At 36.9% G+C, this 72,089-nt stretch overlaps 4 protein-coding genes across 4 annotated transcripts; all 4 read left to right on the top strand.

Moving 5' to 3' along the window:
- Window positions 1–48,937: 48,937 nt before the first annotated feature.
- LOC118481787 (protein FAR1-RELATED SEQUENCE 1-like) lies at window positions 48,938–49,694 on the top strand. Its single transcript, XM_035977053.1, has 3 exons — window positions 48,938–49,193; window positions 49,292–49,343; window positions 49,388–49,694. The coding sequence occupies exons 1-3, from the start codon at window positions 48,938–48,940 to the stop codon at window positions 49,692–49,694; spliced, it is 615 nt and encodes a 204-aa protein (XP_035832946.1).
- An 11,830-nt stretch (window positions 49,695–61,524) lies between these two features.
- LOC110889808 (LEAF RUST 10 DISEASE-RESISTANCE LOCUS RECEPTOR-LIKE PROTEIN KINASE-like 1.4) lies at window positions 61,525–64,161 on the top strand. Its single transcript, XM_022137373.2, has 4 exons — window positions 61,525–62,354; window positions 62,448–62,483; window positions 62,585–62,929; window positions 63,021–64,161. The coding sequence occupies exons 1-4, from the start codon at window positions 61,580–61,582 to the stop codon at window positions 63,959–63,961; spliced, it is 2,097 nt and encodes a 698-aa protein (XP_021993065.1). The 5' UTR covers window positions 61,525–61,579; the 3' UTR covers window positions 63,962–64,161.
- A 734-nt stretch (window positions 64,162–64,895) lies between these two features.
- LOC118482133 (LEAF RUST 10 DISEASE-RESISTANCE LOCUS RECEPTOR-LIKE PROTEIN KINASE-like 1.3) lies at window positions 64,896–67,409 on the top strand. Its single transcript, XM_035977638.1, has 2 exons — window positions 64,896–65,753; window positions 67,196–67,409. Exons 1-2 carry the CDS (start codon window positions 64,982–64,984, stop codon window positions 67,225–67,227), a joined length of 804 nt encoding a protein of 267 aa, XP_035833531.1. The 5' UTR covers window positions 64,896–64,981; the 3' UTR covers window positions 67,228–67,409.
- A 530-nt stretch (window positions 67,410–67,939) lies between these two features.
- LOC110889805 lies at window positions 67,940–70,943 on the top strand. Its single transcript, XM_035977637.1, has 3 exons — window positions 67,940–68,770; window positions 69,007–70,407; window positions 70,641–70,943. Exons 1-3 carry the CDS (start codon window positions 68,020–68,022, stop codon window positions 70,676–70,678), a joined length of 2,190 nt encoding a protein of 729 aa, XP_035833530.1. The 5' UTR covers window positions 67,940–68,019; the 3' UTR covers window positions 70,679–70,943.
- Window positions 70,944–72,089: the final 1,146 nt, after the last annotated feature.

Below are 72,089 nucleotides of genomic sequence, written 5' to 3'. Positions count from 1 at the left end.
CACCTAGTTGAAAGGATCACAAGGTATGTAAAATTGTGATGTTTTGATCCATCTTAAATTCTAGGTTATTTGTAAGAAACTGAAATTGAGCTTGATTGTGTCATGCATGAGTGAATCTTGAAGTAATATGATGTCTAGGAGTAAACCCTAGTCAATAACAAGTTAGATTGTTGGATAATCTATGAAATCCATAATGATCCATTGAAAAGTTAAGTGGGTTTTATGTTAATATGATGAACACTCATATTAGAATGTAAGATTGAAGAATATTGAGGTTATGATATAAGTTCTTGATGTAGTTCATGAACACTAGACTTAGAGGTTTGAATGTGTTGATGCAAATCTTGGTAAAGATAACTAGTTATGAACTAGTTAGTAAATAAGTAATATTATGCACATTAGGTGTTTGTTAAAATGCCCGAATGAATGTTGACATAATGTAATTATGAAAGAAACGCGTAATTGGCTAACTCGACTAACTACGTGTAATACGGAATAATATGGGTTCTAAACGTAATGTTGATTGAACCTATTGTGTGTATAATATGATTGAAGTTGGTTGACTATCGAAAGTCAAATAAACCAACATTGAAGTCGAAAAGTAGTTTCGACATACAATTCGTAGGACGAAATAGCCATAATAATGATGACTAATCTAACCGTCTTACGAATCATGATGATAGTTTGACTCTTGACAAGCTAGAAGGAGACTTGAGCAAGGAACGGGTCAAACGGTTCGTGTATGGGAAAAAGAGCATAACCGGAGGCAAGGTAAGCGACGCTTACTTCCTTTTTGTAGAATATGCATTATTTTGTAAATTACTAATGCGATTAGTGTAATATCCGAATTAAGGGTTCCGACGCTATTAATATGAGTCGGAACAAACAAAAATGATAAAAACCATGTATTATGGTAAAAAGAGGCGAAACGGTAATTTAGTCATGTAATGACTAATAACTAAGAAGTTTTCTTAAGATTATTTTAAATGCAACTAATAACGAGAAAATGAGTAAGAATGGAAATTTAGTCAAGTATTGGCTAAAGTAAATTAGAGTTAAAAAGGGGCACCCGTGGCGTAAGCCGAATGGGTGAAAACATAAGAAAGGAGTTTAAGAGAAAAAGGGGTCTAGTAGCGAAAATCCGAAATGGGTCGGATGAACAAATTGGCAATTAATAACCATGTTTTGCTACTTATGAAAATGCCTAGTCTTATAGGCCAAACGGGTCAAATGGTGTGATAACACCATTTGACAATATCGACTAATATGGTTGTCAAGTCTTATGCTAACAGGACCGATTAGCAAATCGGATAATTTCGTCACTATTGATTGTGTGATAATGAAAACAAGGTATAAAACGGGTCTACTTGTTGATCCGGGCCAGGTACGCATATTCATGTTGTAGTTTAAATTGCTATTTTGGTCGAATAAATGGGAAAGAGAGTCTTTCGTAGTAAAAAGAACAAAATCGACCAAAACGCCCTTGTTGGCTAATTCGAACAAACAACCTTTAAAAGTTGTTTGGAAACGAGTTCTATGATTAGGCAAATACTTAGAATAAGTATAGAAGCTGAAAGAGGTATTATTTTTAGTCAAATGGCACTATTAGAGTTTTGCCGTAAAATATGGATTCTAGAGGTAAAATTTGGGTTATTTAAGATCACCACAAGAAACCCACCTTATACAGTCGAGGTGGGATATTATAGGGTAAGAAATGTGGTGATGGAATACTAGAAGCAATCGAAAGCGTTTTTAGGCTCGAAAGCGCTTAAATACCCTTAACGGGTCAAAATAAACATTTGAGTAATAACGGGTTCAAGAATGTATGTAAACCGGGATTTTGAACCTCTTATGATAAATAACAATGAATTTATGGAATTTATAAGAAATCGGAGTCAAATAAATATGATTGTTTGACAAATACAAGAATGGGTCAAAATTGGGTAAAAGGGCGATAAGCCGAAGACTTAAAAGTCTGAATTTGTTAAACCGAATGTTGGATTTTAACCTCTTAAGGTGAGGAATCAAATTACAATCACGTAGGAAGAAACGATAGCTCAAACGGACAAGCGGTTTGAAAGATACGAAAGTTTTCGTGTCAAAAAGCGGCAAAATGGAAAGGATGGATGCAGGGGCCACCGTAACTTACGGTGCCACCGTAAGTTACGGTGGAGCCAAAAATGCTACGGTAGGATACCCCTGATTTACGGCAGGGGAAAAGAACATTCAGGGGCCACCGTAACTTACGGTGCCACCGTAAGTTACGGTGGAGGCCAGAAATCAATTGTTTGTTGTGGATCAAGATTTAAATGTTGGATTTTCTTGATTTCCTTGTTATTTTGGTTATTTAACTATCAAAACTGACATTTAAGTTAGTTTTGATCACAGGTGAATGTCGAGAGTCCTGGATGGAGATCAAGCATCGAGCAAGAACCGAACACACGTTAAACAAAGCTTCCGCAACGTGTCACACCCCCAAAATCCACCTGCGGATAACACCCGCTTCGAGGGCGTGACTGACCAGGATCCAGCCACCAATTATACTGAGCATTTAATTAATAGTAGAAATATTTAAAATCCGAAGTAATTAACAACATTAGAGTTTAGATTCGGTAATTAGTTTAACAAAACAGCGGAAGCATAAACCAAAATAGTTTTAAAGACAGTTCATTGATCAAAACAGTTATCCCAACACACGGGTTTGACGAACACTACACTTCCCCAAGTAGCAGCTCCTGAATCATTGGTTACCTGCAAAGCATGCAGTAAGGAGTCAACAATAATGCTGAGTGAGTTCACTAGTTGTCCAGTTTTAATTACCAAAAACTTGTTTCACCGGTTAATTTATCCGTTTATACATGCCCTGGGGAGCTACCCCAAAAGTTAGCGACTAAACTGTTTTTCCAATACCGAACACTAGGTAACCGTTGCGTATCCGCAGGATGCCCCGATGTCAATGTTCTATCATCATTGACGGATTTCTGAGTCTATTAGTTCACGCCCGTCCCAAACCAGGGCACGGTGTGAGGCTGGTAAACACCTAAATAGCGCTATCAACTAATAACCCGCTCGCCTAACCCGGCGACTAATCGGTATTTGTAGTAGGGACTTGAGTGATAGAGTTTCGTTTAGTGCCGTTAGTTGCAATCCGTATAAACAGTAATTAACCAAAAGGTTTCCCAATACCCGGGAAGGAAAAGTAAGTTTTGTTCCCAATAACTAGGGAAGGTATGTAAATGGTATCCCCTTTTACCAGGGGATAGGATTGTCCAAAAGGTTTCCCAATACCAGGGAAGGAAAAGTAAGTTTTGTTCCCAATAACCAGGGAAAGTATGTAAATGGTATCCCCTTTTACCAGGGGATAGGGTTGTTAGTCTCGTGTCCCAAACCACCGGGACGCATGCTTTTAAGTTGTGAACTCACCTTGGGTTGCTCGGTAGGTTTAGGTTACTTGTCAATCACGTTGGTCACCACGTCCTAACATGGTTACCGGTATAGGTCAGGTTCGGTATACAAGTATTCACGTAAAACTTACACATAACTAACATGTATCAAGCATATAAGTAAACAGTGGGTTAATGGGCCGGCCTAAATAATTAAGCAGTCAACAGCAACACATAGTTCATTTAACAGATAGCCCAAGTTAACACAGAATGGCCCAATAACCAGAATGGACAGCCCACTCGCAACCAGCTGGTCTCGAGTCGCAACCAGGTGGTCTCGGCTTGTCACGCTGTGGTTACGAGTCGTAACCGTGGTCTCGAGTCATCATGTTTTGGTTGCGAGTCGCAACGGCGTGATTTCGAGTCGCAATCTCGTGGTTTCGAGTAGTCATGCTGTGGTTGCGAGTCGCAACTACGTGGTCTCGAGTTGTCTTGCCTTGGTTGCGAGTCGCAACGACGCGGTTGCGAGTCGTAAGCTGTCCCTTTCACGTACACGTGATGATGCAGATGCAACAGTCCGAAATTGTACCATGTATTCAGACCCAGATTAGGAAACAACCAATAAGGTTTCACTAACACTTTTCCTAAACTGACCAGCAATGAAAAATAGATCAAACTTTGCCATTTTTACATCTTCAAGTCATATTCAAACAAGTTCATCTTATGTTCATCATTTTCTAGGGTTTTCATGCCAACATAAACACACATTTATGAACCGAAAATCACATATTTCTAGCAAGATCATCATGCAAGAACAAGAAACACACATGTTTGTAGCCGAAATCTCATATTTAACAACATCATTTTGCAAGGACAATGAAGCATAGATTGGTTAGCCATGAATACTCTTAGACTACCATTTTCTAACCATTTTTAAACATGTTACCACATATTGTCAAGCTTTACAAACCAACCTAAGAATCATGCATCTTGTTTCTAACCAAACATTTCTAGTTCATTTATCACACATAATTTCTACACACAAAATAGAACACTAACCGGTTTGAGAAGAAGAAGCCGTAAACAAGGAAAAGAACCGAGAAGATGGAGTGTCCGAGTTAGTGGTCTTGACCGAGTCCTTGTCCGGGATCCTTGCTTGAACCGAAAATTGAAAGGGATTGGGGTGTGTTGTTGAGGGTTTCTAGTTGAGAGAAAAATAGTAGAAGTGTGTTTGTGTGTTGTGTATGAAATGAGGGAAAGTGGGGAAAGATGGGGTATATATACCAAGGGATGTTTCGGGTTGGGCTTGGGGTTTCGGCCCAAACCGGTTACGGCCCAAAGGCCCACTCGCAACCGCCCGGTTGCGAGTCATGGTCTCGACTCACGTACATTTATATATAATACGTACATTCAACACACATTAAGCAAATAAAGATCACGTTTCCATTTAATAATATTTATATACACAAAATATTACAAGGTGTTCGTTCGGAAAAACCTCGAGTGTCACATTATCCCCAAGTTTTAAGAACTTTCGTCCCGAAAGTTGAAGCAGCCACTGCCAAGCTAGCGTGTTTTAACGGGGTGTCACATCATCCCCCCGTTAGTTTGGAATTTCGTCCCGAAATTCGGTTGTAGCTTCAGTGCTGGGGTTTTCGTTTGGGAATAACTGGGGATACTTGGACTTCATCTGGTCCTCCCGCTCCCAGGTAAGCTCTGGGCCGCGACGTGAGTTCCAACGAACTCGAACAAGAGGTATTCTAGTGCTCTTGAGGACCTTAACATCCCGGTCCGTGATTTCGACAGGTTCTTCGACGAATTTCAACTGTTCGTCGATCGTGAGTTCCTTCAGAGGAACTACGTGCGTCTCATCTGACAGACACTTCTTCAGATTCGACACATGGAAAACGTTTGTGAACTGCACCGAGTTCTGCTGGTAAGTTCAGTCTGTAGGCCACCCTGCCTATTTTCTCAAGGATTTCGAAAGGTCCAACGTACCGTGGGTTGAGTTTGCCTCGTTTACCAAAACGAACCACACCCTTCCAGGGTGAAACTTTGAGTGATACCCGCTCCCCAACCTGGAGCTCAAGTGGTTTCCTGCCCTTATCGGCGTAGGCCTTCTGCGTTGTCGTATTTGAGCAATCCGCTCAGTAGTGTCTATCACATGTTCTGGACCAGTGATTTGACTATCCCCCACCTCTGCCCAATAAAGAGGTGACCGGCATTTACGTCCGTACAATGCCTCAAACGGAGCAGCTCTAATGCTGGTGTGGTAGCTGTTATTATACGAGAATTCCACGAGTGGCCGATGCCTTTCCCAGCTGTTGCCAAAGTCGTTTACACAAGCGCGAAGCATGTCTTCTAATGTTTGAATAGTGCGTTCGGACTGCCCGTCCGTCTGTGGGTGATATAGATATGCTGTGCTCATAACTAAACGTGAGCCAAAAGACTTGTGCATTGCTTGCCACAGTTCCGAAGTAAAACGTGCATCTCGATCAGAGATGATAGAGGTGGGCACCCCGTGCCTCGAAACCACTTCCTTGAGGTATATCTTCGCCAGAGTGGAGAATTCATCTGTTGTCTTCGATTGCCAAGAAGTGTGCGGATTTCGTGAGTCGATCCACGATCACCCAGATAGTGTCGTTTCCGCGCTGTGATCTAGGTAGGCCAGTAACGAAATCCATGGAAATTTGCTCCCATTTCCATTGTGGTATCTCTGGTTGTTAGAGTAGGCCTGAGGGTTTCTGATATTCCGTCTTGACTCGCGCACAAGTCAAACACTTGCTGACGTAAGTTGCTATGTGGGCCTTCATGCTAGGCCACCAATACGTAGTCTTAATATCGTGGTACATCTTATCCGAACCAGGGTGTACTGAGTAGCGAGATTTGTGCGCTTCTTTCATCGCAAGTTCCCGTAAGTCGCCATAGAGTGGGACCCAAATGCGTCCTGTTACATAATAAGCACCGTCTTCCTTCTGTTCTAAGCGTTGCCTTGACCCGCGTAGGGCTTCAGCTCTAACGTTCTCTGGTTTCAGTGCTTCTATCTGAGCAGCTCGTATTTGCGAAGGTAGACTAGAATGGATCGTGAGTTGTAAAGCTCTTACGCGTTTAGGCGTAGTGTCCTTCCGACTGAGGGCGTCTGCCACTACATTGGCCTTGCCCGGGTGATACCTGATAGAGCACTCGTAATCATTCAGCAGTCCGACCCATCGTCGCTGTCGCATATTCAGTTCCTTCTGCTTGAATATGTGTTCTAAACTTCCGCGGTCGGTGTAGACGGCGCACTTGGTTCCGTATAGGTAATGCCGTCATAACTTAAGTGCGAAGATCACTGCTCCCAGTTCCAAATCAAGCGTTGTGTAGTTCCTTTCGTGCGTCCTAAGTTGTCGAGGGGCGTAAGCAATAACCTTCTCGCGTTGCATCCGTGTGTAACTGGGATCCTGATTCGAAGCATCATGGTATACCGCTAGATCACCCGTACCCTAGGGTGAAGATGATGCTCAGTGCATTACAAAGTTGGGATTCGAAAGCTGAAAAGACGTCCTCCTGTTTTGGTCTTTCACGAACACAACACCCTGCTGTGCCAACGAGACTTAAGCTGTGCGACCTTCGAAAATCTTGTGATTAAGCTGCGATAGTATCTAGTGGGACCAAGAAACTCCTGTATCCTCGAAGGGATCTTTGATGTTGATCAGTTCCTAACAAAATGGATCTTAGCGAGATCCATGTGTATTCCCACTTCGTTGTTTGATAAAAAGAAAATGTGTACTTCCCGAATCCTGAAGTCATACTTAGGTAGACTTCGCACGTAGACGCTCCTCCCCTAGAAGCTCTATAATGGAATACAAGTGTTGTTCAAGGTGCCCCTTTCTCCTAGAAGTGATTCAAAACGTACTAGATAAACACAGTTGCAGTGTGATCCATAAAGCAGCTGGTGGGTTGTTCACCCCAAAAGGTCATGGAATAATTCATCCGGTGTCTCCTGGAAATGGCCTTATTGCGTTCACTATGCCGTTTTAGGAACATCCTCCCTCTGGACTTCCATCTGATGTTAGTTCGTTCGCTACTCAATCTTCACATTGGAGCATGACCCATGTAACTGGTCAACAGGTTGTCAATACAGGATCGAGACAAACGGTTATGGGCTGTCACCTTGATGAGTTCTTAATAGTCAGTATACACAAGAAAAGGCCCATCTTCCCTAGGATAAGTGAGGCTCCCCCAAAGCGAAGAACTAGACCCTACAAAACTCCTGTCCAACGGTTCCTGTAGTTGCTTTGATAGGCCTTGCGACCTTCCTGGCGCAAAATGGTAAAAAGTACAAGTAATCAGGGCTGCCTCAGACGTGAGATCAAACTGAGATTCCGCCTAACAAATTTTCGGAAGAAAAACTGAATGTTCCTCGGATAGCACGCCGAGAGAAACAACGAACAACTGGTGGATCCTCGATCCACTTTTCCTTAGCCTTAACATCCGTAGCGGTTGCTAACACAGCGGAGTAATCCCTCTGTAGACGCTTCTGGCCTTCACAGCTGAAATGGCGCTAACTATTGAACTACTCTGACGCTTTAGAACAAATGCCGATTCTCCACACAAAGTTTTCTCCTCACTGGGTATATTCGCGTGATTCCTGGGTAACCAATTCACACTAACTACTGCGTTGTAACCATCGAGTGTGGTAGAAGGAAGGTCGACATCGGACACTCGTCCCACAAGGTCGTGTTTACATCCTGACGAACTCTTGAGATTCTATTTGACTTGCCATCAGTCGATTCCACATCTGGTTCAGTTTCAAGAAGTATCAGGGTCAAGCAGAACAGAGATGAAGCAAACAACTACCCATACCAGCTACCATGTTGCTACTATGCCTGACGTCGCCGGCGCCAATCCTAAATGCCCTTCCACGAGCATCATTTCCAATGTTGTTGTTACGGTTGCGAGGATTTCCATTACTATCATCATTCCCTGGTTGTTGCCCTTGATGTTGTCGCGACTGTTGTTTCTGATGTCGTTGCTTGGAATGGTGCGCTACGATCCTTCACTGACAAGTCCACCTTGTCACGTTTCCGTGCCGCGTCCCAAGGTGTACTTATTGAGCTGGCCGTTACGCATTTCCGCACCATTGTCAATTGTCATCGCTTATGGCCCGACTGATTCGTAAGAGCTGGCTCCTATGAGCCGCTGACTAGGGTTAAGGGTTCGATTGGAGTCAATTCGCTGATGCTCGTTGTCGGTGACTAGGGTCGTTCAAATGCTGAAGCCAGTAAGGTACTACGTCTACCCTCTTGACTGAGTAATACACGGTATGTTGAGATAGTGTTGCAGAAGTGATCGCACTTCGGGATTTAAGACGTCAACACGTTAAGTTCCAGTAAGCGAAGAAAGGTGAGAAGGATATAGACCAATCGTTGTCGTTTCAACACCCATCCCGGGGATGTTCGTACAGGCACCTAATGTTCTACACAGTTTGCTAGGCGTTCATATGGGTGTTCAGGTACTACTCGATAGCATCGAGGTTCGAAAGGGGTGCAGGGAGAAGTGAAAAGATCGTGTTCGAGTAGGAGGCAATCATTGCTACGGCTCCTATGAACTGTCGTGTCTCTCATCATACAGATAACGAAACGGAACCCCTTTTTCACTTGTTAAGCCTCACTGGGACTCACATCCACCCCACTATATTATTATGTGTGCACCCACAATAATATTGTGATTTGCATGTTCATCTCAGCTCCTCTTAACTCATGTCAAATGGTTCCCCACACTCGAGTAGATTTCAAAGAGTATCAAGTAGTGTAAGTCATGGAGGTTTAGGGAATTACCACCCTATCAATCACATGATACGAGAAAGTGTACATAAATTCATGTTGGTGTGCTAACGTGCAATCACATGCAATATCGTATGTGGGCTTTCACTAGTTAGGCATACTAGTACGTATAGCGAAACAGGAAACATAAAGTAAGCAAACAAGTAAACACTGGTCCGAGCTATGAGGTCAAAAGTGTTGAGCCTTGCACTTGGAGTGTAGTGTCGTCACGAGTCACGGGTTATAGTCTGGTTTTCTCCAAAAAGATTTACCCCTTTTTAAAACCAAGTTCACTATAACCAATGGCTCTGATACCAATCTGTCACACCCCCAAAATCCACCTGCGGATAACACCCGCTTCGAGGGCGTGACTGACCAGGATCCAGCCACCAATTATACTGAGCATTTAATTAATAGTAGAAATATTTAAAATCCGAAGTAATTAACAACATTAGAGTTTAGATTCGGTAATTAGTTTAACAAAACAGCGGAAGCATAAACCAAAATAGTTTTAAAGACAGTTCATTGATCAAAACAGTTATCCCAACACACGGGTTTGACGAACACTACACTTCCCCAAGTAGCAGCTCCTGAATCATTGGTTACCTGCAAAGCATGCAGTAAGGAGTCAACAATAATGCTGAGTGAGTTCACTAGTTGTCCAGTTTTAATTACCAAAAACTTGTTTCACCGGTTAATTTATCCGTTTATACATGCCCTGGGGAGCTACCCCAAAAGTTAGCGACTAAACTGTTTTTCCAATACCGAACACTAGGTAACCGTTGCGTATCCGCAGGATGCCCCGATGTCAATGTTCTATCATCATTGACGGATTTCTGAGTCTATTAGTTCACGCCCGTCCCAAACCAGGGCACGGTGTGAGGCTGGTAAACACCTAAATAGCGCTATCAACTAATAACCCGCTCGCCTAACCCGGCGACTAATCGGTATTTGTAGTAGGGACTTGAGTGATAGAGTTTCGTTTAGTGCCGTTAGTTGCAATCCGTATAAACAGTAATTAACCAAAAGGTTTCCCAATACCCGGGAAGGAAAAGTAAGTTTTGTTCCCAATAACTAGGGAAGGTATGTAAATGGTATCCCCTTTTACCAGGGGATAGGATTGTCCAAAAGGTTTCCCAATACCAGGGAAGGAAAAGTAAGTTTTGTTCCCAATAACCAGGGAAAGTATGTAAATGGTATCCCCTTTTACCAGGGGATAGGGTTGTTAGTCTCGTGTCCCAAACCACCGGGACGCATGCTTTTAAGTTGTGAACTCACCTTGGGTTGCTCGGTAGGTTTAGGTTACTTGTCAATCACGTTGGTCACCACGTCCTAACATGGTTACCGGTATAGGTCAGGTTCGGTATACAAGTATTCACGTAAAACTTACACATAACTAACATGTATCAAGCATATAAGTAAACAGTGGGTTAATGGGCCGGCCTAAATAATTAAGCAGTCAACAGCAACACATAGTTCATTTAACAGATAGCCCAAGTTAACACAGAATGGCCCAATAACCAGAATGGACAGCCCACTCGCAACCAGCTGGTCTCGAGTCGCAACCAGGTGGTCTCGGCTTGTCACGCTGTGGTTACGAGTCGTAACCGTGGTCTCGAGTCATCATGTTTTGGTTGCGAGTCGCAACGGCGTGATTTCGAGTCGCAATCTCGTGGTTTCGAGTAGTCATGCTGTGGTTGCGAGTCGCAACTACGTGGTCTCGAGTTGTCTTGCCTTGGTTGCGAGTCGCAACGACGCGGTTGCGAGTCGTAAGCTGTCCCTTTCACGTACACGTGATGATGCAGATGCAACAGTCCGAAATTGTACCATGTATTCAGACCCAGATTAGGAAACAACCAATAAGGTTTCACTAACACTTTTCCTAAACTGACCAGCAATGAAAAATAGATCAAACTTTGCCATTTTTACATCTTCAAGTCATATTCAAACAAGTTCATCTTATGTTCATCATTTTCTAGGGTTTTCATGCCAACATAAACACACATTTATGAACCGAAAATCACATATTTCTAGCAAGATCATCATGCAAGAACAAGAAACACACATGTTTGTAGCCGAAATCTCATATTTAACAACATCATTTTGCAAGGACAATGAAGCATAGATTGGTTAGCCATGAATACTCTTAGACTACCATTTTCTAACCATTTTTAAACATGTTACCACATATTGTCAAGCTTTACAAACCAACCTAAGAATCATGCATCTTGTTTCTAACCAAACATTTCTAGTTCATTTATCACACATAATTTCTACACACAAAATAGAACACTAACCGGTTTGAGAAGAAGAAGCCGTAAACAAGGAAAAGAACCGAGAAGATGGAGTGTCCGAGTTAGTGGTCTTGACCGAGTCCTTGTCCGGGATCCTTGCTTGAACCGAAAATTGAAAGGGATTGGGGTGTGTTGTTGAGGGTTTCTAGTTGAGAGAAAAATAGTAGAAGTGTGTTTGTGTGTTGTGTATGAAATGAGGGAAAGTGGGGAAAGATGGGGTATATATACCAAGGGATGTTTCGGGTTGGGCTTGGGGTTTCGGCCCAAACCGGTTACGGCCCAAAGGCCCACTCGCAACCGCCCGGTTGCGAGTCATGGTCTCGACTCACGTACATTTATATATAATACGTACATTCAACACACATTAAGCAAATAAAGATCACGTTTCCATTTAATAATATTTATATACACAAAATATTACAAGGTGTTCGTTCGGAAAAACCTCGAGTGTCACACAACGTTTTTTTGTCGTTATTCTAAACGGCAAATTAAATCACATTATGTATATCACTTAAATTGTAAAAGTTTTGACAAACCCGTATTTCCGCTGTATATGTAATCATTAATTACATTATCATCCTCGCAAAAATATGCGTTAAACCTTGATTTATAAGAACGGGTGTTACAATGCGTGTGTTGTTCAACGTTTTTACGTTGTCTATTTTTTCCAATTTGACGGGTTCGTCAAAATATGGAGGTCCTAGATCGACTTTGTTATTATCTTCTGTGTTTTATGTTACGATCTAATTTGTTAGCATTAACTCGCAGCAAATTCAGTGTTGGTTGTCGATCGCGGTGGTGTGACATTGATGCTATTTAGCACAGTTATAGGCCCCCGCCGCAACGCGGCAGGTGCTTAATACTAGTTGTTATTATATAATAACTAGATGTAAGACCCCGCCGCGTTGCGGCCGGGGTTTACAAATTAAGGGACTGTTTGTTTACCTCTTAATGAGGGTCTGCATGGGTTAGTTAATAATTAAGGGACTGTTTGTTTACCTCTTAATGAGGGTCTGAATGGTTCAGACATTTGCATCTAAATGATTAATTATTATACTGAGTCTCAATGGTTAAGACCTCTAATTTGAATTGGTCAGACATTTGTCTCTGAACGGTTAAGTATTATAATGTCTCTTAATAGTTCAGACCTCATACTGCTTACTGATTCAACATTTAACCATTCAAAAGTTACCAAACAGCCCCTAAACATTATACATGAGCTCCATGTTACGGCCGGTGTATTCGGTACCGGTATCCACTTTTCTCGTTTTTCAGTATCAGTATCGAACGGGTACTGTGCTCATCCCTACCTAACAATGTTACCATTTAATAGTATATAAATAAATACTATAGTATGTTACTAATTAATAGTATATAAATTACAGATAATATTTAGAAGAAAATATTTGTTGGTGCTTGTGCTTGCCCACCAACAGCGGTTACGTGCATGTGACTGCTTTTTGTAATTCATTTGATCTATCAATTTAAAAAAAAATGTATTATTTTTCTCAAAAAGTTGCCATCTTTAGCTGAATATAACACAATACTTCTGCGTTTAAAATACAATTAAACCAATTAACGTAGTGTGTCTAACGTACAACGGTACGATTAAGTTGTACAAGTCTAACTCATAAACACGTTATGTGATTATAAAAAATGTCAAGTGTGTTCAAATCATTACAATAAAACCCCTAAAACTATCTTTTATGGACGTATATACTCTAGCCCAAAAATATTTTTGTCACATCGTGGCCAGATAGTTTATTCCCTTCCCATGGTATCTTTTATAAATTTATCTAAGAATACAATTTAAAAATTTTATAGTAATCAACATATTCATAGTTTTCTTTTTAAATTATTATCATAAACTATCTGGAAGACTCGTGCATTTGTGTGAGTGAATGACGTTGATCAACCGTACAATTAAACTAAATTATAGTTTAATATTAACAAAGATAAGATTGTTTATCATTAAAACCTATAAATTAGCAACAAGTTTGATCTTGGTTTACTTGTACCCTTAGCCTTGGGTGTTTTTCAAAAAAAAAAAAAAAAATGAAATATGTGGTTGTGCTTTATACACCTATCCATACATTTATGCAATTCATTTATGTAAATCTGGTGGTAAGAATTCTCATTCTCATTCTCATTATATAACAATAAGTAACCAACTAACCTATTTGATAATTTGCTTTAGAATATTTAATAGAAACTAACTAGGTTTTATCAATTATCATTATAACTAGGTTTATCACCCTAGCCGTGTTGCGGCGAACTTCATTTGTTATTTAGTCTGTGTTTACATGTGTTTTGAAACCACTATGAGCGCGTTGCACACGAAACCACTAACAAAAATAAAAAGAAAATGTAAAAAGCAGTAAAAAATAATCGAAAGAAAATCAACCAAAAAAGTTGTATTTTAATGATGTTGTCCGTATGAAACCCGTGGTCAGAGATGAGCAAATAATATTGGGTACCGGTACCGAATTTCCCGAACCGAAGGATCCTAAGTACCAATTCGGTACCGACTTTTGGCCTTCCTGGTACCGGTTCGCTACTGATTTTTATCTTCATATACCAACACCGTAACCGGCATTTTCGGTATCGGTTGCCACCGAGCTCATCTCCACCCACCGTTGTTGTTTGTACGACACCCGTGATCAGGGATGAGCAAATGGTACCATGTAGCAGTACCGAATTTCCCGAACTAAAAGATTTTCAAACTCAATCCGGTATCGACTTTTGGCGTTTTCTGTATCAGGCTGGTGCCGATTTTTACCTTCATGCAACGATAATGAACCGGACCGTACCGGTATTTTCGATACCAGTATTGGTTGATACCAAGCTTACCCAACTTAGAAAGTAAAGAAAATAATAATAATTATTATTATATCAAAATAGTAAAGGTATTAAAAATATATATTATTAAAATATATTAAAAACACTATTCATTTATTTTTTTATTAATTATTAATTATTAATACATAGTAATATATAGTAATAGTTATTTTATATATTTATATTTATATACTATTTATATACTATTAATTTGAAACATTTATGTGCATTGTACCTTAATCAAATAATAATGGTTTCATTTCCTTACAAAATTCAATATGTTTTGTATGCATGTGTGGTTGTAAATTGTGCTTAAGTGGTTGTATCCTAATCAAATAATGGTTTCATTATCTTACCATATTCAACCGGTTTAATCCATTCAAAGTTGTGTTGTTTTATTTGTAAATTATTATTATTTATAATAATCTAATTAATTTAGCCAAAATCTTGTATAAATATAATTTGCAACATATTGATGCAATGGTTGTTTTAATGTATGCATTATGGTTTGTATAGTGGTAATGATATATATTATATATAGATTACGATAAAACTGTCAAACGGGAAAAAATAGACGCGGGTTCATCGTAACGCGCAAGTCCTAGCTCAACTTAGTTATTTTATTATATGTTTTACGTTTCGGTTTAATTTTCTCGCATTAACACCGCAACTTCAGTGTCAGTGGTCGCTGACAGTAGTGTGACATTAGTGCTCGCCCCGCCGCAACGCGTGGGGTGCTTAATACTAGTTTTAGTATTGTTTTAAATCGTTCCAACCAGATCGGTACGTTTATGAAATATTATGAAAACATCATATTCGTAATTTTGTCTTCAAATATGACCAAACTAAATAAATAATCCAAATACAATTTTGGAGCCAGCTGATTCTGTTATTCTACACAAAATAGTAAAAATTTCCTCGTGGCCACTAATTTTTTTCGTTTCAGTCCTTACTCTTTAGCACCCGTTTAAAAAATAGTTATTGTTTTTAAACAAATTTAACTTTTTAAAGAGTAAACAGAATATCCACATACATATTTAGGCTGGTGGGTATGGCATGGCGCCACCCCGCCACTTCAGCATCAATACCGTCCCTAGGGGGTCACCAGCCACACCACACAAATTAAAGGGAGGCGCCATGAAAGTCTCACCATCACGTTAACGATGGTTTGTTGATTTGATCGAGGGTAGTTGGTCAAAATTGACCGTTGGCCAACGTTCGGATTTAAAAAAAAAAAGCTTTTTTTTTTTTTAATTCAAATATATATATACAAACCTATCCCAAGCTAAAACAAACATCAATCACAAACTAAAACACACACCAATCACAAAAAAGAAGATATGTGACAGGAACACACACCATAACCTTCGAGCTGATTTGACCGAACACCTATGGTTTTATCGTGAACAAGGAGTAGACGACGAAGACGACCAGTGACTTTGTATTTTTTTTATTTTAATTATGACTATATTTTTTTATTTAAATTATGGCATTTTATTTTTATTTTTTAAATTATGAGTTATAAATTAATATATCAAAATTAAATAATATTCAAATTTAAATAAAAATAATTTGTTAATAATGATGGAGGCTTTATACCACACCTTGCAAGTTAAAGGAAGGGGCCTTAAAGCCCCCTGTGTGACGTGGACGTAACGTGACGCTGGGATGGCGTGATAAATCCCTTACGGGCTTTATACCACACCCTCCAGCCTTATATATAATAAGTTGAAGGCTCTAAATTAAATGCGAATTGCGAAGCCCTTGAATATGTTGGAATTAACTTTTGAAATTAGATCAGGTTATGAAAAAGGCGAGGATCATGTTATCGATACAAATATTGATACATTCTGAACAGCCTAACTCCATTCCTCGTTCAGATCACTAGAATTTGTCTTCTAGCTATGGTGCATGGGGGAGTGCACAGGGGTATGTATGTCTGATGGAGCACACCTTTGCCTGACCTCTGTCATTTAGCTTTTTCTTCATTTTTCAACTTGATCGAATCCCCTCGTATGATTATCCAGAGGCTAGATTGGTCTTAAAAATCCAAAGTAAACCAATTAAGTAACTAATCTGCAAGAATTCAAACGAAAACAATCAAAATTGGGATGCAAATAAACAAGAGATTTTGTTTGATTAATTTTAATGAGCGAACATGAAGAAAAGTTGAGTTCGTTTAATCATGTTCACGCATGAACGTTCATTCATTTACGTCCGTTCAGTGGTGAAGCTTGAAAATTTTTACCGGGAGGTCGGAAGTCACCGGACCTAAAAGTATATACCTAAAAAAATTATTTTTTTATAAAACCGGGGGTCGAAAACGTATACCTAAAAAATTCTATACGAAACGTACATACATAACACTACTGAGCGTATAGTTCGGGGGGTCGGACGCCCCCTCCAGCCCTTTCATAGCTGCGAGCCTGCGTCCGTTAATGTTTGTTCATTTAACTTATTAGGGTTTGGTCACTCTAAGTTTCATAGGTAATATTTTTTTAGTTTATTATCTCAACACTTCAACTTTTTATATTTAATATTTTTTTTTAAATTTTGGGCTTAGTAATGTAGGGGTTTTTTTTCACATTAACATATGTTCGCTTGTGTTCGTTTCCGTTTGTTTGTTTTTATTTATGTCCTTTTGTATTTGTTTGTGTTTGTTTAGAAAGTTAACAAACGAACATGAATAAATTCATTTTCTTAACGAATGATCACTAAAAGTGCAATGTTAAGCGGATGAAGATAAGCTAGATTTCATTAGAGGCGGATCTACAGCCAGCTAGGGGGTTCCTGAGAACCCGTTCGGTTCAAACTTTATAGTGTTAAATTATATAAGAAATTCTGGAGGACTCCCTTAAAATATTGTGAGGGAACCTTAAAAACAAATGTGAAGATGGTGCGGTGGTAAATGTCCGTGCTTGTTAAACATGAAGTCTAGTGTTCGAGTCTGACTAAGTCTGTTTTTTTTTTGCCCAGAGTCTGATTAAACATGAGGAAGATGAAATTCCACTATTGACTTTCACCTCCAAACTTGGGTTATGAGTCTGTTGTGTTATTGAATATAAGAAGTACAAGCATTCAATTTTAGTTTGTAAGGCATTCACTTTTACTTCATAATCTGTATACAAATAAATTTAACTGTCCATTGTGTTCTTAAAGTTAATAATGTGCTATACAATTCTTCCTATGTGAATGTAACAGGCTGTTAACTTACAACAAATTAACTTAGTAACCTGTGCTTATGATTATTGTTGGGTTGACAAATTCTCGAATTCAAATCTGTTAAGGAATTTCGTTAGAACTTGACGTATATTTAGGCTATCCGTAGTCATAAAGCTCCTTGTGGGGCGTTATGCGACACGTGTCGTGCCACGTCACACAGGGACTTTATGGGGCGTTATATCACTAGAGTTCGTAGTCATAAAGCCCCTACCCATCATTACCTAACTATTAATTTTCAATTTTATTAATTAATTATGAAAACGTAACTATTTTGTGATTGGTCAGAATTTGAAAATGAAAGCCCATGGCGCCGCTATCTCCATCGCGCCTATCACCAAATTCTCCCCATAGCGCCGCCCGTCGAGGTGTGCGGGGCGCTATGGGGCGTGATATTTGAAAAATCTGGGCTGATAGTGGCCCACTACACAGGCTCTTATAAGTTAAGCATTTGTATGACCAATGTTGTACCGATACCATGACGAACTAAACTGATAGTTTTTTTATCAATGAAGATACATGTCGATATCTTTTTGTATAATCGATGTAAACATGTGTCGATATGTTTTTGGGTGAATAATGACTTTCTTTTTTGGATTGCTATAGCAAGTGTCAGTATAGTAACAAACAAATTGATACCAACCAAATTCCAGTTGCGTAGCACGGGGGAATCCCACTAGTTATGTCAACAAGTAGATTTAACTATAAAAGTTGTAGTGTCTAATGTCTAACCGCAGATACTCTTGGTAGCATCTTTAAGACTTCCGTGAAAATTTTGTTGGAGAACTTGCAAACTAATGTTTCTCTCTGTTCTAGGCTTCTGGCCCACCCTTTTCAGTTTACTGCTTGGTTTCCCATGTGGCCATGTTTTGACTTGGATCCCCATCCAAGATAAGTTTGCTTTTCAGGATTAGAGAATGTGAGTCCATGATGGAACTGGTTTATGGAATTAAACTCATCTTCCAGTTCTTCTTTATGACACCCCATGGTCGAAACAACGTTTTCGCCCCTACGTTGGGCTTCCAGCATATCGGATATCCAAGATTCATCGCAGGTATTTGAATGACGATGTTACATGTTTTTAAATTTATCATGAAAATGTTTTTTTTTTCATTATTGTATCGTATTTTTATTATGTAATGAACTTGACCCGACCCGAAAACGGTTGAATCGACCCGTATTTTTTATGTTCCGACATATGACATTGGAACACTTAAAAAGTGAACCCTTGTCAAAAATTCCTGTATCCGCCACTATTTCATTTAGTTTGTTTACCACCTTACTTATGCTGCAATTTATGCATTCACTGCCGATCCACCAAGTCACCAACGGCGAAATGGTGACACCCAAAAACCCAATCAATATGGCCCATGACATAAAAAGATCATGTTGAAGCCTTCACTACTGCCTTAAGCCCAATAGTTCTAAAGCACACTTAGTTTAAATATTGTAATTTATGTAAAGAGTTTTTAGGCTCTAGAGCATTTGTAATCATAAACATTAATAGCTTTAAAACAAAAGTAAACTATTACTAAATTAAAAAAATTAAGATAACATAGCAATCACCATGTATTAGATTGGAAGGCGGTGCAAAAGAATTTAGAAAAAAAAAAAAACAAGATAAATGAACCATGCTTCTATCATCATTGTCTTTATATTTCTTTTTAGTTATATCATATTGTTATATTAGTCACGAAGCCTTTGGTTCAATGGCATTGGTGAAAAACCAAGGCAAATAAACTTTCTAATAATATCATATTAATAGGGTGGTGCATAGCCAAGTTACAAAGCATTAACAAAAGGAATATTGGATTTTAATAATCCTAACTATTCGATGTTGGCAGTCAACAGTTTCAACTTCAAAAATAATCACAAAAATAATCACAGACAGTCCTAACTATTGACATATTGGTCACCAATGGACCCTGACTGACAGAACCCTAACGCCGTTAGTCTCTGGTCGCAGGGAAATCGTTTTTGGCCAGAAAAAAGTTTCTAAAGATCCGATCTAAGGTTACAAAAAGGTTTGGGACGTAAATGTTGAGTTTTCCGGCCAAAAGTTAAGTTTTACGGCCAAAATGAAGTTTTCCGGCGAAATAGGAGTTTTCGGCGACTTCAATAATTGGGGTTTTCTAGAAAAAAGGTTCATAAAGGTCCGTAATAAGGTTACAAAGAGGTTTGGAACGAAATTGTTGAGTTTTCCGGCCAAAAAAGTTTTTTCGGCCTCAGAGATTAACGACATTAGGGTTCTGTTAGTCAGTGTCTATTGGTGGCCAGTATGTTGATAAATGGGACTACCGGTGGTTATTTTTGAAGTTGAGACTGTTGGCGGCTAACGACCAACGACGAATAGTTGGGATTATTAAAATCCAATATTCCTTCGTAAAAATATGTATTAGCTACACGTTTTTCTAAGGGGGGTGGGGGTGGTCATCACTCATCAGTCACTCATCACTCACAACACCCAATCAAGTTCCGCCATGTCATCAACCATTTTTCCATCACTCACAACCTTTTTTAGTGGCAATGGTCATCACTCGCAACACCCAACAATAAACCCTCACACCCCCTCACATCATACCTTCCATCACGCGTGAAATATATCACGGAAATTGAAATCCATGCGTTGAAGTTAAGCAGTGACGGTGGTTTAATTCAATGTATCACGCGTTATGGAATTTTATCACGGGACAAAAGTTCCCACCCCGAGTCCCCTAATCACGTATCCAAGCTTAGATATAAAGAAATCCTATATATGATTTAATAATAAATTACCTATATGTACATCCTAAAATACTACTTATACAACATAAATCTAAATAATATTTAGTATAACCTCTATAAATTAATAATATTGGGAACGCGATATTTTATTAATTCAGCGAGATATTATTATATCGATAAATTAATAAATTATTAATTTAAAGAGTTGGCTTATATTCGTGAGAAACTCTCAAATTAATGTATCGACCTTCAAAATTTTCATGTTCGTTCATTTTACTTATTTGAATAAAACAGAAACAAGGACCTTCAAAATTTTCATGTACATTCACACATTAATGAACTTGTCAAGTTCAATGTACATAGATCTAGATTGATCATTATAAAATGTCTAATGATGATTAAAAAAACGAAAACTATTATGCGAGTACAAGAGACATCACCAAGGATGCACTCAACAAGATTTGGTGCAGTGGTTGCAATACGAGAATACTCTTAAGTGCATTTGGGAGATTTAAAAATGAACTCAATATAGATTTGAAGTTCACAAAAAAAAAACCGACTATAAGTTTATTTTTTACTAGACAATCCTAGAATTTTGGAATATTTTTGTAATTATTAATTTATAGTTTTGTTCGGACCTATATATTTACATTGCGATTTCAATAAAAAAATATTATCTTATTATTTTATCGATTGGAGTCCAATTTTGTACTGGTTCCAAATTGAGACCAGACAAATTATTATTTTTATCGAGATTGTTAATTTTAATCGAGTATAAATTATAGAGGTTCTACTGTAATCACCCTATATATCAAACTTTATGCGACTAACAAACTCAATGTATACCACTTAATAAAACTAAGAATGAAAAAAACAAGAAAGCAAATAATCAATATAAAAGAAAATAACAAAAGAAAAATCTTTAAATGCAATTGTGTAGTCCATGTTGTGTGTATAACTTTATTTCTAGTGGTTGTACACACCGTTTTTAGCAGGGCCGGCTTTGGGCCCGGCAAACCCGTGCTGATGCCCGAGGTCCAAAATTTCAAAGGGCCCGAAAAGTCTTTATAAGACTGTGTATATTTATTAAATTATATATTTAGTATATTTGTCCGTTTATTATGCAAAAAAGTATTGGTGGTGTAGTGGAAAAAAACCATCTCAAAATAATGTAAAGGTCTCAAGTTCAAGTCTTTACTCCATCACTAAGTTTTTATTTTTGTAATTCATTTACCTTTAACCATAATTTTGGGCCCAATTCTTTTCGTCGCCCGAGGCCTAAATTTTTTCAAGAGTTTTCAGGGACGGCTCTGGTTTTTAGGATTGCTTAAATTATGTGTATTATACTAACACAATAGCATGCTTATTATATTTAGAGTTAATTATATTTTGTCTTTCTATGATTTGATGAGAGAATTCGCTTCCCTTCAGCAAAGAATTTTTGTACTATATACATGAACTGTGTTTTTATTGCAATTTGACACCTTGTATTTTGTTTTCCGTTCGTTTGTTTAGTTTGACCAAGGGCAAAATGGTAATCTCACCACCCTTGTCCTTTTAACCTCACTTACACAACTTTTAACCCCATAATTCATCTACTTCATGGTTGTTATCCAAAACACTCTCAGATGCAAGTACTCAATACTTATCTTAAATCCTCAACAATCCACGTGTCTCTTATGGATCCTGGTCTGGCTGGTGGTTATCTTCAACTGCCACTATACAAACTCCTAAATTCGCTCCTCCTGTTAACAAAACCCTAGGGCTTGAAATCACTAGATCGGATTACACACGAGATGTATCTTCAATTTCCGATCATTATAACCGTTTCGAAGATATTAGGACCCATTCCAACAAAGAGAATAAGGATGAGGATACAAGTGATTACCATGATGGGGCAGGGGAAACACTAGTGGCATGTTTACGAGACGTATCCTTGTTAACAAAACCCTAGGGCTAGAAATCCCATGAACTGCAATGCATAAAGCTGGTGGTTTTGGATGTTGGCCCGAACTTGGATCTTGATCTCTAAATGAGCGTGAATAACTTGAATAACAATAACTTGTAATAATCAAATGAATGTTTACAAATCGAATTGAGAGTATGTTACAAATGAATCTACAAGTCCCTATTTATAGTTTGTTACGGGTACGAGTGAATAGTTGCGTCTCTTCGTGAAAGGACACGTCTCTTGGATATGTGGTTGAGATTGAATCTTGAAGAGGTGCGTCGAATATTGTCCACTTGATCAACAGTCGCGTCCCTTTGTTCTTTGCCTTGCACCGATTCGAAATGGTGTGTGTGTAGAGACACACCCATTCGGTTATTGAGGGTAGTTTTCAACTTCCATTTTGTCACTTCTGGTCCTCGTACTTTGTAACCGCTACTTAATAATAATTCTAACTATCTAACTATGTACATGATGTTAAGAGATTAACCGGTTTCATTCACCCCCTTAATCTCGAACATCCATGAGTTGCTTTAAATCTTGAATTCCGAGCAGTTCCCTCATTGTAGCAAACTTGATCCTTGCTAATGCCTTTGTTAGTATATCTGCCCGTTGTAGTTCTCCGCTTATGTGTTCCACAGTGATATCTTCGTTTTCCACGCATTCTCTTATGAAGTGATAGCGTGTGTCAATGTGCTTGCTTCTTCCATGAAAGACTGGGTTTCTCATGAGTGCTATTGCTGAAACGTTATCTACTCTGAGTGTTATCTTTTCTTCCTTCCAGCCTGTGATTTCACTTAACAATCTTTTAAGCCATAGTGCTTGACATGCTGCTGCAGTGGCTGCCATGAATTCTGATTCGCATGATGATGGTGCCACTGTTTGTTGCTTTTGTGTACACCAGGTTATAGGTGATTCTCCAAAGTAGAATACCAGACCAGTTGTTTCTTTTCCTTTGTCTGTATTAACTCCAAAACTACTATCGCTATAACCTGTGATCTTACATCCTCCTTGTCTTCTGTAGATGATTCCATGCTCTTTAGTTCCTTTGATATAACGTAGTATTTGCTTTACTGCTTTCAGGTGTTGCTCCTTTGGTTCTTGCATGAATCTACTAAGTAGACTGACTGGGTAACAGAGATCTGGTCTTGTATGCAATAAGTACCTGAGAGAACCTATCAGGCTTCTGTAATGTGTTGCATCTACTAGATCTCCTTCTTCAGTCTTTGTTAATTGAGTTCCTGGAGTCATGGGTGTCTTCGTGTCATTGCAGGATAACATATCAGCGTCTTTGAGTATCTTGTTGATATATCCTGTCTGCTTGATGCCTATCTCACCCCCTGCTTGAATTACTTCTATTCCCAGATAGTATGCTAGCAATCCTAGATCGCTCATATCAAATTTGTTCTTCATCTGAGATTTAAAGATGTCTATCTCCTTCTTTGATGTTCCAGTGACTATCAAGTCATCAACATAGACTCCAACTATTAGTGTAGAGGCTTCCCTTGTTCTTGTATAGATTGCATTCTCTAAAGTGCACTTCTTGAAGTTAAGTGACTTTAGGGTTTGATCTAACTTCGTATTCCAAGCTCTTGGTGCTTGTCTCAATCCATACAGTGCTTTTGATAGTCTGTAAACCTTTCCTTCATTTCCTGGCTTTATAAATCCTTCTGGTTGTGATACATAGACTTCCTCCTTGAGATCTCCGTGTAAGAATGCAGATTTCACATCTAGATGATGTACCTCCCAACCTTGATATGCTGCTAAAGCCAACATTAGTCGTACTGTTTCCATACGTGCTACTGGTGCAAAGACTTCGTCAAAGTCTATTCCGTGTTGCTGAACATATCCTTTCGCAACTAGCCTTGCTTTGTATCTGATAATGTTTCCGCTTGCATCTTTCTTAGTCTTGAATACCCACTTTAAGCCTATTGCCTTGTGATTTCTTGGCAATTCCGTCAAACTCCAAGTGTTATTCTTGTTTATTGAGTCTAATTCAACCTTCATTGCTTCAATCCACTTTCTGTCACTAGATGCTTCCTTGTAATTCCTTGGTTCTTCTTCAGCGAGTAATAATTCATGTGGATCTAGTTGAATTTCTTCTGTTTCTTCATACAGGTCTTCGAGACTTTTCAGTCTTACTGGAGTGTCGCTAATATTCTCTGTTGTACTTTCAGAAGTGGATGGACTTCCACTTGATAACCTGCTTGAACTTCCTGCTGAGTTCTGATTGTACGAATGTGCTGGCGGGGTTACATAGGAGTCTGGTTCCTCTGTCTGATCTACTCCTGAATCATCATGTTGTGGCCCGCTACTGCCTGGACTACTTGGTTCATTTTCTTCTAATTCTGGTGGTTTGTCATCTTCTTGAATGACAAAGTTAGTCCATTCGGGATTCCCTGAATCTACCGTTTCCATATAACTATTCCAGTTCCATGGTTGACCTTCCATGAACTTTACATCTCTACTGACACATATCTTATTCTTTGCTGGATCATATAATCTGTATGCTTTTGATCCTTCTTCTATTCCAAGGTAAACCATAGGTGCACTTCTATCATCTAACTTCTTTTGTTGAAGTGGTAGTACCTTAGCGTAAGCAGTGCAGCCAAAAACCTTCAAGTGTTCTAAATTTGGCTTCCTTCCTTTTAGTGCTTCATATGGTGTCTTGTTCACCAGGGCTTTTGTTGGAACCCTGTTTAGTACGTATATCGCGTGTCGTACTGCTTCACCCCAAAAGTTCTGTGGCATGTTCATTGCCTTTAGCATACTGCGAGTAGTGGATAACATCGTCCTGTTTCGCCTCTCTACTACTCCATTTTGCTGTGGGGAATATGGTGCTGTAAGCTGTCTTGCTATGCCGTTGGTTTTGCAATACTTGTTGAATTCAGCCGATGTGAATTCACCTCCTCTATCCGTCCTTAGCATTTTTAACTTGGTCTGCGCTTCCTTTTCCACCTTTTCTTTGAACTCCTTAAATGTTTCGAATGCTTGATCCTTGGAAGTTAGTAAATACGCCCACATGTAGCGAGTACAGTCGTCTACAAGTAAGAATATATACTTTTTCCCAGCATGTGTTGGTGGAGTTATAGGACCACACAAATCTCCATAGACTAAGTCCAGAGGTTTTAAAGATTTGAACTTTGCCTGATTTGGAAATGGTACCCTACTATGCTTTCCTAATAAGCATGCGTCACAGACTTGACTAGCATGACTTATTTGTGGAACTCCATGTACCAAGTTCTTACGAGTCATTTCCTTAATAGCGTCGAAGTGTAAATGGCCTAACCTTGCGTGCCATAACCATGCTGTGTCTTCGGTCTTTGATAGTAAGCAGATTGGTTTTCCCGTTTTCAGTTTGACTTTGTACAGCCTGTTCTTCATTCTCTTGACTCGCATTAGTAGCTTTCTATTTCGATCTCGGATAGTAAGTAGATCTCCGTCCATAACCACTTTGCAACCGATTTCTGTAAGTTGTCCGAGGCTCAATATATTGGTCTTCAGACTTGGAATGTAGTATACTTGTGAAACGATCTTTTGTTCTTGATTCAGACATTCCAGTAGTATTGAACCTTTGCCTTTAATTTCTACGTGTGACCCATCACCGAATCGTACTTGCCCTGTCACAGTTTCATCTAATTCCTTGAAGTGACTTCGCACTCCTGTCATGTGGTTGCTTGCCCCGTTGTCTAAGTACCATAGATTCTTATCTTCTGAGGCGTAACTTGTTGGTTTTATACGTTCCTTGTTTAGCAGAGCCTTCTCTTGAACATTTTCTTCTTGTATTGTCATTAACAATACGGGTGCTTCGTCTTCCTCGACGAGGTTTGAATGTTCTTGCACTTCGTCTTTCTCAGAACAGTCCTTCTTGTAGTGTCCAAACTTTTGACACTTAAAGCATTGGATCTTACTTAGGTCGGTTCTCGCAAACTTCCTCCAATTTCTAGAACTTCCATTTCTAGATCTAGATGTAGATCCTTCGTTTCTGGGACTTTGCCTATTTCCGTTGTTTCGCCAATTTCCACGTGTCTGGTTAAATCTACCACGACCGCGGTTTCCAGATTGCCTTCCTCTGGAGTTATCCTGATGTGTAAACATAAGCCTATCTTGGCTTTCTCCTTGATTTCCTTTCTTTAACTTGAGACGTTCTTCATACGTCTTTAGTCTTCCGACCGCTTCCTGTAGCGTCATGGTTTCTAGATCGGAGTATTGTTCCATAGAGGCAACGATTTGAGTAAACTTATCTGGTACGCCATTTAAGAGTTTGCGTACTAGAGTCGGTTGACTCATTGTCGTTCCTACTTCAGTTGCTCGGGTAACGATACTATTAATCTTTGCGGTAAACGAATCAATAGTGTCGTCATCCCTCATTTGCAACAATTCAAATTCTGACATTAGCGTGTGCATACGCGCCTTTTGTACCCGATCAACGCCAACGTGTCTAATCTTTAGATTTTCCCAAATCTCCTTTGCAGTTTTACAACTTGCAACTTGCAATACAACGTCTTCTGGTATTGCTTGAAACAGATATGCAATTGCAGACTTATCTTTCTTAGTGTCTACCGTTGCATTCTCTGCCGGTTCAATCGTTTCCCACAAACCATTCGCTTCAAGAATCGTCTTGATACGAATAGCCCAAACCGTATAGTTTGTTGGTTTCAGGATCGGACACTGAAACTGGGAAAGAGAATTTCCATTTATCGGACTTTGCCCGGATGATCCTGCCATATCTTCCTGCCGAATAATCTTCACTTCTAATAAACTTTCTTTTGGTTTCAATATATCTCAACAACCCCGATTACCCGAATCGTGTAATAACCAAACAACCACAACCAAACTAATTCGCACTAAAACCCCGGAATCAAAACAAATGAACCCTAGATTCCTAACCGTTCGGTTCGACCGACTTTCCTAGAACCGAAAATAAATAATTCTGAAATGAAACTTTTGCGAATTTAAACGAAATTGAAACCTGATCGCGAATCCCTGCGATGCCTTGCGATTCCCACGCCTAGAGCCTGATGCTCTGATACCAATTTGTTGGCCCGAACTTGGATCTTGATCTCTAAATGAGCGTGAATAACTTGAATAACAATAACTTGTAATAATCAAATGAATGTTTACAAATCGAATTGAGAGTATGTTACAAATGAATCTACAAGTCCCTATTTATAGTTTTCTACGGGTACGAGTGAATAGTTGCGTCTCTTCGTGAAAGGACACGTCTCTTGGATATGTGGTTGAGATTGAATCTTGAAGAGGTGCGTCGAATATTGTCCACTTGATCAACAGTCGCGTCCCTTTGTTCTTTGCCTTACACCGATTCGAAATGGTGTGTGTGTAGAGACACACCCATTCGGTTATTGAGGGTAGTTTTCAACTTCCATTTTGTCACTTCTGGTCCTCGTACTTTGTAACCGCTACTTAATAATAATTCTAACTATCTAACTATGTACATGATGTTAAGAGATTAACCGGTTTCATTGGAGCTATCAATGTCTATGCCAGAGCCTGTATAACCGTCCCATATGCAACTCTTGTTGCCGATTTTAGTTTACAAATTGGTGACTGGTACAAGTCCAACCATAAGCTGAGGATCATGTTAAAAGTCAAAAGTCAATAATTTGAAGTTATTGTTTTTAGATTTCTAGCTTAAAGGTTGGTAAATGTTTTTGTTTTGCTGAATGTTGTGGAGGTTTTGCATTTTTTTTTATAAATCTTGTTGATTTTTAGGATAGATGATAGAAACCAATGCTTTTGACTCTTGAAAGTCAAACATGATACATATTTTGAGATCTTTGTAAGTGTCATGATTTGATCCTTAATTGTATGCATTTATGATGATGAAAACATCTTCAATTGTTCCAGTGGTTGCAGCAATATCTCGATTTGCGAAAATCACTTACTTACCCACACGGTATTCTTGTAAATGGACAATTCCAGACGGTATTCTTGTAAATGGAAAATCAGGAAACACCTTCACTGGCGATTAAGGTTCAACCTCAATCTCGATATTCGATGGACTCACTAAATAAATAATATTTTTGCAAGTTTTTCAATATATCTTGTATGTTTGACTTTGAAACTCAAAGGTAATAATCTTGTTTATGTATCTAGGGTTGAAGGTGGGTGCAAACATGAACAGAATAGCGAACTCGAAAGAAGTTATTGACATGTTTAATAAAAGCTTCTCAAACTGGAAGGCAAAGAACCTGTCATTTGCTGGTAGGGTCGTATTAGTAAAATCAGTGCTCGGTAGTTTACCCAATTATTATTTATCTTTGTACAAGTGCCCCTTTGGGGTATTGAAGATAGTGGAGGGAATTCGAATGAAATTCTTATGGGGCGGAAACAATACGAACAACAAGATAAGATGGGTGAAATGGGAGAAGATCGTAGCATCGAAGGATTTTGGAGGACTCGGCATAGGGAACATTAGAGATATGAACCTGGCCTTGCTGGCCAAATGGTGGTGGAGACTGAAAACGGAGCCAGAAAATTTATGGGTAAGTGTGATAAAATCGATTCATACCAGTCAAAGGAAGGTGGAGTCGATTCCAATAAAGAAATCCCTGCCCGGAGTATGGAAAAACATAGGCGAAATTGGCAAGGAGTTCTCAAAAAACAATATCGACATCACCGTAAGCTTAAGAAGTAAGGTGGGGATGGGAAAGAATACAATGTTTTGGGCTGATACATGGGTAGGCCATATTTCGCTTAAAACGCAATTTCCTAATTTGTACCAGATTACAACCAGAAGAAGGGCATTGGTGAGTGAATGTTACAGGGTAATTAATTGTGGGTTAGTATGGGATTTGGCGTGGGAAAGGACTCCGAGTACGGGTATAGAACTAAGTGAGTTACAGAGCTTAAATAACCAGTTGCAACAGCAGGTAATGACAACAAATGAAGACGTATGGCATTGGAAGAATTACGAACAAGATGAGATCAGTACAAAAATCGTGAGGCGGGCTTTAAGTAGACAAATTGATTTGAATGACCCAGCTTACGAATTCGAGTGGAACCGGTGGACTACCAACAAAAGTTCAATGTTCGTTTGGAGGGCAATGGAGAAAAAAATCCCCACGGCAACAGCTCTGAGAAGCAGAGGGATGAACATCCCTGATGTAACATGCAGATTTTGCGGGGCAGCAGATGAAACAGCGGCTCATATTTTAATTCAGTGCAACTTTGCAAAAAGAACATGGGAAAAGGTTGTAAATTGGCTGGGTATACCGATGATAAACACGGAAGGAAACATAAAAGATGTATTACAGGAGCTGAATGGGTTACAAAGAAGTAAAAAATGAAAAAGGTTATACACGCGATCACAATTCAAACGATGTGGATACTATGGAAACATAGAAACGGTAAGATTTTCTCAAACAAACAAGGAGACGTACAAAGAATAATGGTAGAGATCAAAGAAGCCTCATATCAAGGAGTGAAGATGAGATCAAAGTTCAGCTTGTTAACAAGACAGGAGTGGTGGGATTTCAACGTAACAATGTAACTTCTTTTCTTGTTCTTTTTCCGTTTTCTTTCTGTTTGAATCCAGCAGCTACTGGTTGGTTGTTTTGTAATCTCCGGTTTGTGTGGTATAAAAGTTTCGTTGGCTATTAAAAAAAATAATCTTGTTTGTTGGATCTTTTCAGGACGTAGACAAATTGATTAATGCCCACAGGAAGGCAAATTGTAATTAACTCTTATCTTTATTTATACACATCCCTTATATCTCATATCCCTCTTTATACTTAACAAAACTCTCACATCCCTCATCTCTCATATCTCTTTTTTCCCTTGGAGGTGTAAAGTGAATATATTACGAGCCGGAGGTCTTACTGGAAGCAGCCTCTCTATTTCTACGGGGTAGAGGTAAGACTGTCTACATCTTACCCTACTCAGACCCTACCTTAGCTTTACTATTGGTAAGATTCACTGAGTATGATGATGATGACGACGAGATAACTCTGATCTCTCATAATAAAAATGTCAGGAATTTAAAGCAAGGAGAAAGAACCGGTAAGTTTCATAAACCGTGAGAACTCTAAATAAGTCAATCAAAATTATTATTTATTATAAAAAAATAGATAAAATGTAAGCTATCAAATGATTAATCTTACCAATTAATTTATAGCTCCTTTCTAAATTATTCTTTACAATTTTTTACACATGTGTAAATGGTAAAATCTTATAAATATCAGAAAAATACTTTAATTATATGCATCATCGGAATATAATGATCTTTTTTTCATCATGATTACCACTTTTGATTTAGCTAGGTTTCTTATTAGTCGGAATATAATGATCTTTTTTTCATCATGATTACCACTTTTGATTTAGCTAGGTTTCTTATTAGGGTAAAACTTAGGATAAGGTAAGGATAGGAAACCTTGTATCAAGAATCGATAGGGCAAGAATAAGAGGGAAACTGAGGATGAGATGAAGCGGCACTTAGTCTGCTCAATTTGATTAGACGAGGTACACGTAAAATAGCAACCGGTAGGAGGGTGAAAGCTAAAGAAGAAGAAGAGGCATAGGCAAATAGGGTTAAGGGGTTGAAGACGAAACGGCACGGTTGTGATTGTTGGCATTCAATTGCTGAGCTTCAATCGATGGAAGAGAGGAGGGGAAGATTTGAATTTAATTTATTCATACAACTCGAGGAGGCATATAAATTTACCACTTTGACACTAGACTGTCTTAAAATTTTAAGCAATTTACTATTCTACCCTTTTCAAATACCTTGTACTCTTTTGTACAAGTTACTTCAAAAGTTATACACGATGTAAAATTACATTTTAGTCCATTAGATATAGTTATATATAGGTAATAATATTGTTATTATTTTTTCAGTTATTTTAATGTTATTATTATTATTACTATATGACTATTATGAAAAAAAATATTACTAATGATTATTATTATTACCAATGTTGTTATTATTATAACTAACATTATTTGTATTATTATTATTACAACTATTACTATTATTATTACAATTATTATTATTATTATTATTATTGGTATCTATAATCAGTATTACTGTTAATATTATAATTACTATTATGTGTAATTATCACTGTTGTTGTTATAGTATTACTATTGTTTGTATTTGTGACATTATTATAAACTAGAATTAAACACCCCCCTTCCCGCGTTGCGGCGGGGGCCTAAAACTATGGCAAATAACATCAATGCCACAGTGCTGGTAGCGACCACCAACACTGAAGTATGTAAAATAGACATAAAAATGTTGAACCACACACACACATTGCGCCGACACGTATAAGACCGAAACATATAACATGAAAAAATAACTATGTCGATTTAGGACACACGCGTTGCGACGAACTTGTTACATGGAAAAAAATAGACATAAAAATGTTGAACCACACACGCACGTTGCGCCGTGTTGACTCGCAAAATAACGTAGAAAAGAATAACTAAGTCAATGTAGGATCCGCCCGTTGCAGCGAACTTGCCAAAGGGGGAAAATAGACACATTGCGACATACCTGTCAAATGTGAAAAAATAGACGAAAAACGTTGAACCACACACGCACGTTGGGACGTATTAGCTCGCAAAATTTAGAACGAAACGTAAAACGAAAAACTTACGAAAGATAAAAATTATGGGGGCCAAAGTTGTAAATAAAAAAGTTTTGGGTTAAATTACAAAAGATGAAAAGTTTTGGGTTAAAACTAAACAAATTAAAAGTGTTAAAATATAAATGATTAAAACTTTTGGGTTAAAAATGAAAAATCATAATTTTTTTTTAAAAACCCTCAATGCTTGAAGTACAACACATGATGCAACAATTTGTTGCAAATTTATATTATGAAAATAACTTATTATTATCTTCATTTTACTTTTGGTATCCCCGATTTATATATATATATATATATATATAGTTAAAAAAACTATCTTTGTAATTAACTGTAGATAAAATTTATAGTTCCACATGTGAACATATCTAGAGAGATGATATGAGTCGATCTATATGTTTCCCTTTTCACATCGCTTTTTAATTTGTTTTTTTTTTTCAACCTACTTCATATTTTATAGAGTTAATTACACAGTTAGTCTATATATTTTATACGAAGTAACAACCTAAAGTACTATTAGTTTAAACTTATAATTTAAGGAATTAACCTTCCATTTAGACCATACGTAGTGGTGGGTGAACTTCAAGCTCCTTCTTGGACATGATCCGACATGTGGCTGCCTTTTCAGCAAAGGGCATTATGGGGCTTGAAGTTAAAAAGGGTGTAGTGATATAATGCCCCATTAAATAAATGAAAATTACATTACCGTTAATTAAAATACTAAAAATTAAAGACGAAACATGCAAAAGTATTAAAAATAAAAAACTGACAAATGCTTTAAAAATATAGCTCTAAAATCCGTATTTGTCACGGATTTGTTGCCTACACATTTGAGTTAGGAGCAACGCTTCTCCATGGAGGTGATCGATCGGTTTAGATATAAACTCGATGTCTTTTTCCATTTGCCTCGCTTCTTGGACTGCGATGAACTTTTTATTTTTGGCGTTTCTTTCTTGCATTGTTTCCAAACGCCTATGGCCAAGGTCTCTTATATATTGAATTCGTTAGTTCATCTCTTCGAAATCTTGTTTCATTTCGACACCCGCCGAAGACGACTCCGCCCTTCCCCCCTTTTCCTTTCCCACTTCTTTAACCGGGCAATCGGGGCAACTCCACTTCTGCTTCCTCGTCACCCGTATTAATATTAATAGGATTGTTTAAATCGACGTTTCGAGCATCAAAAGTGGGTGTTTCTGGATCAACCGAAGAAGTGGTTTTGGACCGTTTTGCTTTACGCCTACTACTAGACGCCATGGTCGAAACGTTAGACCATTTAGGACTTACACGTAGAAGCTCCCAACACTTGATGTGTGCGAATACCCCTCTTGTTGCGTTGAACTCCTCTAATGCTTTTTCTAATATATCCGCATCGCTTTGACCGCTACCCCAATTATCCCTCATGCATTCGAAAACTTCTTGAAACGCATGCATTTGGCCTTTATATCGGTCCATTTGCTTGATATCGAATCCTTGTCCCGATATTCCCCTTTAACCATCGCCTTAAAAAGGTTTCTCGAACTTTAATCCAAAAAAGGGGTAGTGTTTGATAGTTGGTTACAAAAATTAGAACATATATTATTATACTTTATTTAAAAAAAATACAACTTAAAAAATAACACTTACCAACTTTGGATCCTCTGAGATGAGCCAAGCCCGTACGAGCGTGTACTCTTTGTCTTTTGTCCAAGCTTAATAACTCCTTCTCGCACGTGGAGTGGTAGGATCCTTTTTTATGCGAGCGCTTTACACGTTGAGAGCCCTCGGGTTCGCGCTCCGGTTGTGTCTCCGGCACCGTGTCGATTTCGGGTCAACTTCTTCTTGGGAAACATGCGTACCGCCCATGCTTGTGTTCACGTTAGATGCAAACCGAGTGACCCTTGAAAGTACTGGTGGGACCTGTTTAATAGTTACGTGTACCCCATCATATTCGGGTCAATATCTTGGTAATTGTAGGTTGGTAGTGGTTGGTTGGTGTTCGGGCGATATGAATTTGGGTTGCTAGGCCGAGATGGAACACCAAAGGGGGGCATAATGGATGCATGATATATTTTTTTATTATGAATAAGAAAACGGTTTATAAGAATGAGAGAATAGTATATAAAAATTGGGGTTGAATTGGGATTTATATAGATGAAAAATGGAATTAAAAAAAGTGAAATTTTTTATTATCATTAAATCAATGGTTAAATTCTCAAAACTTTCAAAATAATGGCGTTTTAATGGCCACGCCCAAGCCTTAAATACAAAAAGGCCCCGGGGGCAATCACCGTGGTGTTTTGGGGTTAAACACCCCCTCCCCCCCCCCACACACACACTACGAGTGGTCTTAGCAAGTGTTGATCGGAGTTGCGGATTAGGTGATGGTCGGCGAATAGGTTCACCTACCTGCTCTTCTTCTGTATTTCAATATGCATATAAATATATATTTGTGTTTTACACAAGTGGCCTCTTTAATTAATTCAAAGAATTACATAAATAATCCTTGATGTTATAAAGGGTGTTTTGGTCATTTTATAGAAATTAACCTAAGAGAAAAACTAACATTTGTTGGTCTTAGTATCCCAAGTTGTTACAAAATGAAACGTTAGAAACTTAGAGTGTGACCTTAAACGATTAGTACCTAATCTTGTTTCTTTATATAAACCACTAGGTTATAACCCCGTGTATTACACGGGTTGAGTAAATAAATTTATATACTAAATAATAAAACATTATATCTTTAAAAACTTTCTTTATTGCACGGGTTGAATATATATAATTTTATATATTAAATAATAAAAAGTTATATATAAGAACCATATTGTACGGGTTGAATTAATGTAATTTTATATACCAAATAAAAAAATTATATCTTTAAAACCACATGTATTACACCGGTTGAATAAATGTAATATTGTTTACCAAATAATAAAATAATATATCTTTAAAATCCTCATTTATTACACGAGTTAAATAAATGTAATTTTATATACCAAATAATAAAAAAGTTAGTAAATGTAATTTTGTATAGTGAAAACAAAAATATTTATAAAAAGTTAGTAAATGTAATTTTGTATAGTGAAAACAAAAATATTTAATATATTAATACAAAGTTTGGTTTTCGTGATAAATAATTTGTTTTATTTAAAATGTTTTATATTAACAATTTACAATTTCGGATAATATTTTATTAGAAAAATAGAAGAATGGTATTCGAAATTTAAAGTTGGATAAAATTTAATATTGGCTCATTATTCATTTTTTATTTAATTAATATAAGATAAGTTTGGAAGTGAGGCGAGAAAATCATAAAATAAATACCTACAAAGAACGACATGTGTCACACATAAATGTTTTATTATAATAGATTATTTTGTTGTAGCAAAATTTGTTAACGAAGTCTCAATAAATTTAACCCATTATTTAAAACTCTGTAAATGTATAAATGATAAATAATATTAGTAGTAAATTACGATTTTGGCCCATGTGGTTATATCACTTTTACCCTTTTAGCCCAAAAAAGAATTTTTTAACATCTGAGCCCCCAACATCTTATTTAACCCGTACAATATGGTTCTTATAGATATAACTTTTTATTATTTAATATATAAAATTATATTTACTCAACCCGTGCAATAAATGAGGTTTTTAAAGATATATTATTTTATTATTTAATATATAAAATTCATTTATTCGACCCGTGTAATACACAGGGTTATTATAATAGATTATTTTGTTGTAGCAAAATTTGTTAACGAAGTCTCAATAAATTAAACCCATTATTTAAAACTCTGTAAATGTATAAATGATAAATAATATTAGTAGTAAATTACGATTTTGGCCCCTATGGTTATATCACTTTTACCCTTTTAGCCCAAAAAAGAATTTTTTAACATCTGAGCCCCCAACATCTTTTTTTCTAAACCCGTAATACTAAACCCATCCATTAAATGTTAGAGGCCAAAAGGGTTAAAAAAAGACGTTATGGGCCAAAAAATTAGAAAAAAAGACGGTGGCTCAGATGTTAAAAATTCTTATTGGGCTAAAAGAGTAAAAGTGATATAACCACTGGGGCCAAAATCGTGGTTTACTCTATTAGTTAAATAAATAATATTATAAATGAGAAGGAGATTAAACTAAATAATAATTATCCATAAGAAATTATACTAAATAATATTTAGTAGGAGGATTATCTATAATTAATTAGAAAAGATTAAACTAAAATAATACTTATCTGTAAAACATGGCCTAAATGATGATAAGTGTCTCCAAAATGATTTCTTTTATTATATAGTATAGATGATGGGACTAACGGTGTGATTAACTTTATTATCTATTATCTATATTAAAACAAAACACTTTGGTGCCACCTGGCATTTGCTTAGGTTGCTTGATGACACGTGGCATCTCATCCTCTCCTCTTTTTTTCCTTTGAGCGGCAAATATTTCTTCCTTCCTACGCTCTTTTTGTTTTTGAAACCGCCAGAATTTTGGAAACTAATCAATTCTCTCAATCAATTGAAATCATTATCCACCCAAACCCTAAATCATTATTTCAACGGTTTCTCTCTGGCTTCACTCTACATCCTCTTCAAATCAAACTTGGATCCATGGATTATTTTCAATGAAGAATCTAACTAATGTTGGTAATTATATTCAAAGATTTTCTTTTTCTTCTTCATCTAATTGTCGCAAGCCCTAATCGCGATCACTTCTTTCAATTTTGGTGTTAGATTTTTGGTTTTTGGAGGCTGAATTGTGATTTTGTTATTGTAAACCGTAAATTATCTTAATTAGGGTTTCATTTGAACGTGTTTTCTTAATCTTAATTAGATTAATACTGATTCGTTTTATAGTGAATCGAGGATTCTTCCATCATTTTCTTGATTTGATTATCCTTAACTTGATATGCTTTAGGTTGATTTCGTGATTTATATCTTACAATATTTATGAACTAAACCCTAGATCTGTTTATTGAAAGTGAAATATAATTTTAATCTATATTTTTTGAAGCTGAATGTTTGATTTTGTTTTTGTGAACAGTAAGTTATTATCATTCAGATGAAATTCATGGTTGATATAGAACTTTGGATCCCATATGCTTTCTATCCATATGTTGTTGTTGAGGAAGATTCAGGCGCTGGTGTTAGAGGCAAGAGTATGTTCATATCTATATACAGCAAAGAAATGGTAGGAAAAGCTTAACAGCAGTTCAGGGTATGAAAAAGGGAAATCTTGGGGACAGGCAACGGTTGGAGACATATCAATATATGAACACCATATCAGGATTGAAAAGGCTCGATTACGAGATGAACTTGACCACCTCAACTGAAAGAACCCTAGATCTCATCTCTCTACGATCAAAAGTACCCTGTAAGTTTTTTTTCTTAATCCATAACCATAACCTGATTCATGTAAGTTTCTTATGTTGATTTGTGTTTCATGTCTTTAAAATCTTGATTTTTCATTCCTTTGTTAATCGTTTAGGGTTTTTTTTCAAAAAACGACATTCAACAAACCATCATAGAAGTCATCAATCTGGTATGTTAGTATTCGTTTCAATCTGTAGTCTGTGGATTTGAAGATTTTGAAGTTTGAATTTGATGGATTAATGTATGTTAGTTACAATATATATTACTTACTATTAATACTGATTTGATGAACTGATGTATATCAGTTAGGATTGATATCGAGTTGCTGGATTGATATATATTCGTGTTAAGGACTGGTATACTGATTTACAAATGATCCGACTTATATTCGTGTTAGTTTGATCGGCGATATGAATAGGACAAAATGATCTATTGATTAGTTTCATGAAGGCTTGCTATTGCGTATTAAGGTTATAAATCCGTCTTTATCATTCTTATGTGTGATGTGTCTGTTAGGATCGGTTATAACGGCTATTCAAATCAGTTTACTTTTCTGTTTGACTTTTTGGTCAAACCTGACTGAATCTGGTAAACTCTGATTTTTGCTGATTGTAATCAGCTTCTGGTGACCTGGTCAAACAGCGGCTGCTGTTGACTTTTGTTGACCAGTAGGTTGACCCAATCAACTTGGACCGGCAGCGGCAGTGGGTTGTAAAATGATCATAGCAGCTGCTGATGATCCTGAGCACCGAAAAATACAACTAAACACTCAAAAGCTTAAATAAAAACGACACAAGAATTTACGTGGTTTGACCTACATCTATAACTGCACTAGCGAGTCTATTTTATTTCTTTTGAGGTGGTGAATTACAATTACATCAGGGTTGTATTTATAGGTTAAATATTTAGGGTGACTTGAGTTGATAAAAATAGGAATGGCAGGGAGGTGTTATCTACTATGGGTCGGGTTGCAAATCTAAAAGTACGTAGTAATTGGTATTAGCATTTAGAAGCGCTGAATAATGTCAATCTAGGTTTCTGGTGCCGAACTAGAATACAACAAAGTAGAGGTCGAATACACAGTTATAAGTCGGATCATTTGTAAGTAATGTAATATGAACTGATGAACTAAAGAAGAATTAATTAAACTCGGGAAGTCGTTTGGTAAAGTTATGAACACTACATGTAATGTTGGAGCGAATAGAATTCAAGCCTTTATTGATTTGTGAGCGTTACTGTTACATATTATGCTGTGTTGCGCCTCCATAATGTCTGTGACTCTTTGGCTTATTGCTTTGTGTGCTATATTGTTTATAGCCTGAGCAAAATCAAGCAATTGCAACGATATCGTGTTATGCTTCATCATCAAAACCGGCTCATGTACCGGTAATCATTGGCTTATTTAACCACCAGGTAGCTTTGTTTAATTTTTGTATTCAACAATTTTCTATAAATTAGTATGTGGTGTTCTTTGTATATATTCAATATTATAATGAAGTGATTGTTTGGCTTCTTATCTCTGCTCAAATGGTTTGATGAAATTGTTGTTAATTGCATAACATGATTAGGCATGTTTCGCCAACCCTAGAATACACACATGTTGAGGTATTTGATATTTTGTTGATGTTCATTTTGAAGTAGAATGCATAATGGAAGCTTGATCATATGATTTATATATGCAGGCTATAGTAATCAAGTAATGGCCATGTCAGTGGCAAAGCTATGTAAACCAATCTGTTCGTTTTCCTTCGCTTTTGTTTGTTTTTCATACCCTATACATACAATTTCATCACAACAGTTACTTGAACAATCAATTAAATCAGCCATCGAAGCCAAAAGTTACCGTCAAATTGCCGACAGTTTCGGTTCTGTAATCGGTCTACTCTGCCACATAGACAGACGAAAAACATTGAAGAGTTAATGAAGGAGATGGTATCTAAGTTCAGATTGTCCCCTAGGAAATAACTGGTGGTTAAGGTTCTGAAGTCAATGCGGGCTAATAAAGATGTGCATAAAGCTGTTGAAATGGTTATTTTTCTCGAAGAAATGGATATACAAATTGGGTTCGAGAGTTATGAGTTGGTTGTTGAGACGTGTTTAGAATCCAGTTTGTTTGTTTTGGCTGGTAAAGTTATTATGAGGATGACGAACAGAGGTTTCATACAGTATATAAAGGCAAGACAGAAAGTGTTTGATGGATTGGCTGCTGTTGGTGAATTGGAGTTTGCTTATATTGTTAAAAAGAAGTTCACAGAACTGAACTCTTAGCATTCTAAGAAGCATGGTTGAACCAAATTGAAAATGTGTCTATGAAGTAGATGCTAACTCAATGAAATGTGGCATCACTGTTCACTATAGTGAATTTAGAAAATTTTGTTTTACTGTTTGATGCCTATTTGGTCTCAGTTTTCATGTATTTGGACAAAAGTCGAAAATAGTTATATTTCGCTGTTTAGTTAATGTATATTATCTTAAGGTGAAAAAGTTGCTGATACATATTAATTTTCTGTTTGGGATCTGTTTCAACCCTTAGACGTGAAGCCTAAGTTTGGAAAGGTCTAGAACAAAAATGATGATCTACATGGGCTTCAATGTCAGTAGATGTTATATGTTTGAGTTAAGCCACCCGCGAAGCTCGCGGGATCTTAGGCTAGTATATTTATATATGTCACAACTTCTTCAAACCTACTATTAACTTTATAACATGCCAAAAAAAACTTATCATATATAACCATCTAGGTTGACTAATAGTTTAAACATTAAAGTGAATATAAAAAAATGTGGTTCTTTTCATTAAACATTATAGAAATTATAGTTGTTGGTTCATGGTAAATAAATAAATAAAAGAAATAATAAAAAATACCAATTTAAAAGTATGCCGCGGCGTATTTTAGACCACCTTTTCTCTTTTGGTAATTATAAATTTTAATAGTATATAATTGCTTAGTGTTTAACAACCATAGGTTTGATCACACTCAACTCAAAATCGTTGTTTTATCTAAAACACATACAAAAAATAACATTTAACAAAATGAAAATTATATTATACAACATTTATGATTCGTAGTATTGTTACCAATTGATTTTTAGGATTTTTTTTCCTATAAATTCACTTTTTTGAGGCTATGTTACCAAACGTTAGATTTTTGGGTCGGTTTAGACGGGGAGCATAATAAAATACGAATTCATAATAAAATTACATGAACATTCAAAAATACACAATAAAACTAAAATGTGATTAGAAATGAAAAAAATACATTACAAATTTCATAGAAGTACTATTTGAAGAAGATGAGGACTTGAACATTAGTGACATTAGAAATGAAAAAATACATTACAAATTTCATAGAAGTACTATTTGAAGAAGATGAGGACTTGAACATTAGTGACTTTGTTTTCAGTAATACTTGCATTAGCCCTTGAATTCATTTTTTGACAAAACTAAATCACATATCCTAATTTCATACTTATATTATAGAATCCAAAATTCAAATATAAGATTATGAGTTTCAACACAACACAAGTATTCATTCAAATCAGAGATTAAATATGAGATTTAAGTTAATTTCAATAGAGTTATAAAAACACAAAATGAATAAAAATTTTACCTCGTGTGTTAAAAATGGTAAAATTTACTGTAAAATTATTTTGAAATATATCAATGACGACTTGAACAAGCAGACAAAAATGATGAGAGAAAACTGAAATGCATCAAGCCCATCAATTTCTAGAAATCCATACAGTCAATAACCGGACTCAGGGGTGGATTTAGGGGTGTTCTAGGGTTCCCGGAAACCCCATCGGTTTGGAAAAAAAGAAAAAAATTAGTGAAAACCTTATATGATTCAATGATAATAAAAAAGTTCACTTTTTTTTAATTCCCGAGGGGCAGATTTGAACACATGAACTCTTAGAAAAATTTGACAGTCTTAACCATCGGAACACTCCATTAGTTTGCTATATGGGTTCACTTCAAATTTATTTAAGGGTTCGCTCGGTAATGTACAATATGTCTTATCGTACGAGCGTACGTAATGTCAAGTTCGCACATTATAACCCCACATATAGAAATCTCGCATGTTGAAAAAAACAAAAGTCGCATGTTCAAAAAAAAATCTCATGTTAAAAAAAAATCACATGTTGTTCAAAAAAACCAAAATCGCATGTTCTGAACCATTATTCGCATGTTGATACTGCATCTCGTACGCGTTAAGCCAATTTGTACAATAACCGCCATATATATATATATATATATATATATATATATATATATAGGATTAGGTTCAAACGTGAACAAAATCCCAAGAGTGAACTGCGTGAACTGATCTAGGCCTTTGATTTTTATGATCTTGAGATTAAAGTGAGTGGCATGATGGTAATTATTTGGTTAATTTTTTCTATTTAATTAAATACAAAAAGGGTATCTGTGTAATTTCAATCTTAAATTGATTGCATAAATCTCTCACAAATCAAGTAATCAATTATCCTTTTAAATTGATTGCATAAATCTCTCACAAATCAAATCAATGATTAGGAAAGATGTAACTTAATTCAATTATTAAAATGATTATTTGTTTAAATGCGATGTACACATATGTATTCTGATTTTGCCCTCTTTTTAATGCGATGTACACATGTGTATATTATCTGTTTTTGTGATATCTCAAAATTTTTTTTGCATTGAATGTTGATGTACAGCTGTGAATTACTGTACACATATGTACGATGCTGAGTACACATGTGTACTGTTCTATTTATATCTAAGTACACATGTGTCTACCTTTGAAATATGAAGGTTACGTGGATCTTAAAAATCAAAATTTGAATTCTGGTGATGAAATCTAAAATAAAAATTAAAATTGAAATTTGATGATTTGTTGTTTGTTTTGATAATTATCTTATTAATAAATAAACATAATGTGGATAATGAATTTAAATTAGGAAAGATGTAACTTAATTCAATTACTAAAATAATGATTTAAATCTAATTTTTTATATAATTACAATCCTACCCTTAACAACTAAAAAGGAAATCAAGGGTCCATATATGTTCACGCGGTTCACTCTTGTGAGGTTGTTCACGCGGGAACCCTACCCTATATATATATATATATATATATATATATATATATAGTGGAAGGTTCAAATGAGAAGAATTTTTTTGTAAGAAGAAAAAAAGAAGAAGTTTCAACCAATAAGAATGTTTCATTTTACTTCATTTAATATTTGTATCTAATTTTAATATAAGGGTATATTGGTAAACTTACATAAATCATTAATTTGTATTCTTCCCTTTAATAACTAGCTAAATTTAATTTGTAATTCCCTTTCAAAATATATAATTTTTCCAAATTAAAAAAAAAACAACTTAATTTAAAGTGTAGAATAATTTACTAGTTGTGTAGGATAAATTACGAGTTGTGTAGGAAATATTTCGAGGTGTGTAGGATAAATTTCGACTGTGTAGGATAAAATTCTATAATGTGTAGGGTATATGTAGGAAAATTTTGATATGTGTAGGTTTTGTAGATTATATGTAGGATAATTAATGATTAGTTGACTAATTAATTTAAAGAAAGAAAAATTAATGATATGAGTTATAAATGAAATAATATTTAGTAATATGCCTTTTCTTCTTTTTCTTCTCACATTAAATTTCTTCGCAAATGAACCTTCCCCTATATATATATATATATATATATATATATATATATATATATATATATATATAGGTAAAGGATCCTGTAAAAAAGACTAAAACTGTGAGAAGAGTAAGAAAGAATCTACACTATTAGATCTTTGATCTAATGGTTGAGATTAATAGGGACCAAATTGTAAAATTTGGTTTATTTTTCGGACTGAATTGTAAATTCTAGGGGCAATAAAGTCTTTATACACATTCAAAAATAGAAACTGTCAATCAAAAATCCCTACAATATCTCTCTCTCTCTCTCCACAAATTCGTTTTCATCGGAGATTGCCACCACCGGATCCGGCCACCACAACCCCACTGTCACCGAATCCAGCCAACGTATCACATCACCACCACCTCTGCCTCCATCTTTTTGCTCGGTTTGTTTCGGAACCCGACATCACCCGTCGCTGCTTACCGACATCACCATCGGAGATTGCCACCACCGAATCCGGCCACCACAACCCCACTGCCACCGAATCCAGCCAACGTATAACATCACCACCACCTCTGCCGCTGTGCAAGGAATCTCGTTTTTGCTCGGTTTGTTTCGGATCAGAAGATATAGGTGAGTTGTTAATGCGTTTTATGTCCCGGCGATTTAACGTGGGATGGGGTTGTCTTTCGATTCCACGACGACACGATGTATAGGTTCCATTTACAACATATGTTTACCCGTGTGTATGTGAATGGTGTTTTTTTTGTACTGAATGGTGTTATTTTTTGTATCGAATTGTGTTATTTTGTACTGAATGGTGTTATATTCTTTGTACTGAATGGTGTTATTCTTGTACTGAATGGTGTTATTTTTTTTTACTAAATGGTGTTATTTTTGTACTAAATGGTGTTATTTTTGTACTGAATGGTGTTTTTTTATTTTACTGCTGAATGGTGTTATATTCTTGTACTGAATGGTGTTTTTTTATTTACTGCTGAATGGTGTTATTTTTGTGTTGAATGGTGTTATTTTTGTGCTGAATGGTGTTATATTTTCTGAATGGTGTTATATTTAAAACACCATGTATGAACATACTCTGAATGATGTTATATTTATGGACGATTATAAGTCCTTAAATCCAGGATTTTATCTCTCCAAATCCTTAAATCAAGGATTACCATATTTAAATTTGTTAATGCATTTACAATCCTACCCTTTTCAATTAATTTTAATCTAATGGTTGAGATTCTTTCTTACCTTTCTCACACTTTTGGTCTTTTTTACAATAACTCCACCCTATATATATATATATATATATAGAAACGGGTTCAGGAGAGAACGGTGAAAAGTGTGAGAACGGTGAGAACAGATCCTGGCCCAACACGTGGTAGGGGGCTCTAATTGTTGTGCGGGGGTACGATTGTCCTTTTATACGTTCCCTCCTTATTCGCGTTATAAATCTCTTTCAAATTAAAACTCCAAAGATTTATTGTTAGCTGTTACCTCCTTTGCAAGCTTTCTCAGATATATGGCGTTTAATGTGGATTATGTTCGACAAAGTAAAATTCGTTGGCGTTTTCTATTTTTCGTTCCAGCAAATCATGCAGCAGATATGGCGTTTTGTTCTTTTATCATTGTTCTATGGCGTTTTATTGTATTATTATTTTTATAATGTGTTGTATGATTTTCCATAGCATTATTCAATTATGCAATTTAATCGCGTTTTAATTGATATTTAATCTATTATTCATAACTGCAATTGGAGTTTTCGATATTAATTTTAATTGTCGTTTACGTTCTTATAAATTTTGTTATGTTTTTACGATCATTGGTGTTTTTCGTCTATTTGATTAGTTTTGAATTTTATTTAGTAGTATTTGTGAATATCAGTTATTACTATTTTGTAATTTGTGTAAGCATTAGTTTTGTTAATTTTGGCGTTTTCATTATGATGTTATATTTGTTAATTATTTATATTGTTAAGTGTTTTTAGTTATTCATCTCATGGTTTTTTTATCATGTCGTTTTTAAATTATTTGTTTATTATGTCTTGTTTATTATTCAATTAATGGCGTTTTAATGTATAATGTTATTACGAGACATCACTCTGTTTTTCTGATTTTTCTGTTCCTCCCTGTGTTTTCTCAGACGAAGTCTCTTCCTCGAGTCAAAGGCATTGCCCCAAAACTAGATTACCATTTATCATTTCTGACGTCAGTGAAGAATTAAAGCCAAGAAAGGACATGCTATTCTCAAGCCTTGATGATTCTTATTCAATGTATGTTAAGTATGCCAAGGAGTGTGGGTTTTCAGTCAGGAAAGGGACTACAAAGACAAACTCTAAAGGTGTCTTACATATTAAGTATTTCTTGTGTACGAGAGATGGGGTATATAAGGACAAGAAGGTTGATACGTTGGACCCCAATCAAAAGGAGCGAATAGTGCGATCTAACTTTACAAAGAGGATTGATTGTGGTGCACTGTTATGTGTAGAATTTGAGGATGGATTTTGGCAGGTGTATAATGTGACAACTCGAAATTTCAATAGTCCTTATACTGATCATTGTTTGCACCTGGATATTGATATGTTTGATTTTACTTGAATGATTGTGAGTTCAATTGTGTATATTGTGAATAGTTTAAGTTTATATGCGTTATGTCTCGGATCGCACACCCAATGCACAACACCACACTCTTTGTGCTTTGCTACTTGGGCCATACACACATACACCCTAATAAACCCAATCGGCCGAAGCCCAAAGCCCAATTTCCATGCATTATGTATCCAGGAGAGTTATGAGTGATTTTTGGGGACTTTAGAAAACACACACACAAACTCTTATTCTCTTTCAACTGGTGCGACGGCAGCAAGCATCCCCTCCCGGTCGTGACTCCCTTCTCTCGTTGTTCTCTTCTTGCTCGCATATCTTTCACGGTTAGTATGAGATCCTTGTTTAGTCCGAGCAGTCGGTGTTGTTGTGATGTCTAGTTGTATTGTTTCTTTGAATAAGAATATGGTTGCGATTTATGATTCATGTTGCTTGCTGTGTATTTCGTGTTCGTAAAAGTTTCGGCAAACAGTTCTTATACAGTAAATTAGGATTACATGATGTCAGTATGCTAATACTTTCGTTGATATAAACCTGGTTACGATGCTCATTATGTTTGAATTGTATGATAAAATGGAATTGTAGAAAATATCTTATGTTAGTCTAATGTTACAGAAGCATGATCAGGAATTGGTTGTATGATTGGCTGGGATCATATGTAATCATCGTATGACAATAGTAGTACGAAATCAAGTAAACTGATGAATTGTTGATGATAGTGGTTGGAATGATTAGGGTTCTTAGAGGCATGATTAGGGTTCCTGTGCGTGCAAGGTTATCTGGTAATATGACGAAACTTCATTGTTGACGAAACACTTAATGTTTCGCCACTTACACTGTCGACGAAACATTAGATGTTTCGCCACTTGCATTGCCGATGAAACACTTGGTGTTTCGTACCCAACTTATCGACGAAAAGACTTTAATGTTTCGTCGCCCATCTGAAGGAAATTCATCAACAGACTGAGGTTTACCATGTGTATGAAACTTAAATGGGCCGCACACTCCATTGGACCTAGACACTTATGATTGGGCCGCACATTTAAAAGTATATATATATTGGACTGTTGATATTATAGAAACGTGGATATGTAGTGTAGACACTTATGAGGACTGAATATTAGTTATGTGGTTTCATGATAATAATTGACTGATATGTTGCATGGATATCTGTTATGATTGGTGTAATAGGTGTATGGCCTGTGCACTACTCGAATAGTATGTGTAAAGAATACGTGCCTTATGTGATACGATCTCGTACTTGGCCTAAATGTTATTACATGATACGATTATGGTGTGTGTGATATGGACAAGCGTGTTGCATGACTAACTGTTATTAATTGCTTGATATTGTGTGGATGTTACTTGTAAAGTATGAAAAAGGGATATGTGTTTAAGTAATACAAAACTGATTGATAATGGTAACTATTCTAGGATTGGTTTGATCAACTTGAACACGTAACTAGTCATACCGAGCAAAACCAAGGTGAGTTCACTGCTCTTTTTCAAAGCATGCGTCCCGGGGAGGGACATCTAGTAAACGTTCCGGGGAGGAATGTCGGGTAAATGGGTTTGACTGGAATGTTAAAGGGTTGTTGGTTAATACACGTATATCTATCACTCAAGTCCCTCCTACCGATTGTTGCCGGAGAGGTAACGGGGTATTAGTTAATAGTGCTATTTAGGTTTGGCACCCTCACATCGCACCGAGGAGGTCGGGAGTGAACTAATGACCCCCATCTTGACCATTGCTTTGATAGAGGCATTGGGGTTTAGGGCAAATAATCTGGAGCCATCGGCGGTAAGCGTGTGATTAACAACATCGAATCTTTGAAACGTTTTAATCTGGTAACTGGTAACTAAAAACGTTAACAAACTTTGAACTCACCAGCGTCGTCTGACACACTTGTCTGCATGCTTGCAGGTCTATAGGGTTGTAGCATTGGGAACTTGCTGTCTGGAAGGCTAGAGTGGTCATGGGTCGAGATGCATGGTATCGCAATACAAGTCTAACGGTTTTTGTACTTGTGGTTTATAAATCACTTAACAAATGAGTTATGCTTCCGCTGTATACAATGAATTATATGTAATGATTTGTAACACTTTATGTTAATGGATGAAAGTTGTATTTAAATATATTTATGAGTTCCATGTGATTGGTGGCTAGATCCTGGTACGTCACACGCCCCGCGGTGTTTCCGCAAGTGGTATTTTGGGGGTGTGACATATAAGTTTGTCGAGGAGCACAATCATGAACTTGTTGAACGTCCTGATAAGCATTTTCTTCCAACTGAACGACACCTCACTCAGCTCCAGAAGCATGTTATACACAGCATGTCTAAGCTGAATTTGGGTCCTGTCAAGGCGTTTAATGTTATGAAGACTTGTTTTGGCGGTTTTGAAGACGTGGACGCAAGCAAAGTTGAATTTAAGGACTATAAGAGGCAAATTAACTTGTTCATAGGGGAATATGACGCTGATATGGTTGTGAAACATTTGGATGAAAAAACATTCTTAGCCTAATTTCTCGTATGATTACATCACAGACGAAGACAATCGTTTGAAGGGTCTTTTTTGTTGTGGCGATCAAGCCAAACGTAATTACCACGTGTTTGGTGATGTTATTTAGTTTGATGCCACGTATTGTTCGAACAAGTAATTTTTTATAATTCAACTTCTTTGTTTTTGGCGTTCTGTTAATTTACATGCAATGGCGTTTTTATATTTTACATGCAATGGCGTTTTATTAGCTTACATGCAATGGCGTTTTACGAGTTTACATGCAATGGCGTTTTATTATTGTTTCATTTCTCATGGTGTTTTCATATGCAGATACTCTATGGTGTTTGTATCGTTCACTGGTATAGACAATCATCACTGCAATGTTACATTTGGTGCAACATTGTTGGCGTCGGAAATTGCTGATACGTATATTTGGTTGTTAAGAGTTTTTCTTAAAGCTGTTGGTTCTCAACCAAAAGTTGTTGTCACTGACCAAGATCCAGCGATGAAGAAGGCTATTTCTGCTATATTTGTTGACACGAGGCGTCGGTTATGCATGTGGCATGTGATGCATAAACTTTCTCTAAAGGTTGTTATGCTTTTTTTTACCTTTGGTGTTTTAGTATACAATGCGTTTTAAGATAATGGCGTTTTGTACCTTGTTACTGTTTTTTTAATTAAGTTTTGTCTTTTGTTTTTTTATATATGCATGGCGTTTTCGTGTTATTTATAGGTTGGTGTTAGGCTATGCAATTCCACCAATTTTAAAGAACGTATTTGTGGTGTTGTGTGGACGGATATTCTCACACCTAAAGAGTTTGAATCAGAATGGGAAACGGTTATTGCAGAATTCAATTTAGAAGATAATGACTGGCTATCTGATATTTTTGCACTTAGTGAATCTTGGATCCCTGCATACTATATAATGGAGCATATGTCTGGTCTTATGCGAACGACATCCAGGTCGGAGAGTTAGAATCATTTTTTTGGTCAAGTGTGCAATTCGAAAGCTACTCTTGTTGAGTTCATGACGCATTATGAGACTACAATAGAAGCACAACGTCACACACATCGTAAAAATGATCACGAATCTCGATACAAAAGACTCCAGTTGAAGATTAGTTACATAGTGTCGGAAGGGCAAGCTGTTGATATATACACAAAAAGTATTTTTTGTGACGTTCAAGCTGAGCTTATTGGAGTTGCGGATTGCATAAATCAACGTTACGAAGATCAGCCTGATGGGTTTGTTAAGTTTTATGTAAGTGACTTCCAACAGCTTTGTACATCCTTATTTGAGGTAAATAATGGCGTTTTTGTTTTTTTGACGTTTTCTGTTAATGGCGTTTTATCATATGCAATGTGTTTTTTTCTTTTTTAGACAAACATTCTATGCATGGCGTTATAGAGATATTGTTTTTGGCGTTTCTCAGGTATTGTTCTATAAGTCTGATTGCATATGCAGTTGCTCATGCAGACGTTTGGAACAGTTTGGTTTGCTATGTAGACATATATTCTATGTTTTGAGACTTATGGACATTAGGGAATTTCCAAAACAATACATTCTGAATAGATGGCGCAAAGAGGCCTCCCCAAAATGCTCTCCTGAATTCTCAATTAGTCGTGAATATATGACCGAGCTTGATCCTGATGTGCAAAGTATGATGCGAGATATTATTTATTCAACCGAATACACTTTGAACCGTTTATCTGGTAATAAAGAGAAGCTATCCTTATACAAGGACCATGTTCAATCTTATATGAAGAAGGTTCAAGATATGTAGATTGTTGCTCCTCCCGCTAGTTCTAGGGATAGATTTGCCGAGATAACTGGTCAATATAAAAATGACAAGAATCCGATAAGAGTCCCTATAGGTTATAAATCCAAAGGTTCTGGTTCTCGGGAGCGCCTGAAATCTAAACAGGAGATAGCAATTGACAAAAAGAAATCAAAGTCGAAACCCGGGGCCAAAGAAAGACAGTGTCAGAACTGCAAAGCCTATGGACACTACGCATCAACATGCAAACAGGCCGTAATTAAAAGAAGATCGACAAGGTCTTCGAGAGCCAGTGAAGAGTAGTTTGGTGTTTTGTATTTTTCATTCTTACAGAACACATACAGATGGTCTTTGAAAGCCAGTGTAGAGTAGTTTGGCGTTTTTTTATTTGAGTGCTATAGAACACAGACATTTCTCAGTTTGGCTTTTTTTTGCATCTTTTTCTTTTTTCTTTCTCTTTGTTCATAACATGCTACTTCGAAGTTAAATAACAAACAATATAAGATCGGGCAAGGAAATCAAACACCAAAAAAAAAAAAAAAAACAATAACGCGACTAAATAAAACTTCCATAAACTTCTATTTTTGGTCGTGCTAAACTCAATAATGTGTTGCTGAACGAAATAGATAACATTGTTAATCCTCAGTCAAGAAAGATGTGTAACAATGTTATCCATCCCGTTTAGCTAAACTTTATAGAGAACAAAAACATAATCTCTATGACATGGCTTTTTTGAAGTTTTGTGGTTTTTGTATGTTTTGGCGTTTATATTGAGGATCTTGCTCATTACATAGAGTGAAAGTTTATTGAGAAAATTGTGTATATCAAAGAAACATGGATTTGAATCTTTGATATTTTGGTTTTTTTTGGCGTTTATAAGATGAATCGTGTAGAGGAAAATATAGGTTTTTGTGGTTTTGGTTTGGATTTTAGTAATTCTGAGAGTTTGCTTATATAAGAAGTTTTTGGCGCGTATTTTAGGCGCGATTTTTATTGCAGTAAATGCTAGTAATAAAGTTCCGTCGTTTTAGTACTGTTTGTTCAGCTTTATCGGGAAAAAACAAAGTTTGGCATTTTATATCTATGACGTTATATTATGATGAAGTGTGGTATGTGTGTTGAGGCGGGATTTTAATAGCGTGAGTTTGGCGTTTTATGTTAAGTCAAAAGACCCTTTTACCCTTAATGAAGCTCGCCAGATTAATAAAAGTGATTTTATTTACGAAAATGCCACCGCGTCATCTAGTCCATAGATTGTTTTGATCTGACGATCCATAAGCGTTCTCTCCGTTCTCACACTTTTGAGCGTTTTGTCTAAATCCTGACCCTATATATATATATATATATATAGGATTAGGTTCAAACGTGAACAAATTTCCTAGCGTGAACCGCGTGAACTGATCTGAACCATTGATTTCATAACCATTACACAAGGGTAGGATTGTAACTTCATTTAAATATGGAATTTTAATTATGATATTATTTATTTCAAAATAAAGAACAAATCATCATAATCAGTTACAATCATCCTTACGCTTCTTCATCAGTTATGATAGTATCATATTTAATTATTATCTTATTTATTTCAAAATCAAGATCAAATCATCATCAGTTACAATCAAATCGACAACCATGAACAATATAGAATCATAATTTTTTTTATTTATCAAAGATAATCTTAACATATCTTATTTTTATCAAAATTATATTTCATAATCTTTTCAACAAACATCCATATCTTCATCATTTTTATCCACAATTCTCGTTCATATGGTTCCATATCTTGCCGGACATCAACTTTTGGAAAACCTGTAAATCTCGCTGGACTGCAACTTTCAAAAACCTGAAGTTATAGCCGGATATTGATTTCTGGTGAGTATGTCGTTTGTATCTTGCCCCTAATCGCCGGACTTGATTGTTTGTGTATGCAAATTAACTGATGTATTTTGAGTACATTGAAACATATTTGAATTTTTTCCGGTGGGTGCTACTGTATTTCATTCATGGCCGACCCACAAATCGACGTTCACAATTCTGACCAAAACATTGGCGATAATGTATTCGTTACAACAATGGATCATCCAGGTAGTGTATTCGTATGACCATCGATTTCCATATATTTTAACGAACATTTAATATTGTCATTGTTTTTGGTCTTAGTAGCAAGATTCGAATTATAGTTTTAGTGTTTTGTTGGTTGAACTAGAGTTTTTAGTCATTTTTATTTTTGTGTAACTATTATCTCCGTAGTACACATGTGTACTGGTATGGTTTATCACTTCCATCACGATAGTACACATATGTAGAATACAATCTTTGTTTAGATGTCAATAGTGTACTACACGATAGTAGACACGTGTATAATAAACGGTATAGTACACATGTGGCCTGTAGCGTTGTTGTCGTTGTTTGTTTTGAATGATTTTTTTTACTGTAATTGTGCAGAGTCGGTTGCTAGTAACGTTTACGAAACGCCAAATGGGACTAGGTACTGGACACCAATTGTCCCCCCGGGATTCAAACCGTTTTTGAAAGCTAGATTTACTACGATCGAACAAGCAATTGCAATGTACGAGGAGTACGCACAGCTTGCAGGATTTGGAACCCGTTTGGGTACTTCAAAAAAAGAAAAAATAGGTGATGAGTTAATTACGACTCGGCGATACGTTTTATGCTCCAGGGCACCAGTGAACAAACATAAACATAAAGACACAGGCAACATTCCTGTATATGGGAAAAATCTACACATACAAACAGTACACTTGTGTACTTATCTGATATTACCGTTGTACACAGGTGTACTTGGGTGTTTACACCACCACTAAACATGTGTACCTACTTTATTATGTATTAACTCTGCTCATTTTTTATATTGTGAAACGTTTAATTAAATGTATTACACAACACAGACATTACATACATTATAAACCTGTCAAGTAGTTTGACAAACCAAAAAAAAAAAACAATCTAATACACAAAAAACTTTTATTCTACTGTTTCAAAAAGTAACAAAATACGAAACCATCAGATGCTTCTAGTATGGCAATCACCATGTTTGTTGTTATTAACTACATTCTAAAAAATTGTAACCATAAAACTTTAACTATTGTCAAGCAATAAAGACGTACTAAAAAACACCTATTCCATGCGTCTTTTCATGTTCGGCTGCTTCATCTAATACGCGCCTACGGTGCTTGTTGGCCTCTGAAGTAACTAGCTTTATTGCGTACTTTTTCCTCAAACGTGTCAACATCGACTTCTTCTCCTTATGGGTTAGTGGGAAGCCACTATCCCACTTATCGGCAGTTACCCCGAACCACGTCTCCATATGCCTCATTACAAACACTCCGCAATCCACAGTGTTGTTCACTGTCTTCCATTCAAACTCCAACCTTGCCACGTCCGCAATCTCAATTTCTGCACTCGTAGGATGATTCACCATCTTCAAATACTTACAGAAAATATCTTTCTGAAACACAAAAACATCATGTAATAACTAGTAACCATGTGTTCACTAACAACTGAACTACTTTATGTATTTAAATGATACATACCACTTTGTAAGGCTTAGTCTTTCGGAAGAAGTTGTCGTCGTTGATCAGGTGGATTGGGCTTTCGCGTGCGTCCATGTTGTCAATTACCGTTATCGCATTTCTTTCCATATCAAAGCACACCAAGTAAAAATGGTCATGCTCAAGGATTGGAAAGCATATGACGCAATACTCGGACAAACTCATTAACGGTTCTTTTTGGTCAACAACCAAGAACAAGGCACTTTTGAATTTATCAACACGCCCAACTTCTCCGTGCTCCCCATTCCATAAGATATCCTCGTCCTGAACGCAGAAATAACAACCAACATACATTTGAATAATCGGCCACGCAAACTTTACCATAATCTTCACAATTATAATACAAGTATTCACTTACAAAACAATTTGTATGGCCGAACAACCGCGGATTTGTTCCTTTTACTTTATCAGCTTGCCCGAACATATTTGGTCCGCCGATTCGATCCTTTTCCTCAAAGTTTAGCATTAACGCAAAGCAATTTATTACTCCATCATTGATCCATCTACTTGGTAGTAAATCTATCATTTGAAAATGGTACAACCCGACGCCGCTTTCAGTTTTGAATACCAATTTTCTGCAAAAGGAGACAATATGATTAATAACGTGTTCAGTTATTCGTCTGACAATCATATTAGTACACCTGTGTAACAAACCACATACACATGAGTACACATGTGTAATCTTGCAAAACAACTACCGAGTACACATGATATTTTAACCAAACCCCAACGCTAACATTTGTGTAAATTATATACAATGTTGAATCTTCTGAAAGTCATAGAAATGCACCAGGTGTACACATATCACTTCTCAATTCATCTTATATTATACCCTACCAATGTGTACACATTCTCCTCACATTCACATTCATATAAATACACAATTTCTGGCAACCAGTACACATGTGAACTATGAAATCTTACTACTATATAACTCAACAAACAGACAAGCCTAAAATCACTTAAAAACATGGCACAAACCCCTATTTATGATTAACAAAACTTTGTACCCATCAAAATAAACAAATAAAACAGATATCACAATATAACCACTATGTACACCGGTGTACATCACGAAGTAAACAACATACACATGTGTACTTATCGTTTATACATATCGTTGAACTCACCGGACCCTGAACAAACCAACATAGCTACAATCTTTTAGAAAACAGAAAAGCATCAAAATGGTCAAAGACCTATTTCGAATGAACATATTCAAAGTTTCAAGCCCTAATTCCAATTAACATAATGAACGTAATCTTACTCAGAATCAATAACTCCTACTAACGATAATACCAATGTACATCATATATGTAACTACACAAGTGTTATAACAAAACATTCATGCCCTAATTCCGATTAGTGTTCTTAGTTGATTAATAAAAGGATCTGAACATGCAACTACTTTTTGAAGCAATTAAAGATAAGGAATTTCAATGTGTACCTTTGATTGTTGAAGAAGAACCTTTTTTCCCGTCGATTAATAAAACTCCGGCGCCGATTACCTTTTCCTTTGTCGTCGCCGTAGAATATTAAAAGAGAGGGAGAGAGATACGATGTTGATTATATTGTCTCTCGTAGATTTAGAAAACATAGAGATACAGGATGTTTTATTATAATAGGGGATTAAATGATATTATACCCATAACTAAATACTAGAAAATCACGGGATTTTATATTCAATTAGGCAAATATCTTGCAACTGTATATTAAATGAGCAAATAATCTAATTACAAAATTACCCTTTTGCTTTTACTAAAATAATAAAAAGTAACCTATTAATTACAATTATGCCACTAACTAAGATTATCAAGATCATATTAATCAACGGTCTAGATAAGTTCACGCAGTTCACGTCTGGGATGTTGTTCACGCTGGAACCTCACCCTATATATATACATACATATATATATATACATATATATATATATATAATGTAAGTATCTATAGAAAACCCACTTTAATTTAGAAAACTCGGGAAACTCAAAGCTCCCGATGTTTTTTTCTTTTGAAAAAATTTACACATGTTATATACATGTTTTTAAGGGTTTTGGGCAAAAAAAATCAAAAAAGCGCCGAGTAGTTATTTTTTAAAAAAATAAACAAGTTTTGGTGTAACACATGTTACAAATATGTCAGATGAATGTAACATGTGTTACACCAAAACTTGTTTATTTTTTTAAAAAATATCTACTTGGCGCTTTTTTGATTTTTTTTTGCCCAAAACCCTTAAAAACATGCATATAACATGTGTAATTTTTTTCAAAACAAAAAAACATCGGGAGCTTTGAGTTTCCCGGGTTTTCTAAATTAAAGTGGGTTTTCTGTACATCCTTCTCCTATATATATATATATATATATATATATATATATATATATATATATGCAGAACACTAAATATTGCGAGAACACGCAGAACAAAATGAGTCACTCATTTCTTCAATCCTAAAAGCCTAAAAAGTAAATGAAAATATTAAAAATGTAAGATTTATTGTTTCTCATACTAGAATTCAAAACAAAATATGAAAATTTTTGTGTTTTTATATAACCTAGGGCTACACATATGTAGGTTATGTTTAGATTAAATTAGCTACATGTATGTAGGCTATGTGTAGGTGAAAATATATGGGGTTTTTTATGTATATATCACACATATGAATGTAAGAAACATAAAATTCAAAAAATATGAACCTTAAATCACAAAATTTAGTGATTTAGAGTTGTTCTCGCAAATATATGGTAGGGATCCTAAGAGAAGTCCACCCTATTTGAGAAACTTAAGAAACATTCTGGACCACACATTTCCTTACGTTTTTCGTAATATAGACATATGTATAGTTTAACACTGACTACATACATACATACATACATACATACATACATACATACATACATACATACATACATACATACATACATACATACATACATACATACATACATACATACATACATACATACATACATACATACATACATACATACATACATACATACATACATACATACATACATACATACATACATACATACATACATACATACATACATACATACATACATACATACATACATACATACATACATACATACATACATACATACATACATACATACATACATACATACATACATACATACATACATACATACATACATACATACATACATACATACATACATACATACATACATACATACATACATACATACATACATACATACATACATACATACATACATACATACATACATACATACATAGGGTCAGGATTTAGAGAAAACGGTGAAAAGTGTGAGAACGCTTATGGGTCGTCTGATCAAAACAATCCATGGACTAGATTGCGCAGTGGCGTTTCGTAAATAACATCAATTTTATTATGTGGGACGCGCTTCATTAAGGGTAAAATGGTCTTTTACCGCTCATATTCAAAACGCCATCAAATGATAACACGCCATTCAAAAAAATAAAACACCATTAAAAACAAAACGCCAAAAATTAGCGATAAAACGCGTTGGATATTACAGAAAGATGAAACAACACAGTAACTGAATTTCAGTTATTAACATTTATTAGAAGAAATTCTCTCCTAAATTACGCGCCAAAAACATCATTATATAAACGAGGTAAAACATAACTTCCATAATCACTTAAATCTATCCATTTCTGCAAAAACATCTTTAACCAAAAACGTCAACTAAACCAAAACGCCAAAAATGGAAACAATCGTTTCGTGGAGATACACTCTGGCAATCAGGCGATTCGTCCTCCGTTTTGACAACAGAAGGAGGGTGTATGTTAAGACGGTCAGGGCAATTTTGAAGATGGAAGAAGAGGTAGAGAGGGGTATTTTATCCCTTGGCATCGCTCTAGACAACCAATGCCATGAAACACATATGCTTATGAAAGCATTAACCAGGAAATTTGGACCAATCAAAGCAAATGTGAAGCCGGACCCTGTCATGACATCATGGCGTTTTGATGATGAAACAGACATGGTGACCGTTATATACGACAGCGGAGAGCAGGAAGTCTACTGGCTTGAAAACATCATGACAAAGCAGGGTCTTGGTTTCATGGAAGAATTGCATAACGCCACTTGTACGAACACAAAAATGGACTCAAAATTGGAGTTAATGCAAGACATGTTCAAGTGGAGGCTTCAGAATCTTTAGGAACAAGAAGCCGATGAAGGTGAAGGTGATGACATGCATGAAGATCCAGATGAAGACTCCGAGGAAGAAGATGATGCTAGTGATGGATACTTTTCGGATAAAGTACCTTCTGACGAAGGGTTTTAAGTTTTTTTCCTCTTTTTTTCTTCTGTGTAATCTTCTTTTTTTAAGATAATTAAATGATATATTTCTCTCTTTATTAGCAAAACGCCAAAAAATACTAAAAAAAGATATTCCTTACAAAACGCCAAAACAAACAAAAATATTTTTCCTGCTTAATATTTTATTTTCTCCGTTATTGTATTTTGTCATCTTGGTCTGCATAACGCCATTTAAAAAAACGCCAAACTTAGAAGATGGGACGTCTATCACCTATAAAACTGATAAAAGCTGATCAAAACAGTAAATACAAAAACAGTAACTGAATAGACGGTTACTTTATTACTATAATTTATTACAATAAAAAAGTCCCGCCTAAACTACGCGCCAAAAAACTCCTATAAGAGAGGGATCTATACACAATTGATCACACCCAGAAAAATAAACGCCATATCCTCTAGAAACACTCACTTTAAAACGCCAAATAATGTTAGTTAAAATAACCACAGACGGCAAAGCTTTCACTGAATGGATTCTTCTTCTGAGGGGGTTATCTCAATAATATTTTGCTGAATGAGATGGACAAATATTCAAGAAAAAGAGACTGACGACAGTGATATGCGATCATGTGAGCTTTGTTCTTGATGAATATAGGCATGGAATAAAGGGATCAACACAAGTGAAAAATGCTATTTTGGACTCCATTATTACAAATAGCATAAGCAAGAGCTGATCTTTAATGAGATGCCACCAAACAAGAATATCACACCAAAAAACAGGATGCCAGTAAGCAGCTTCGTCAAAAAAAGACGGGGTTTATGTAGGAAAGTTGGCATCTAGCTAAGGTATTCAAAAGGTTCAAAACACCAAAACAAATTCAAGAAGAAGGAGCTGATGACAGTGAAGATTCGGAAGAGAAATTAGATTACCATTTTTAATTTTTTTTCTTTTTCATTTTACATTGTTTTGTTATCAAGTTATCTGTTGTTTTGTTATCTAATTCTCTACAAATAAAATAAATTATTATATAAAACGCCAAAAACTACAAACACCAAAACGCTAGTAGTGTGAAAACTGTGAGAACGGGTGCTGGCAAAGCAACTTGTTAAATGTATTAAACGCCAAAAAAATCACTAAACGCCAAAAAAAAAACATATGGTCTTATTGTTAACTTATGAAAATATTAATGAATCGTAGTGAATTATTATACAAAACACCAAAAAAATTGACTAGAAAACGCTATAACGCCAAAAGTTATTTATGTGACACAAAAACAATTAATTCAACGCCAAAAAGTTTAATAAATACAATTAACGCCAAAAAAATCTTAGACGCCAGAAAATATTATACTGCGTTGGGAAAATAAAAGAAGATTGAAAAGACAAAAATACCCCTCGGACCCTGATCATGTCCCACGCCACGTGTTGGGCCAGGATGCGTTCTCACCTGAAGAAACACTGAACTAATTTTGTGGTTAATCAGTTTGGTTTATGTTTCTACCATAAGGGTTAATCTTCTTATAGTTTTCTGAGCTCCTTAATGATCCGTTAATCTTGCAAAACAGAACACCGTTAGCTCGTTAAGAGGGGAATATGGGGGGTTTCCCTCTTAACCAGACTCCGACGTGAGAATAAGTATCTGCTTTGAGGAAATAAGTGTGTGGTAAGAGTGAGAGTGAAGAGAAGAGAACAGAATGTTTAACCTGTGAACTGAGGTCTCTATTTATAGCCGGAGAGGTGCAAGAGGAGGTGGGCTGATGGGCCTTGGGCCGTAAGGCGACAACTTAGAGGATATGCTCTTTGTCTCACTGGCGTTGATCGTTAGTAGCTTCTAGAAGTTCTCCGGTGCTGGCACACCATGAGTGGAGCCACGTGTCACTGTTGTCGGCCTTGTTGTCCCTCTGCCATCAGCAGGTAAATGGAGATCGTGGGGCAGGTGTCTCTGCCCTGTGATTGGTGGCACATTGGCGTCCTTGTGTACTCTCTGTCTCCTGCACGTCAGACGATCGTGGAGCACGATTGAGCACAGCATGAAGGACGCGGATTGGCTCTTTTTTTCTGCCACTTGTACCTTTCGTACCTTCTGAAGTGGCCTTGCGCCATAGCCCTGCGCTGCCGTTGCTGAACACGTAACTAGTCCGCGCAGGGTATGGGTGATTGGAGGCTCTTATTCAGAATGCTAAGTGTTGAAGTCGGTGTTCTTTCTTGTTTGGACGTCGCGCGAGGTTAGTCCTTGGTGAAGTAGTCCGCGCGAGTCTGAGATTGAACCGCTTGTTACATTAGGAGTATGGTCCCGCGCGCGACCTGTTTGAAGGATTGCGCGGCTTTTTGGGACCATACCCCTTCATCACCGTTCTCACACCTTTGAGCGTTTTCTCCTGATCTCGTTTCTCTATATATATTATATATATATAGTCAAATCATGAATTATACACATATGTATATAATCAATTTTAAACTATACATATACGTGTATATTACGAAAAACTTAAGGAAAATGTGTAATTTAAATACTTCTCAAGTTTCTCAATTATCTTAGTGTTTCTCACGCGATCCTAACCGTATATATATAATACATTTTTACTGAAAAAAAGTTGAAACACAATGGGTCCATATGAACCCCTATGTCAATGCGTTCATCCAAATTGTACCGAGGTCCACCTTTCTAGCTATCACCTTCAATTTATATACATAACCAAATATTTTATTCTATTTGCATGTAACATATTTTATATAGACTATTGTTGATAAAAAAAAAAAAAAAAAAACCCATGGATCGAGTGCCAGGACTTGAGCAACAACGTGAAGAATGATAATTTTACGTACATAGTTATCCAATCACGAATAAGTATCTAACATGTAGATGTGGATGTCAACCAAGCAGGGGCGAAGGTTACTTGGTGTCCGGGGGTGCACCCGCTCCCTCAATGTTTCGGGTAGAAATGTATAAGTTCTGATTTTTGGTCCGAAAATTTTAAAATTATACAGGATCACCCTCCGATTATTTTTCCTAAATTGTATATCTAAATATTTATAGAATATATAAATTAAAGTAAAGTTTGTTACCCCTTTGTATATTCTAAATATCTATACAATATATAAATTACAGTAAAGTTTGTTACCATTTTGTATATAAATGATGGGTAGTTTGGTAAATATATTATAACTCTTATTTGTTTAACTCTAGATTACCCACCACACAATAAACATAATCACAACTTAATACCTTATCAATCATCTTCTTCCCGTACTCCCATAGCTTTCTGCGGCCCATTCTTTTATTATTGTTGTAAGTTGTTGATTACATAGCTTGGTGATTTACATAGAAAAAGAAATTGTTGATAAGTTTGATTCGGAAGACATAATTGATTAATTCAAAAATCTTAAAGGTCGCCCGGCTGAGTTGTAATTCTTCATCAAGGTTCCATATTAGTCTTTTGTTTGTTATACAATATTTAGTTTTTTTATGTGTAAGAACGGGTACTTTGAATGAATGAAATTTTTTAATTTTATTTAAAACTATTATTATTTGACTCAACTTGAATCGAATAGTCGATCCGACACGAAACATAACGATAGGAATTTTTTTTTAGGTTCTATCACTTTACGTCTTCTTAAAACTTTTGATCAAACTTTACCACTGCAACCAAGTAATGCCCTCTTATGAGAATTGAAGGAGAAATATTTAAATCTCATGGTTAAAATATAAAAAGCACTAAAGCATTTGTGTATGAATGGAAAACAATGTTAGATAAACATAGACCCAAGTTGGATATGTCCTCCATTTCTATGAATCTTTAAATAACCTCATGGTCTTATTTCCTTATTCATTTTTCATGCTCCTTAAAAATCTCATCTTCTTTACAATATTAAAATAATAAAACACGTGGAATACTTTAATATAAATAAATAAATAATAAAAACAAAAAGTTATTGTAGAATAATAGAATAGAAACTACTTATCTTTCGGAATTTTTCAAAAGTGCCATGCCAACTTCCCCTGAATAAAACGACACTTCACTGCCACCATCATCACCCCAAAATGCCTCCTCCGGCGATCTTCTCCGGCACCGTCCTCCTCCCCCTCCTCCTCTTCCAATTCTTCAACCTAACGACGTCGTTTACCGAGCCTAACTTCTCCCCATTTTCCGGCTGCGATGGTACTTTCTCATGTGGCAATATCCACAACCTGAGCTACCCTTTCACCGGCGGTAACCAGCCGGACCACTGTGGCCCACCGGAGTTCCACCTCAGCTGTGTTAATAACAGTTACCCAGAGTTAACAGTTAATTCAGTTGTATACAGGGTTCTTGAAGTCAACTTGACCGGAACCAGCCTGGTTCTAGCCAGATCAGACTTATGGAACAATACATGTCCTACTAAGTTTCTGAATTCTTCTCTTGATCCAAACATTTTTGATTCGGATAATGGTCAGAATGTTGATCTTACAATATTCTATGGGTGTAGCTCATCACCCGTGTTGGTTCAACAGCAGAATCGGTTTTATTGTGATGTGGGTGGTGTGGATCTTACGGATTCGTTTTTTATAATCGGGGAGGTCCCGATTGATCCGATACGGAAGATGATACATTGTAGGAATGGTGTGACGGTTCCTTTGTTGAAAAGTGTTGGTGCTGAGCTTAACCGGAGCTTGTTAACTCTTGCGGAAGCCCTTACGAGGGGTTTTGAGGTGGTTTATAGTGATCCGTATGGCGATCGGTGTGATGAGTGTGGAAGATTGGATGGGGAGTGTGGGTTTGATGTTGGTACTAGGCAGTTCGCTTGTATTTGTGATAGTAGGATATGTAGCACCCCAGGTTTTCTTCGACGCTTTGCTTTCGTGTAGTTTCGTTCATTTATTTTAGTTATGATGTTAATGGTTTGTTCTAATTATGCTTGTTTGTTTGTAGGGAATTCGAAGAAAGGGTCTCTGATTTTAACTATAAGTATGATTTTATCCGTCTCTAAATAGGCTGCACTTTCTTGCTTGATGTCTCGATTCGTTGTTTTATGAAACTAAATTTTACTTTTGTATCTTGAATAATAGTTGTTCCGACCGTTGGAGTAATTCTTGTTGGTGCTGCGATCGGATGGGGATTTTTGGTTTGCAGACGAAGGAGGAGAAGGCGCTCAACAAAAGAAGTGTCTACCACCCAAACCGAGAGTAAATCTATTCTAACTAGTGGTCCGAGTAGTAGATTCTATAGTGATGCTCAATCGGATTTCAATTCCAGCATACCTTCATATCGTTCATCTAAAATAAGTAAAGAGTTTGGAAAATGTTCTTATTTTGGGGCTCAAGTTTTCACCTATGAAGAACTAGAAGTAGCTACCGATAACTTTAGTGATTCAAGAGAACTTGGTGATGGCGGTTGTGGAACTGTGTACCATGGTATCCCCCTCTCTATTAACCTTTTTGTTTTCTAAATCTTGATATTTAGCGTGTATGCGGCTTTGATTAACATGGTTAACTTTTTTCTTAGGCAAGCTTCTTGATGGTCGCGAAGTTGCTGTGAAGCGTTTATATGAACACAATTACAAACGGGTGGAGCAGTTCATGAACGAGGTTGCGATCCTGACCAGATTAGACCATGAAAACCTTGTGAAATTGTACGGTTGCACCTCAAAACGAAGCAAAGAATTACTCCTAGTTTATGAGTACATTTCCAATGGTACGGTTGCTGATCATCTTCATGGAAAGCTGGCTAAATCAAACTCGGGCTTGCTTACATGGTCTGTGCGTCTAAACATAGCTATAGAAACAGCCAAAGCGCTAGCCTATCTTCACGAGTCAGACATCATTCACCGAGACGTGAAAACCCACAACATTCTGTTAGATAAAAGATTTCGGGTCAAAGTTGCTGACTTTGGGCTGTCAAGATTGTTTCCAAACAACGCCACACATGTATCCACCGCCCCACAAGGAACACCTGGCTATGTTGATCCTCAATATTACCTATGTTATCAATTGACAGACAAGAGTGATGTTTTCAGCTTTGGAGTTGTTTTAATCGAACTCATTTCTTCATTACAAGCGGTTGACATCAGTAGAGATAGGCTCGATATAAACCTGGCTGCAATGGCCATCAACAAGATCCAAAGCCATAGGCTGGATCAGTTGGTTGATAAGAATATTGGGTTTGAGACAAATGGCTTGGTTAGGAGGATGATCACCTTGGTGGCTGAGCTGGCGTTCCGGTGTCTACAACAGGAGTCGGTTATGAGGCCGACAATGAAAGAAGTGGTGGAAATTTTAATGGGGATTCAGAATGATGAGTTGAATGCTCAGAAACCCGAGGTGCTTGACATAGGGGTGGATGATGGTGCATTGTTTAAGGATCAGAATACGGAACCACCGTCGCCTGATTATGGGGTCACAAACAAATTGTACGGCAGTTGTATGCCAAATTCATCCGATGGTTGATCGATTTCTTGCTTCTAAATCTCCTTTTATGATAGATATTTACAGAGAATGTAAATAACAAAGTTTTAGAGCTACCAAAATCATAATCATATATTTTCCGGATGTAACACTAGTTTGAAGTTCAGTATTGATTTTGAAGCATATGTGTGTGTTTTTGTTCCTAAACTAATTAAGTTGTAACACTCTTTATTTTTTGTTTGTCTTAAGAAATTGCAAAGTTCTATCTTTAAAGTAGATCATTTCATATAACCTGTTTACTTCTAAGTTCTAGAGCACCTTGGATGGTGAGCAGCTTCTTGAAAGCAAATTTAGCCTCCGCAATACGCCATTTAAAATGCCGGCATGTCCTAGTGGTTAACACAAAAAGCCTGTAAACGCGTGCACTTGATATGATACACAAAAAATGTGTATGCATATTCAGATACGACAAGAGTATCCATATACTTACTATTTCGATATGATACACGAAAAATGGAATTGATGGGGATTTTATTGAACACATAAAACAATATGGCGGTTTAAAAAAAAATAAAAAAAAAAGCAAAACAATATAAATCATGAACACCATGGTTAAAAAAATGTATAAAATAACCAATCCAACAAGATTGGCCCAACCCAACCAGGGGCAGTGCTGTTGTTTATGCGGTATGGGCCCATCGTACACCAGGGCTATTGAATGTATCGCGTTCATCGTTTGGCAGGTTGAACTCAACAAGAACCCACATATTGAACATGAACCCAATAATCTTGTCCCTAAACTTGAACCCACAAATTTTATGTCATTTACTTGTTGATGAAGAAATTTTAACTCATAAAGTCAGCCAATGCAGTAGTTGAAAAGTCTACAACAATTCCAAGACATAGTACTAAAATGTCAACTTAGTGCTACCTCAATCTAATAATAAAACACCACACCCCCAATTAAATAACCAAACATCTCCTTTTCACACATGGTAGCAGTTGTTAAAAGATTCCCCTAAACAACCTCCCATTCAACACTCATCCAAGTCTTCTACCACCATGAATTTCCATCACTTGATTCCCAAATTACTAATCTTGATCATAACTCAAATACGATGGACCAACTCCGAAGGCTTCTACGACACCTGCAGCCGTTCCTTCAGTTGTGGAACCATCTCCGGCATCCAATACCCTTTTCGGCGCCATCAGGACCCTCCAGAATGCGGGTACCCTGGCTTTGAACTAAACTGTGACCAAAATAATCTACCCACCATCAATATCACTAACATTACATACCGGGTTCTAGGCATCGATCCAGCCACCCAGATTCTAAAACTAGTTAGAGGAGATATGATCAACTCATGTCCACAAGATCTAGTGAACACCACGATCAATCACCAGCTCTTTGACTACACCCCAAGCTATATGAATATTAGTTTTCTAATCGGATGCCCGATCCCTTTCGATGTTGAGGGGATGATCAGCTCATTTTTTTGCACTAATATTGGAATTAATCCAGTTATTTTAGTTCCAGGGGCAACGGGCCCGGGTGTGTGTAAAACTAGTGTTGTGATCCCATCCCCGGTTGGGTTTACAGGGTTGGTTGAGGTTCTTCAGGACGGGTTTGAGGTCAAGTGGAAGGTTGATCCGGGGCCTTGTGCGGACTGTATCCGGTCAGGTGGTCTGTGTGTGTCTGATATTAGTAGACTTGCAACTACATGTGCCTGCCCTGAACCACCTCTTTTGGCTGACACTTGCTCCAATTCCAAAGTTAACAAAACTGATGTTGGTTTATCTCCACCATCGTCAACGTCGTCACCAACGTCAACAGGTACACAACTCTCTTCCTAATTCGACATGTTTTTAGCAGTAGATATATTGTGTTCATGTGTTTGGTGTCGTTCCTTAATCTGTGACTTGTTTATATGGGCACTATAAACACCTGAAGTGGCAGTTACATTATAGATCCTGACTTAAACTAAAAGACTAGACTTGAATCATATAAACTATCCAGTATCCACATGTTATCCTTAGGAATAAAAACCGTATAGGAATTAATGTTACAAACAATCTCCGTACGAGTCTGTTTTTTATTTGGTTGCAAAATGGGTTATTTTTTAAACCCTTGCACATATAAGGATTTTTTTTCTCTTGATTTTACATCTCGGTAGTTTTCTTCAGCACCACTGGTCAATCCGAACACCATACATTTGACTAAACGTGTCAAATTTCTTGAACACCAACAATGACATGATTAATAAGCGGGTTACACGACACATGTTTAACACAATTAAATATAATAGTTCAATAACACGAAAGACATAACACATTTAACATGATTATTGACATGGTTCGCTAAACACGGTTAAGAAATAACATATGCAATTAACAGTGGCGGATCTAGGATTCACTCCAAGCCGTAACGTTTTATAAATAAGCCGTAACGAAATCGAAAAAACATCAAATTTTTCCAAAATTTACACTAAAAACGTCAAATTTTTCCGAGCCAAGCCGTAGCGGAGGTTACCCCCCGGTAACCTCTAGGTCCGCCCCTGGCAATTAACATGATAAAATAAAGGTTACCAAAAATTATAATCCATAATTAATTATCTATAAAATTATAAAACTATGTCCTTTTAATAAACGGGGCACAAATGTGTCGTATCGATCTACGTATTTAACATAACAAGTTAAATGTTGTATGTGTGTCGTAAACAGATTAAGTGGGTTGAACCATGTTACACACATTTTTACCCATTTATGACATGAACCCATCGTTTACCCTGCACAAGCCCATTTAAATTTGTGTCGAGTCATGTAATGCAACAGTCGTGGGGATAGTTATGCTTATGTTGGTTGAGTAGTTATTATTTGATACTTCTTTGCTTCTTTTTATTTTAGTTGTTCGCATCCTGTTATTTGATACTTGTGGTGACCGGTTTGTTAGAAAGCATTAATCATCTAAAAAGTAAAAAGATGACTTACTGGTTTAATATGATTATCCGATCCAAATTACCATTCCTTGTACGTATATCGGTCCTACAAATGTCATGTCAGGACCCAACCATGTTATCCTTTATCCCACATCTTTGGTGTTCAAATATGTTAAACTAAAATGAAAAATTTGCTTAAACTTTTTTTTAAATCTCATTGAGTTGAACGAGGCCATAAGTACCCACTAGTTAGCCTAGATTGAGGATGTCCTCTTTTCTTAGTATGGCATTTGTATAAGAGCATGTGTTATAGGCTCACGCCCTTATTCATGTCCGCTAGGGGGCATCAAGCATTGTCCGGTAGCAGCGTAAGTGAGTTCACAAGGGCGCAAGCGTGAGGAAATTCATGGGTGTGGGGCGGTGGTGAAATTTTGTGGGGCCAAACTACACACTTCAACCGACCACGTAATCCTTATTTTCTTTTATCTTTTATTTCTATTACAATTGGTTCAGTAAAACCATTACATAATGTATGGGTAAACGTAAGTGAGAGCCCTCCTGCCTACATGATACTGATATGAAAATCACTTTTTAATAAAAGCACAAGACATGGTCTAAAGCCTAAAATTCATACGCACCATATTATCACTGAGTTTTATAATTTTAGTGGGCATTAACATATATATTATAAGAATATAAATATATAATTATATTCCCTTCTTGATGACCATTAACATATAAATATAATTGCATAATCAAAGTGGCCAATTCTTTGATCTCTTTATATTGTAGTAAGAGTAAGAAAACACAATGGAGGGAATATTCCCTTCTTGATGACCATTTTGCTCTCTTTTGTTGCATATATAAGTCGCTAACCATGGAAGGTTTTTAATAATATCATATTTACTGGTCAACAAGTATATATCCTAATGGTCGCCGAATCCTCAAATTCTTAAGTTTGGCATTGTTTTATTTGTTGTCTTTACCTAGTAACTTGTTTGTTTTTGGCATAATACAGCACAAACAATCATGTCCAAAACATGTTTCGGCATACATAAAAAACTTTACATGCTCAAGAAGTGCTTTGTTTTGTCTAAAAGATAAATATGATATAAGATATATAGGATTTGGGATTTCTATTATCTTCAAGTTCATCGTCTCAATATGTACAATTCTTCTTGTTCATGCTTCATTCTTTTCGTTCTTTTGGTCCAAGTAACAATCCCAACTTGTTTATGCTCCGATGATTTACGTTACACAAGCTGTGACAATGAATTCGCGTGTGGGAGCCTTACACTCATCAAATACCCGTTTTGGGGCGTGAACCGTTCAGATTACTGCGGGAAGCAAGCTTACAAGCTAGATTGTGTCAACAATATCCCCGTGATTGAAATCAACTCACTAAACTATAGAGTCAATGAATTCAATTACTACTCACATACCATCACGGTCGCAAGAATGGATTATTGGGGTGAAATATGTCCATCAAGACTAGTAAACACAACTATTGATTTCGAGGTTTTTAACTACACATCTGCCACTCGAAACTTGACTCTAGGTTACGGATGCCCTCTTAACCCACATCCACCTGAAGTCACGGTTTTGGAGTACTCGTGTACCATAAACAATACAAAGACCAACTTGATCTATGATCCGAGTATGTCATGTAACCGATCCATTGTTGTTCCTGCTTTTAGAAACGTTGCAAGCGATCTTGACCAGAACCGGACAAACCTTGTTGATGCCCTAAGAAAAGGGTTTGCCTTGAAGTGGTACGTCACGAACGAAGAGAGTGAGCAATGTAAAAGCTGCATTATATCAGGCGGCTCGTGTGGAGTTAATCCTAATAACGATAGTTTCGTTTGCTATTGCTACAATGGCCCATCGCTAGGTGTTGTTTGTGATAAACGACGAGGTATTCTTTTCTTTCCGTGTCGACTACCATTCAAGCATGTACTAAAAGACGTTTTTAAAGTGACAGACTCTGAAGTTAAACAACTAAATAAACACATGAATTACGTTGTTAAAACGCCTTTATTAATATCTTATGGGTTCTGTTCAAACAAAAAATTATTAAAGGAAACACTATCATTATTATTATCTTTATATTATTTACATTGATTTGATTGTTTTCGATATGCACAATCATAGGAGTCAATTGTGGACCCTTGGTGCTATTTATATTCATTGTATTCGGTGGAGATACAGATCATCAAATAACAAAAAGCATTCTCTATTCCATATTCTTTCATGGTTATCAGAGCCAAACTTCCCAAACCCTAATTTTTTTTTTTGTTCTGTCGGCATTCAACATGCCTGGAACAGACACTTCCTCAGTCACAAACAACCAACCTTCAACAGACAAACAAACCTTACACCCAGCCTATACCGTCACCAACATCAACAACAAAATACGCACTCTTGATGGCAAGAAAGTCACCTATTCCTCATGGGTGAAACTCTTCAAACTTCACGCACGTGCCTACAAAGTTCTCGATCACATTGATGGCACTGCCTCACCCGCAGAAACTGACCCAGCATTTTCCGTATGGTCCGAGATTGATGCACTCATTTTGCAGTGGATCTACAGCACAGTATCCAACGAACTACTTGCACGAGTCCTTGATACTGATAGCACGGCTAGAGCCACCTGGTTAAAAATCCAAGAAATTTTCGTCAACAACAAACATGCCAGAGCCATCACCCTTGAAACCAAGTTCACCAACACCACACTTAGTTCTTGCTCTTCCTTTGATGACTATTGTCAAACACTAAAGGACCTGGCCGAACAGTTAGCTGATGTTGATCAGCCGGTAAATGAAAGTCGTCTCGTCATTCAAATGGTCCGCGGACTCCCAGTCGAATATGACACAATTGCATCCATAATAAACGAAAAAAAACCCACATGGATAACTGCTAGAGGCATGATTGAAGACGAACTAGACAGACACAAGGCAAGATCAAACAACCATCGGGACACGGTTCTGGTGCATGCTAATGTTCCTGCCCAATCTGACCAGGTGCAGTCACCCTATCCTAACGGATATCGAGGTCGGAACTATGACCCAGCAAAGGCTGCCAGGGGACGTGGCCAATCATCCCGTGGGGGGCGACAAGGGGGAACGGCTAGGCCTCCTACTCCTACCTCCAGTCAGGTACCAACCTCCTGGAGAACCCAAACACCACAATTTCCTACGAGCTTCTCCCAACAACAGTCAGCCCAATACCAGCAGCCCAACTACAGCCCACAACCCAACTATAACCAAACCCCTCAATCCTTTAATCAACCCTCCTGGACTCCACCGCCTACACCATATCCGTCTCACCCATCCACCTATCCACATCAGGTCTCGGCCCAACACCCTCCACCACAGCAGGCCCACTTAGCCCAGCAGCCTAACTTGCAACCTCCTCCCGGCTTCGACCAGCAACCGGGGAACGCTCTTTGCCCCAGCGACATTGGAATGGCACTCTCCCACATGAGCTTAAACTATTATGATCCTCAGTGGAACATGGATACCGGGGCCTCATCTCACATTACATCTGATCCAGGTAACATACTAACCCCATCTTTATTACCTCAAAGTCCTATATTTGTTGGAAATGGTCAACGTTTACCCGTTATGGGTTCCGGTAATGGCTTATTCACCCTCCCCAACAAAACCTACAAACTTAACAACATTGTTCATTCACCAAGTGTTATTAAAAATTTGTTATCTGTACGTAAATTTACTATTGATAATCAAGTTTCCGTTGAGTTTGATCCTTTTGGTTTTTCTTTGAAGGACCTCAAGGATGGACAGCTCCTTTCCTGCCACAATAGCACCGGAGACCTATACCCATTCACCAAGCCAGAATTCGCCTTACATTCTTCCACTACTCACTCACCATGGCATGATCGCCTCGGACATCCCGGAGCGAAAGTGTTAAATCATCTTCAACGAACCTTTAGTATTTCTTGCAATAAAACTGTTAGCTCATCTATTTGTTCATCTTGTCAAATTTCAAACAGTAAACGTTTACCATTTATGGATTCTGTTTCTAGTACGTTTAAACCTTTTGATATTATTCATTGCGACTTATGGACATCTCCCATTATTAGCATTTCAGGTTATAAATATTATATGGTTTTGGTTGACAACTTTACAAACTATGTTTGGATCTACCCACTTAAATATAAATCCGATACATTCACCACATTTACAAAATTTCACAAACTTATCCAAACCCAGTTTCACTTACCTATTAAAACCTTTCAATGTGACCTCGGCGGAGAATTTGATAATAATAACTTTAAAACATTTGCTGATCAAAACGGTCTCATTTTTCGGTTCTCTTGCCCCCAAACCTCTCAGCAGAATGGTCGGTCAGAAAGGATGATTCGTCGTCTAAACGACGTTATCCGGGCTCTTTTAGTCCATGCTCATCTTCCGCCTACTTTTTGGGTCGAGGCTCTCCATACAGCAGCCTACCTACATAATATATTACCCACCACTCGCCTAAACTTTCAAACACCCGTATACGCTCTCTACTTCCGCCATCCTACATATGACCACATTCGAATCTTTGGGTGCGCATGCTATCCCAACATGTCTGCCACTCAACCAAACAAACTCCTACCCCGATCGGCCCGTTGTGTATTTTTGGGCTACCCATCCGACTTCCGCGGCTACAGATGCTATGACCCCATCACCGGACGGGTGCACCTCTCTCGCCATGTGATCTTTGATGAAAATACCTTTCCCTTCACTGAATTGACCTCCACCCCATCCTACAAATTCCTTGATGACCCTACTCCCATTACTCCTCATTTTTTTCCATCGGTTTCCCATACTACCACCCCTGAACCACCTCTTTCCACACCCCTACACACAAATTCTACCAACCCCAACCCACCAACCTCCGAACCCATTCCTCAAACCCAACCCGTGGCACCCACACCACCCTCACCGCCCTCACCACCACAACATGCCACTAACGACCATCCTATGCAAACCCGAGCCAAAGCTGGCATCTCAAAACCGAACCCTCGTTACAATCTCGCTGCCACTTCCAACATTTCACCCGTCCCACACTCTCATACCAAAGCCTTATCAGACCATAACTGGCTACGTGCCATGAACGATGAATTTAGTGCTTTGCAGGTTAATAATACTTGGGAATTAGTTCCGAGGCCAGTCAACAACCCCATCATTCGCTCCATGTGGTTATTTCGACACAAATTCAATGCCAAA

This window comes from Helianthus annuus, chromosome 9, assembly GCF_002127325.2.
Source record: "Helianthus annuus cultivar XRQ/B chromosome 9, HanXRQr2.0-SUNRISE, whole genome shotgun sequence".
NCBI classification, from domain to species: domain Eukaryota; kingdom Viridiplantae; phylum Streptophyta; class Magnoliopsida; order Asterales; family Asteraceae; genus Helianthus; species Helianthus annuus.
Note: the sequence above shows the minus strand (reverse complement) of the source record. Positions and strands in the feature narration are given on the sequence as shown.

Bases quoted from the DNA above. Each gene is read 5' to 3' on its own strand.
- LOC118481787 (XM_035977053.1), top strand. From the start codon at position 48,938: ATGACGCATTATGAGACTACAATAGAAGCACAACGTCACACACATCGT. The intron at 49,194-49,291 runs GTACATCCTTAT...TTTCTTTTTTAG, and splicing joins AAGTGACTTCCAACAGCTTT to ACAAACATTCTATGCATGGC. The intron at 49,344-49,387 runs GTATTGTTCTAT...TTGCTCATGCAG, and splicing joins TTGTTTTTGGCGTTTCTCAG to ACGTTTGGAACAGTTTGGTT.
- LOC110889808 (XM_022137373.2), top strand. From the start codon at position 61,580: ATGCCTCCTCCGGCGATCTTCTCCGGCACCGTCCTCCTCCCCCTCCTC. The intron at 62,355-62,447 runs GTTTTCTTCGAC...GTTTGTTTGTAG, and splicing joins TAGGATATGTAGCACCCCAG to GGAATTCGAAGAAAGGGTCT. The intron at 62,930-63,020 runs GTATCCCCCTCT...CTTTTTTCTTAG, and splicing joins TTGTGGAACTGTGTACCATG to GCAAGCTTCTTGATGGTCGC.
- LOC110889805 (XM_035977637.1), top strand. From the start codon at position 68,020: ATGTACAATTCTTCTTGTTCATGCTTCATTCTTTTCGTTCTTTTGGTC. The intron at 68,771-69,006 runs GTATTCTTTTCT...GCACAATCATAG, and splicing joins TGTTTGTGATAAACGACGAG to GAGTCAATTGTGGACCCTTG. The intron at 70,408-70,640 runs GTAACATACTAA...TTTTCTTTGAAG, and splicing joins TCACATTACATCTGATCCAG to GACCTCAAGGATGGACAGCT.
- LOC118482133 (XM_035977638.1), top strand. From the start codon at position 64,982: ATGAATTTCCATCACTTGATTCCCAAATTACTAATCTTGATCATAACT. The intron at 65,754-67,195 runs GTACACAACTCT...CATGTCCGCTAG, and splicing joins GTCGTCACCAACGTCAACAG to GGGGCATCAAGCATTGTCCG.